Raw genomic sequence first — 72089 nt, forward strand, 5'->3', positions numbered from 1 at the left:
TATTTTATTGCTTGTTTTAACTGTAGCAAAAGTGTTTACACTTTGAAATCTGGAGTGTTAACCAGCTCTCCTGTTGAAATATCTACTTAATATTTCCCTCCTGAATTGCTGCCTTTTACTGGCAATCTTAACTGTATATCACTTTTTCATGCTGGAGTGACAACCAGAAATGCTTGAGAAAAATAATACTCTATTTTCTTACTTCTCTGAGGGGGGGAAAAGGTCGCAGAAAGGGTCTCCCTTTTATACTCCTTGGGTCGCCTTCCTTTTTCATGCTCTACCTCGTATTTACAGGATTTATTTACAGTGTATTTTCCTCAAACTGAATAAAAAATGAAAATTTCATGCTATAGTTCTACTGCGCTCAGCTGCGCTGAACTGCAGCTCTACTGCGGTCAGGCTGCACCTAGAATCCTTATTGTCCTTCCTTGCCTAAACTGTTTTAATGGTTAATTAGAACTTGACTGCACTGCATTTGTTGCAGTTTCCTATTTCAAATTCCTCATATTTACCATTAAGTTCACTATGACTCGGTGATTCTGAATTCAAACTTCGCATTACTATGCGTATGGCTGTGCTGAGACCTTCAGCTGATTATTCCATTTTTATCAGCGACATTTAGTTAAAACGAGACTTGAAATGGTAAATGAGTGAATTATTCAGGTTTAGAACTGAAAGAAAAAGTTGCTAGTAGTCAATAATTACTCAAATGAATGTATTATAGCTCTCCACTTCATTAGAATATCGTTCCCTAAAATTCCCGCCATGGTCCATCATAGTGTAGTGGTTTTCATGGATTTCGTTCATCTTCCCTGATTCCCCTTTGTATTATCATATCCTAATCCTCCATATGTATTGTTCGTTGTTATAGTAGGTCGTCCTCGAAGATATCATATTTTTATGTATTTTATTTAGGGCTCTGGACCTCTTGAAGCTGTCTTCCCATGCATTTTCAGGTTTCTAACTTCATGTCCTTGTATCTCATTCATTTCTGGATAGTTTTTCACGTTCTTGGTATCATAAATTTTCATTTATTCCCACCTTTCCAATGGTACTAAAGTTGTGTTCTATTTCCTGGTATTCGTCGAGTTAGCAAAAGTTTGCATGCACATTTGGTAATCACATGCATTGTTCCCGTAGTCGTTCGTATGTGGGCACCATTTCTGTTTAATTGTTCAGGATTTATGGTATGCGCGGGTGTTTGTATCCTTCATATGGGCTTCCATGATTTATTTCAGATTTTTCCCTCATGATCTAAGGTTGTTTTGTACTTTCCATGCTTTGTTTTGACCGGGGTCTTCCTTATTTGGATGGAAATTCGTCTTTGTGATCTGCCGAAGTGCGGATCTCGGTTCCAATGGCCAGTTCCCTTCCACCCTCACGTGTCTTTAAGCATGATGCAGATTTCTATATTCCCATCGTTGGTATATCTTCACAACAGCCAGACCATTTGGGCTGAAAATTTGCATAACTATAGTTCCTTATTTTTCATAATTTCCGTGTAAATTTCGTTGTATGTTTTAATTATGGATCCTACATAAACATCGTCTTTTCCCTGAGCCCGGACTTTTGATGTCTGTTAGAACTTGCGGATTCGGACGACTCCGGAATGGAATCGGAGACTTAGCGTGGAAGGACCTCGGCCTCAGCGACTCAGGCGGAGCGCTGTGCCATTGCTGGTTGTCCTAGGGGTCCCTAATTTCGGATCTAGCAGAGGGAAAGTCTCTTGGGGGAATTCATGTCGATTTCGGACTAAAACCAAAACGAGTATGCACAAGCGCCGATATATATAATGGAAGGGGCAAAAGCACAAGGAGGACAAAGGGTAACCGAATCGGAATGAAGACGTCCGAACGGGAACAAAGGGTAGAAGAAGCGGAGAGGTACCGAAGGTCATAAGGCAGGACCTGTGATACATCCGAAAGGAGGTAGGGAGGGCGAGGCCCAGAGGGGCAGGAGGATGAGGGGAAGTGGGGATGATGACTAACTGGCTAGAATAGAAAGAAGCAGTAGTCCAAATAGGGATGAGGGGAAAACACGAGAAATACATTACAAGCGGCGAGAGGGCCGAAGGTGATCCGTGAAGCTCGGGGGTTGCGGAGCTTATAAAGGTTACGGAGGCAGGGTTGAAAGTCCGAGGGATATTGGCAATGGTGTTTACGTAGTATGAGGTCACCAATGCAATGGACTAAGACCGAGGTGGAGTCAAAGTCCGAGGTAGGGACTATGACGGAGGCTCGGAGTAAGGTACGAGCGGTGTCCAAGTGCGAAGTACGGAACAACGGTGGAAGGTCGTAACTTGGCGGAAGGGTGGTGGAGGAGTAGCAGAGGGAGGAGAGAGGGGAAAGGTAAGGAAGAAGGAGTGGCGGAAAGAAGAGTAGTCAGGTCCAAAGGTGAGTATCGGAGCGGACGGAGATAGGGTCGGAGATGTAAGGAGGAGGTGTGTTGCCAGGACCGAGGGTGAGTATCGGAACGGCAGCGGTAGGTTATGACTCCAGAGGTGAAGAGGGTGGAGGTCCGGAAGTCGGGTCGGGGTTGGGTATGCACGGATATGACAATGTCGCTTTTCCTGTTATTGGATATCTCATTAATGCGTGATCCTTTTATTATGAAAATTTGGGTGGATTAAGATTAGATCCCTTTCTTCCTAATGGGCTATCAAGCTCGTCTCGGTCGTTACTGCTTGTTCTTCACACTTGCCTTTTAAACGTTGTCCTCATTTTCCGGGAGTTTTAGTCATATCTCTGTCGTTTATGAATAGTTTTCCCTGTAATCACTTTCATTGGGTCCGTTTGGGGGACATCTACATTTCCTATTATAAACACGACTTTGAATTTTGCATTAGTTCCTAAGGAATCCTTGTCCCATGGTACTTCCACCTGTCATATCCATCCCCGGCCATCGACTTCCGATCCCTCCGATCCCTCTGGTCTACTTCCGCTCCTTCTTCACTAACCTTGGAGCTCCCATATTCCGCAATCCCCTCGGTACCCCTTGATGGTCACCACCCCCTCCTTTCAATTTATTACCTACGCCTCCCTAAGTACAGAGCCCTGAAGGCTTCTGGACAGCTCCAACATCCACTAGCGCACTCCCGCCTCCACTGGGCACTACACTTGCTTGCCCTGCAAAGCCCACCTTCGGGCCTATCCCTCCTTTCCATTTCTGGGTTATCGCCTGCCTTTCCATTAACCCCGTAACCCCACTCGTTGGTAATATTCAATCGGCTAATGTCTAACCCCGTTAGCTCTGCTCCACTCGGCTCCGCCATTTGCGGACCCACCCTCGCTGTAACTATATATACTCAACTTGTACATAGGTTACACTTCAGTAATAAAATCGACTAGAGTTTACCCCCTTCAGTTCTGGTTGCCAGTTAGTAAGTTAGGGCACGGACGTGTTACTTGGCACAGCGCTCCTGGCACAAGTCGCTGAGGCCGAAGCCCTCTGCCATGGAGACACTCCTTCGTCTCGACCAGGTCTCTGACACCATCCTCGGCTATGTGTGTGGATGTGGGAAAGGAGTTTCTGTGGAGGTTCTCTGGTTGTTTTTATAGTCAAATCTTGGTCGATTGTCCCAATTCTTGGTTTAATATTTGCTATAAATCCCCCCGAGAATTCTGTCTTGTTAATGCTAAGCTTGAAGTATTTTTGCTAATTTTCTTTCTTCCATTTTATCGAATGTAGTCATAATAATTCGTAAAATTTCGTTAGAATTCAGGTTCTTCTATTTTCTCATATCTACTTGTCGTATGGGGTTTTGTGATCTATCTGGCATATTTCCATAATGGGTTTCCATAGTGTGACCATTATTTCTCCTACACCACTTACCACGTGACTATATGTACATTGTGATTACATGTAGGTCAGGGTTTGGGGCTATTGCCCTGACAAGCAGCCTACCAGCCCCACATCCCCTAGCCACAAGGCAGGCCCAAGGATCTCAAACTCTTGGATGACCTTGTCCACAGAGTTGGTGCCTTGCTGCAGGGTGGCCAGCTTCTGCCTGGCTGTGGCCTCACGGTTCGGGTCTTGGAACATGGCATCGAGTTCTGTGTTAAACTCATCCATGGTGAGCCCAGGGGAGCCCATTGTCAGTAGTGCGATGGTGTGCTGCATTGCCCACACCCCTGTGGTCCCTCCCTTCATGTAGGACAGGATGAAGAGGATTTGGGAGAGGGTGTCATGGAACTCCGCTGCCCGAACATGGAAGTATATGCCACATTCGGCCTTGAAGTGGTTGAGGTCTTCAGTTGCTCCTGAGAAGGTGGTGGGGGGGCAACCTTAGGTGGTTTGGGTCTCGGGGCAGGTGTGGGCGCTGGTGCAGGTGTGGCTGGGGGTTGGTTTTGAGCTTGGCTCTCCACAATGGCCTGGAGCTCTTGGAATTGGGACAGCAGCTTGTCATACTGCTCTTCGGTCACCATGGCAGGGGAGGTGGGGGAGGTGGGGGAAATAAGGTTAATGTCATATCCATACATCTCCGGACCTCCACTCCTGTTTCTGGACCTCCATCTCCTCCTCCAGACCTCCACATCCACCACCACCTCCTCCCCCTGTTGGTTGTTGAGAGCCCACTCTACCTCTGGCTCCAACGCAACGTCCAACACTACCTCTGATCCAGCTCCAGTTTACTCCAGGTCCGATCCCAACCTCATACCTTCCAGACCAGAGTTTGCAATGCTCCTTACCTCCAGCTCTGGACTCCTGTACCGGAACCCCATCACACCTCCACCTTCGGAACTCTGGTCACATCTCCACCTCTGGACTTTGACCTCCTCCTCTGTCTTATCTCCTTGTATTCCTTATTACATTTCATTTATTATGTCTTGCCAATATTCCGGACTTAGACTTCCGACTCCGGACCCTGCAGTCTCTACTGTATGGTGTCATTTAATCCTCTTGTTGGCTCTTCCTTATTTAGACAGCTGCTTCCTTTCCATATTAGTCAGCTGTCACTCCCCACAACCCCTCCACTCCTTCCCCTCTTGGCCTTGCCTTTTTGGGAAGCACCATAGAGTTCCAACCCTTGGCCCTTGGGGTTGTTCCCTCGTCCAGTCCCCCTTTGTTCTCCTTCCAGTTCCCTTTGTCCTCAGACTCCACTCCTGTATCATTATATGTACTCTGTACTTAGTTTCCTGTCCCCCAGTCTGAAATCAACCACAATGACAACTGGATTGTCCCCCAAAGAGACTCCCCCTGCTAACCTGAAGTTAAGGACCACCTTAGACAACAAGCAGTGGCACAGCGCTCCACTTGAGTTGCTGAGGCCAAGGTCCCTCCACTCCCGAGTCCCTTCTCCGCTTCCGGACAATCCCACGTGTTCATCTCTAACAGTTAAAGCCTTCTTCTGCTGTCAGGGACAGCCCTGAAAGCGGTGAAGTCCCAGCATGGGGGACTCAATGGGATGAGTAGTGGCTATGCATAGTGGTGGTCACAGAGTGTCCCCAACCACTTATTCTGAAGTGGGAAAGTGAGAAGAAGGCTGCTTCTTCTGTTCCCACCCCAGGTGCTGTTATACATGCGGCTAGGGTCACATGGAAGGGGCCACATCATCTCTGCACACAGCTGCACCTCTCCAGGTGTCTCCACAGGAGATCCCAAGGGTGGCTGCTGTGTGGGTGGGAATGCGTGTGGCAGGTGCAGCAATAGAGGTGGTGGCCTTAGGGTGTGGTGGTACAGGAGGGGTGTGCAGCATTCCCGGGTATGTGGGTGTGCTGGTGGTACATAGAGAAAGAGGAAATCGGCCATAGAACAGGAATAGAGAGAAACGGGAAAGGAGAAAGGAGAAAGAAGAAAGTGTCAGGGCACACCCGCCTGACCCGGGTCCACCCGGACCCACCCGGCCACACCACACCCGCTCCCCGCTGTCCAACCCTCTCCCTCTTCCTTCCTCTGTCTCTCCTCCTCTTTCCTTTCTCTCTTTCTTTATCTCATTCCTCTCATCTTCCTTTTCTTGTTTATTTCCTTCTATCTACACGGACCACCCTCCTTTGTATCAATGTACTATTGACCCGTCCGGCCCACACACCCCGGACGGCTCCCTGCTGTGCCCAGCACGCGCGCATGCAGCGGATGCTCTCGGGATCCCCCACGGGGATACCTGGATGCCTGTGGCTGTCTCCGAGGGTGACGTGGCACTCATCATGTGACTCAAGCCGCATGTACATAAATGTACCTGAAGTGGGAACCGAAGAAGTAACCTTCTTCTCACATTCTCCACTTCAGTCTAAGTGGCCAGGGACTGCTGTCCCTTCCCGGACCCGCCAGCATGCACGCCCGGTTTGCACCCCGCGAGGGCCCTTCTGCTGGGCGATACATCCAGACCCCCTCTACCCCAGACGCGTCCCTGACAGAAAGAAGGGATAGGAGGAGTGGGGAGCGATGGCAGGGGAAGTGGAGTAGGGCGGCGTGGCAAGGGTGCAGCGTGGGGTCAGGCAGGGTATGCCCTGACAGCGTTCATGAAGTAGGCAACCCCATTAGAGTCCTCAGATGAGGCACACCCCCTATGGGAGCCCTGAGATGAGGCACGCACACAATTGAGAGTCCTTGGATGAGGCATGTACCCAGAAAGCCCTCAGATGAGGCATGCAACGTTCTTAGGGTCCTTGGATAAGGAACCCATCCCCCAAGCTGTCATATCCATACAATCCCGACCTCCGCTCCGGGCTCCCGGAACTCCGAACCTGACTTCCAGAGTCCTACCCTACCACTGTCTGTTCTGATATTCACCTTCGGACCCAACACCACACCACCCCTCACCCCTCATGCCACCTCCACCCTCCCGTCCTTCTCCTACCCTATCCCTGTCCGCTCCGATACTCATCTCGGACTGAACATCACCCCTTCCGTCCTCCTCCTTGCCAACTTCCAAGAGGTTACCCCACCTCCAGCTCCAACACCACCTTCAGTCCGACTCTGGAACATTCCGGTTCCGACCTCATCCTCGACACCTTCCAGACGAGCACACAACACCTATGCTCCCGACTCCGGACCTCCGCTCCGGAATCCCATTTGCGTCTCCGTCTCCGGAACCTCCGGTCTTAGCTCCGACCTTGGACTTTGACCCCACCTCCGCTTATACCCATTGTATTGGTTAGCTCATTCCATTTAATTACGTTTGCCAATATTCCGGAGTTTAACCTCCGAGTTCGGACTTTCCGGACTTACTCCGGACTTTGCAACTATTGCATTGTCCATTTCAATTCCGCTATTCTCCCTCATTCCTATTTGGGCTGCTGCTTCCTTCTATTCAGTCAGCTAGCCATTCCCGACTCCCATCCTCCTTCCTTCCTCCTTGGGCCTTGGCCCTTCATTCCTCCTTTGAGAAACACCATTGAGTCAAACCCTCGACCCTCGGTGTTGTTCCTCTTTCCATCTCCCTTTGTCTCCTTTCGTCCTACCCTTGTTCCTTTTGATTCCGGACCCCTCCTTATATATAATGTACATAGTAACTTGTAACCTCAGTCCAAAATCGACCTGAAATGCCCCCAAGAGACTTTCCCTCTGCTAGATCCGAAATTAGGGACCCCCAGGACAACCAGCAATGGCACAGTGCTCCGCCTGAGTTGCTGAGGCTGAGGTCCTTCCACTGTCAGAGACCTGGTCAAGACAGAGGAGTGTCTCTGTGGCAGAGGGCTTTGGCCTCAGCGACTTGTGCCAGGAGCACTGTGCCAAGTAACATGTCCATGCCCTAACTTACTAAACTGGCAACCAGAACTGAAGGGGGTAAACTCTAGTCGATTTTATTACTGAAGTGTAACCTATGTACAAGTTGAGTATATATAGTTACAGCGAGGGCGGGTCCGCAAATGGCGGAGCAGAGCAGAGCAGAGCAGAGCAGAGCTAACAGGGTTAGACATTAGCTGATTGAATATTACCAACGAGTGGGGTTACGGGGTTAACGGAAAGGCAGGTGATAACCCAGAAATGGAAAGGAGGGATAGGCCCAAAGGTGGGCTTTGCAGGGCAAGCAAGTGTATTGTCCAGCGGAGGCGGGAGTGCGCTAGCGGACATCGGAGCTGTCTGGAAGCCTTTGGGGCTCTGTACTTAGGGAGGCGTAGGTAATAAATTGAAAGGAGGGGGTGGTGACCATCGAGGGGTACCGAGGGGATTGCGGAATACGGGAGCTCCTGTCATATCCATACAATCCCGACCTCCGCTCCGGGCTCCTGGAACTCCGGGCTCCTGGAACTCCGAACTCCGACTTCCGGAGCCCTACTTCCCTTCCATCACTTTCTCCTTGCCGACTCCCAAGAGGTTATCCCACCTCCGGCTTGGACACCACCTTCGGTCCGACTCCGGAACATTCCGGGTCCGACCCCAACCTCGACACCTTCCAGACGAGTACGCAAAACCTATGCTCCCGACTCCGGACCTCCGCTCCGGTATCCCATTCACGTCTCGTCTCTGGAACCTCCGGTCTTAGTTCCGACCTCGGACTTTGACCCCACCTCCGCTTATACCCATTGTATTGGTTAGCTCATTCCATTTAATTACCTTTGCCAATATTCCGGAGTTTAACCTCCGAGTTCGGACTTTCCGGACTTACTCCGGACCTTGCAACTATTGCATTGTCCATTTCAATTCCGCTATTCTCCCTCATTCCTATTTGGGCTGCTGCTTCCTTTCTATTCAGTCAGCTGGCCATTCCCCACTCCCAACCTCCTTCCTTCCTCCTTGGGCCTTGGCCCTTCATTCCTCCTTTGGGAAACACCATTGAGTCAAACACTTGACCCTCGGTGTTGTTCCTCTTTCCATCTCCCTTTGTCTCCTTTCGTCCTACCCTTGTTCCTTTTGATTCCGGACCCCTCCTTATATACAATGTACCTAGTAACTTGTAACCTCAGTCCGAAATCGACATGAATTCCCCCAAGAGACTTTCCCTCTGCTAGATCCGAAATTAGGGACCCCCAGGACAACCAGCAATGGCACAGCGCTCCACCTGAGTCGCTGAGGCCGAGGTCCTTCCATGCTAAGTCTCCGATTCCACTCCGGAGTCGTCCGAATCCCCGCATTCTAACAGCTCCGAGGTTAGTGAAGAAGGAGCAGAAGTAGACCGGAGGGATCAGAGGGATCGGAAGTCGATGGCCGGGGATGGATATGACATCCACGCTAAGTCTCCGATTCCACTCCGGAGTCATCCGAATCCGCCTGTTCTAACACAAGCCCTCAGTGGAGGCACTTTTACTGTCACTGTCACCATCACTGTCACTATTGCTATCACTGTTGCCATTGATCTTACAATATTATTGGATCTTCCCCGGATCAGAGGGTGATATCTTCTTGCTCACATATAATGGTCCCCTTCACTGCTACCCATCATTCCCCCTTCTCTCACCATGCCTACAGTCACATTTGACAATCTCGATGATAATAACTACCCTGGTTGGGCCACATACATGGAGGCCCACTTGATCAACCAAGATTTGTATCCGGAAACAGTCAGAAGCCAACTGTCCAAATTCAAAGACTGTTCTGGCTTGGGAGAAGAAGCACCACTCAGCTCCAGCAGAAATCCTTCTAAATGTGTCCACCAAATATATGGTGCACAGTGATAACATGGACATGCCAGGGATGTGGAACAAGCTCAAGAGTCTGAAGGCCATAGCACTATCTCTTCTCTCCATTGTCAATTTAATTCTATGATATACGAACCCAATTTGACAATGTGCCAATGGATCACAAAGGTCGAAGATTTGGCCTGACATTTAGCAACAATTGGTTCACCCATGATCCCTGTTGATGTCATCAATACCCTGACCTGTCAACTCCCTGAGGCTTATGCCCCACTCATTGTTCATTTCGACACTGAACTTCAAGGTTCTGGTCCAACATCAAATTCCAATCCTGTTCAATATGTCATCATGCGACTCCTGAATGAGGAAACCTGACAGACAGAATATCAGATGCGGGATGGGCCAGCCACATTTGTTGCTTGCACAAAGGAACCATGGAAGGGTGCTGCAAACTGCTTCAACTGTGGCAAGCCAGGTCATCTCAAGATGGATTGTAACCTGAGCCCCTGTGAAGTTCATCTCCAACATGAGCGCAAGTTAGAACAGGTGTCAGGGCACACCCACCTGACCCAGCTCCACCCGCGCCCACCTCACCTGCTCCCCCATTACCCATCCTTTTGAGGGGGTGGTGACCATCGAGGAGGTCGGAGGTGATTGCGGAATACAGGGGCTCCGAGGTTAGTGACAAAGGAGTGGAGGTAGTCTGGAAGGATCGGAGGTAGTGGAGGACGATGGCCATAGATGGATATGACAGTATCTTGTAGGAGGGGGTCACGGATGACTCATAGGGGGAGGTGGGGTAAGTTTTAGTCAAGATTAGAACTGAGGTACAATGGGTTCTAATCTACAGGTATATATAGAGGGAGGAGGAGAAGGACTTTAGTCAAAGTCCAAGTGATACCAAAAGGTTCTGAAAGATGCTGAAAAGTACTGAGAGGTTCTGAATGATATCTTTAATGGGGAACCAAGGTGTCGGGTCGAGGAGGGCAGAGTAGAAGGCCAGAGGGTAAATGGGAGCGAGAAATGGGTAAGGGGAAGTTAGCCAACTGAATGGAAAGAAGACAACAGTCATACTATAAATGGAAGGTGACTAATTTAAGATGACAAGAGTGAGGATACAGGTAGCTCCGAAGCTGGAGTTACATATCCAAGGAATGTTGGGTGACTCCACTAAATGAAATGGAAAGAGGAAGGGTTTAGAAGTATATAACAAGATGTTGGAGGTCTGTTGGGAGGTCGGAGCAAATCCGGAGGTTCCTGTTAGACACGGGTCCGGGGTCGGCACTGAGGGTCAGCATTGCAGGCCACTATAGGCTGCGATGGCTGTGATGCCATGAACAAGGCCTGAGGGTAGGGCATTTGGCCTCAGTGACTCTAAAGGAGCACTGTGCCCCTGTCAGGGACCGATCCGGGGCCCAGAGTGTCCGGGTATATCACCTGGTGCTGAGGGCCCAGTGGGGTATGAAGCGGGTGTGTATGGCAACGGGCCTGGTGCAGGCAGATGTCCCTGAAATGGGAATGGTGAGAAGAAGACTGCTTCTCTGGTTCCCACCCCAGGTATGTTTATATACATGGCACTTGGGTCACATGGGGGTTGCCATGTCGTCCTCATGCACAGCCCCAGCCATCCAGGTATCCCTGTGGGGATTCTGAAGAGATCCGCTGCAGGCATGTGTGCTGGGTGCACCCAGGGGTCATCCGCAGGTCAATAGTACATCGATCACAGGAAAGTCATCTGTGTAAATAGAAATAGGAAGGGGGAGAAGGGGGTAGCAGGTGGAGTGGAGCTGGGTGGACCACTACACATAGCCACTACTCATCCCATTGAGTCCCCCATGCTGGGACTTTGCCACTTTCGGAGCTGTCCCTGACACATTTGCTCCAATCTCCACCTTCGGACCTGACATCACTGTCCTCTCCTTCTGACTCTCTTCTGCCAACCTCCACCAAGTTATGACCTTCCACCACTGTCCACCCTGTACTCAGACACCGCTCATACCTCCACTCCAAGATCCCATCATGGTCCCGACCTCGGACTTTGACTCCCCCTCAGCTTAAGTCCATTGCATTGGTTACCTCATTTCGTGTAAACACCATTGTGTCAGGGGACAACTCCCAGGTCCCCACGACCCTCCCCTATGGTCCACAGCCCTGTGGTTAACCAGCCCTATCCAGGGCACAACCTGCTGTGGGTAAGAAGATGAATAGATAAAGAGGCAAGTAGATACACTTGCCTACTGTGGGTAAGAAGATGAGAAGGAAGCTAACTTCTCATCTTCCCACTGTGGCCACAATATCAGGCAAACTTCCAGGGATACCTGGAAGTCACATGAGGGGGTGGGAACTGGGCCCAGAACATGTGGCACACGGAGTGTGTGCACGTGTGGGAAGCGCAGTGGGCAGATGCGGGTCTGGATGCGAGTCCGGGTCCAGGCTAGTCAGGGTGTGTGCCCTGACAAATGGCACCAGTGCCATTAGAAATGCCTCCCTTGAGGGAGGTGAACCATCAAATCCCGTTGAAGGATCCAAACAAGAAATTTCGGGAAAACACCCCGAGATGTCCTGCAGCACTGCAGGAAGCACTAGCGACCAAAATAGATCGCTATGTAAAAGCAGGATGGTGGTATCCCATGAACAGCGAGCGAGCATGCCTGCTACTGTGCATCCGCAAAGCAGATGGATCTTTGTGCACGGTAATAGACGCGAGGAATCGTAACTCAAACACGATCCTTGACATCACACCAATGCCAGACATGCGACTGATCCAAGAATCAGTCGCCAGAGCAACATACCGATCCAAGATCGATATGTCGGATGCGTACGAACAAATACACGTGGACCCAGACGACGTCCATAGGACGACATTCTCTACGCCCCATGGGACGTACAACTCGAACACAATGCAGCAAGGAGACTGCAACGCTCCCTGCACCTTCCAGCATGCACTGACCTGGGAACTACGAGGAGAAGTAGGCAGATGCCTACACGTCTGGTTCGACGATATATTCACCAGCACAAGCTCGGTGGAAAACCACAATAAAGCACTATTGTGGTTGTTCACTCGCCTAAAAAGGGCGAAATTCTACATAAGCTGGAAAAAATTCCAGCCATTTGCCCCAATCCTAGACGTTCTAGGAAGCTGTGTGGACGAACAGGGCATCCATGCTCAAGCGGATAAAATGGAAAAAATCCGCAACTGGTGAGAGCCAGTAGACCACACAGGAGTCCTAAGATTCCTGGGAATGGTAGAATATCTATCGATATTCATGCCAAACATCAGTGGTTACACAGGACCACTGCAAACAATCTGCTCAAACAAGCAGACATTCAGGTGGACACCACTCCACCAGAAATGCTTCAATGAGATCAAACGTCTAGCATGCAGGGCTCCGATCCTGAAGCCCGTCCAGTGGAACCCACCGGAAAGCCTCTCAGAAGAAGAGAGGACCAAACTCCACATCTGGGTCATAACAGACGCATGCCCAGCGGGCATGGGTGCATTAATTGGACAAGGCAAAAGGTGGCAGACTTGCCGCCCGGCTGCATTCATGTCCAAAAAGTTCACCAACTGTCAGGGGACGCGCGTGCTCGCGCAAGATGCTCCGATAACCTAGTTGTGATTAAAGCCGGGGGAAAGGGATGTCCCCATCTTAGGGTCAGCTATATACATGTAGAGTCCGGCAATAAGGAAACCAAACGGATTGCCGATAGAATCACGTGATCATAGAATGTTCCAGAACAATGCCGGAGATGATCCGGGTCACCGGGGCTTAGGTAAGCGGAGTAGACGGGAATTACCGGCATACTTCCCACGCGCATACGCGCAGCCGGCATAGGGTCCAGGGTCATTGCTGATCCCTGACACCAACACACAATGTAGGTACTTCGCCTACGAGCTTGAGGCACTGGGTGTCCTCGAAGCACTCATGAGATGGCAAGACAACCTCATGGGAGGCCGTGAATTCACAGTAATCACGGACCACAAAGCTTTGGAATATTTCAAAGCGAAAAACCACAACTCAGGTAGACACCTGAGATGGCAAGCCTTTTTCGCAGGCTTCAATTGCGAAATAAAATACATGGAAGGCCACAAGAACAAAGTGGCAGATGCACTCTCACGATACTACGACTCGTCAACAGATGAGGACCTCCATTTTGACGACTATGTGTCAGCGGACGTCCACCTGGACAAAAATGCAGAAGACATTATCCCTGACAGAATCGAGGAATATGAAGAACTGCTACTAAGCAGTACCCTGAGTAAAAACTCAGAGAGAAAGAGACTCGCAGCGATACGCGTGAGAAATACCCTAGAGGAAGCTCTAGGGGGGAGCGATAACCTAGAGGAAACTCTAGGGGGGAGCGCCCAAAATCTGGAAGAAATCATAATTCCAGAAGAGAACCTTCGAAAACAATTCGAAGAGAAAGACCTCATTGAGGCAATAAAATCTGGATACTCGAAAAGCCAGATCCACCAGGAAATCCTAGAGAACCCGGGAAATTTCAAAAACTTCTCTGTAAAAGATGGGCTGATAACCTGACTTGGAGAAGGAGGAACGACCCAAATAGTAGTCCTGAAAGGGAACTACGAAAGGAAGTCCATTTGAGGAATAATCCTCGAGAACATCCATGAAACACTTGGACACCTAGGATCCAAGAAAACAGTGGAAATCCTCCGTCGACACTTCTGGTGGAAGTCGATGAGGAAGGATACCCACAAGTTCTGTAGGTCTTGCGGAACTTGTCAAACGACAAAGAAAAGCACCAGGAGAAATCCCGGAATGCTTCACCCACTCCCGACCCCAGAGACACCATGGTCGTCAATAGCCATGGACTTCACAGGTCCATTCCCAACAAGCTTGGGATATGATTACCTCTGGGTAATCATTTGTAGGTTGACATCCAACGTCCACCTAATTCCAATAAAGACAACAATGAACGCACTAGAACTAGCATTCGTATTTCTTCGTGAAGTTGTAAGACTCCATGGTCTACCACACTCGATCATATCAGATTGAGACTCGAAATTCACGTCAAAATTTTGGCGCGAATTACACCGAATACTCGGTGTGCAGTTGAAATTCACAACTGCATTCCACCTGCAAGGTGACAGCCAAGCGGAAAGAATGATACAAAAAGTAGTACAAATACTATGCACGATGGTTAGACCAGATCAACGTGACTGGGCAGCGAAACTGTCGATGGCGGAATTCGCGATCAATGCAAGCTCGAACACATCGACAGGATTTGCCCCGTTCGAATTAATCTACGGCCATATGCCAAAGATGTGCCTAACAGCACCACTCTCAGACTACCCGGGAGTAAATGACTTCGCCCAAAAAGCGAAGGAAAACCTCATGGCAGCACACGACGCAATAATACACAATCGCACTGCTCAAACAATCCAGGTGAATAAGAAAAGACGCCCGGACCCACCTTTGAGAAAAGGCGAGCTTGCATACTTATCCACAGATAAGCTGAATCTACCCAAAGGGAGGGCAGGAAAACTAAAACCCTTATACATAGGGCCTTACGAAATTCTGGAAACATTTCCAGAAACGTCAAACAACGTCCTCAAGTTGCCACCACAACTTGAACAACGCGGAATCCACCCAAGATTCCACGTATCCCAGCTCGTACCTCACGAGCTGAATGACCAGGAAATCTTCCCAAATAGGGAAGTAAACATATTCTATGATTTTGGGGAAGACCCCGATCGCGAAGCAGTAGTTCACGAAATCCTAAACCATGCGTGGGTTCACAACGAACTCTGGTTTAAGGTCAAATGGGAACTAGGGGACACCACATGGGAACCCCTAGGAAATTGCAATGACCTCGTCCACCTGGACGAGTACCTCACCTTACAAAATGTAAGGGAACCAGAAAAACTCCCTATCAAAGAAGACAGGGAACTCTCGGCATCACTACGCCCCCAAAAACGGAGGCGGAGGAAGTAAAGCCGAGGGACGATGGCCCACAGCCAAGAGCGTGGGAAAGTCCTGGGCGAGTAACTCACCCGGACAGCCACACCATGTACTAGAGATCACATGGGCTAGGCAAGTAACTCACCTAGACCACATGAACCACAGGCTCACATGCAAAAGAACACACAACTGCGGCGAATCCCACACACGCAAGAACGAAAACCCCTCCCACCACCATGAGAAACATAACAACGAAAGGTCGTTCTCTGGGGGAGGCAACCCTCGGTTCGATCCAAACAAGCCACCAGACATCGAAATACGACAACCTGGGGAGCAAGGCTCCCCAGAACAACAACAACACCAGGCGCAGATAAGCACCATGGACTACATGACGCACACAGCACAAATGAGTGCTGTGAACCAACAACCATCCGCGTTGCTAACAGGCACCGCATACCCTCAGCCTCCTCACAGGGGCTTCCAACCATACGCGGTGCAAACTGCACCGATGGCGCAACAAGCGCCATTCCAGGGGCAGCATTTGCTGCTGCAGCCCCAGGCATACTCCCCAGGGAACTTCCCTGGCCAGATTAACCCCTGGATCGGCCAATTCGGCCCAGGTCCAACAACACCCCAGCCAAATGCAGGCTGGGAATCAGCCATCGCATCAGCGGTAGCTGCTCAGACAGGTCAGCTCCGCAAGGAGCTGAAAGAAATGAAGTCCCTCGTAGGAGGGAGACGAGGGAGCGACAGCGGCTCCTCGTCCAGACCATCCAAACGGGCACGGTCTGATAACTCGAGGGCGTCAGAAGACGCCTGCGACCATTGCGCCCACTGGAGGCGCGAATACAACAGAGCATGAAGAGATGCTGAGGGCATCTTCGACTCTCTGAAAGACACAGAGAGAGAAGTCGATCTCCAAAAAAGGGAGATTGAATTACTGAAACGCGAGCTCAGAGAGGCATGCGCACTGGCAGACCTCGCTGCCAAACCCATCATGACGGGGGCCTCCCAGGTCAGGGGGAGGGGATATGGTGCCGGGGCACCGACTATCCGGCCACCCCATGGGCAGGCGACCCTGTCCGGGTTGCATAAGGGCCCGCCCTCAGAAGGGCAAACCCATGTCAAGGGGAAGAAGGAGAGCAGTAGGCAACCGACGGCAGACCCTAAAATGGGGACCACTGCCAGAGGCGGCGGGCCGCTGAGTACCTCAGCACCCTATGGGCAAGCTACCCTGCAGGGAAGTGTCCACATGCTATACGAGACCGCCGAACTCAACGAGTTCGGCAAAGTCGAAGCTCCAGTCAACGTAACATTCGACCCCAACTTTCCCATGAGGAGAATAGCAGGGTCAGAACAGCGCACGACGCTGCATACGCTTGGTGGACAAGTGTGAGTGGGAAAGAATTCGTGCACTGGTACGAACAGGCCGAAGCCACCTTCAAAAGCGGCAAGGTACACAGAACCCTTTGCGATAAAGTGAAGGAAACCGAGAAATACTTCTTAGGACTCCCGAGTATTGCAAGACTCGCGGAGGAGTATAATTCCCCGGAGAATAAGGGAAAAATCTCCTGGGAAAGTCTAGGCAAAGCTGCCTATCTAAAGTCCCAGTTCAAACCACTCAGGACTCCTGAGGAACGTGCCGCAAGAACTGCGGAATGGGAAGCGAAAGCTTCCAAATACCGGGAAAGAGACACAAGTCTCCGCGCTGGACAACCAGCCCAACGACCACCCTTCCCCACGGGAAGAATGGTAGACCTACCGTACTCCACACCTGAGCCAAGTAGCTCAGGAACACAACAACCCGCTCCCACCCAGGGAGCGCCCACTTCGTCGAGCCCACAGCCCAACAATGTAGCCCAGGCTACGTCATCGCATCCGACGCAGCAATTGGATGTCCAGATGAACAACCTGGAAGAAAACCCTCCTCCAGGGCAATGACTCCACCCTTGAGAAAAGGGAAAGTGACATGGTAATACGCCATCGAGGCGCCCATGAAAACACCTTCCCCCAACTTGAGGCCCTGCACACAATACTGTATGCGAGGAACCGCAAGTAACAATTGCGGAAATCTCCACTCCGCCCAAAAACCCACATCCACCACCGCTCGTGTGTAAACACCACTTACACACGAACCCTCATGGAACAAGTGAGGAACACCAAAGACATACAATCTTTGGGTCGAAATTCATTTTCGATAAACTCCACTATTTTTCTCCCTGCGATACCCATGTATCACTGTTCACTTCAAAGTAATGGCCCACACTCATTTATTTCTTAAACCCTCCCTCTCTCCTTCACCGACATGTATAAAATCGCCCACTTTAAAGTGGCAACAACAAAAAACACTCATTGACAATTCCAAACTCAATGTAAATCAATTATTAAAAATTTGTTTTATTTTCACTATCAACCTTGTATGTGTTGCAAATGCAATGCAAGGGGGGAGAATGTCAGGGCAATAGCCCCGAACCCCGAGTCATATGTAAATTAGATACATATAGTCACGTGGGTAAGTGGGAACCTCCGGGTAACTGCTTACACACCACCGTAAAATACACATACTTGTATCACTTACGGCTTTGTGTGCTGAGCTACCCAAAGACCTCACACTGACATGGCACCTCCACATAACCTGATCTTACCTGTATATAAACCCAGCCAAAGTGGAACTAAAGAAGCAGCCTTCTTCTCACTTTTGCTTCAGGCAAGTAGTCTAGTTTTCCCTTTCAACAACAACTTGCTTTCACTTCAGTCTAAGAAGTTGTATGGGGACACTGGCCCAAGCAAGAACTGCTCGCCCTTCACTCCTGCCACTCCACCATCACCCTGGCTGCTAGTGCCAAGCACTGTGCTGCTGCTGCCACCCCTTCTGAGCCATCCCTGACAGGAATGCCATGGTAGGTCTGAAATCCATGACTATCATAACCTCACAATGGCTGAGCCAATTGGCCTGAAACTGTCAGGGCCCAGCCTCGGACTCGGAGGCTCCCTGACCTCAACCCCCATCTGACCTATCCTCACACTATGCGGGGCATGAGATGTATAGTAAAAGGAAATAGAATATGTACACTTGCCTATGTGGGGCATGAGATGAGAAGAAGGGTAAAGGTCTCATCTCCCTGCATGGTTGCTATATAAAGGAATGGGTCACATGCCCACAACTATACAGCTCCTAGAGTTGTGTAGTGTGACCTGGAGGGAACATCCAGGTGGCAGTGCCCAGTGAGCATGGGAACATTCTGGGGGAGCTGCTCACTCAGAAAGTTCCCACGCTATCCTGTGCACATGGATACACAACACAGAAAGGTGACAACTGTCAGAGACCAGATTCGAGACGAAGGAATGTCTCTGTAGTGGAGGGCTTCGGCCTCAGCGACTTCTGCCAAGAGCGCTGTGCCTAGTGACATGTCCGTGCCCTAACTTACTGACTGGCAATTAGAACCTAGGGGGGGTAACTCTAGTTGATTTTACTACTGGGGTGTAACCTATGTACAAGTGGGATATATATATGGTTACAGCAGAGATGGTTCCGCAATTGGCGGAGCCGAACAGAGCGGAGCTAACGGGGTTTAAACATTAGCCGACTGAATATTACCGACGAGTCGGTTCGTGGGGTTAGCGGAAAGGCAGGCGATAACCCAGAAACGGAAAGGAGGGATAGGCCCGAAGGTGGGCTCTGCAGGGCAGGCGAGTGTATTGCCCAGCAGAGGTGGGGGTGCGCTAGCAGACGTCGGAGCTGTCCGGAAGTCCTGGGGGCTCCGTACTTAGGGAGGCATAGGTAATAAATTGAAATGAGGGGGTGGTGACCATCGAGGGGTACCGAGAGGATTGCGGAATACGGGGGCTCTGAGGTTAGTGAGGGAGGAGCGGAGTTGGACCGGAGGGATCGGAGGAACCGGAAGTCAATGGCCGGGGATGGATATGACAACAACAAGGCAACAGTGAAGGAATGGAAGGAAGGGAGTGGTTGGGGAGTCTGGGGCACCCTGGTGCTGAACCCTGACAGAAACTTTGTGTACTGCTAGAATCTGATTTTATATATTTTCCATGTAAGTTTTATTATGTGTTTCTAAAATGGATCTTTCGTGAACATCAGCTTTCCCTGAGCTTTGACTTTAGTGCTGTTTAACCATTAGGTGAATATCTCCATAATGTGTGAATCTTTTTCTGTGAATTTTTGCGTCCATTGAGAATCGATTTCTCTCTTTCCAATAAACTATTAAACTTGTCTCGGTCATTACTGGTTGTCCTTTGCACTTGATTTTGAATGTCATCCTTGTTTTCAATGGATTTCAGCTCTTTCTCCATTGTCTATCAGTAGTTATTCCTGAAATTACTTTTATTGAGTTTATGTATAAATCATCTACATTCTTATTATAAACACAACACCGATTTTTGCATTAGTTCCTTCAGAACCTTTGTTCTGTGGTACTTTCAGCCTTGCCTGAGTGTGCAGATGTGGGAAGTGCTTTCTGCAGAGGCACACTGGCTAATTTCTCAGTCAAATCTTATCTGATTGACTTCATTCTTGCATTAAATTCTCCTGAGCATTCTGTCTTATTGATGCTAAGCTCAAAATATTTTCTATGTTTGCATTTGTTGGATGAATTAAACTTCATTAAAAAAATCGTTAAAATTCGTTAAAATTCAAACTCTTCTATCTTTTCATTTCTACTTGTTGTACAGGGGTTTGTATTATTATGACATATTTCCATCATGTTGTTTCATGGAGTGACTGTTATTTCTCCTACAGTGCTATGCTGGGACCCAACCCCACCCTGTCAGGGCACACCCCACCTGACCCCGCGCCGCGCCGCCCTACTCTGCTTCCCCACTATCACCCTTTGTCTCTTTTCCATCTTTCTTTCTATTTCCTTCTATGGTCGACTTCCCCTTCTCTATGTATTACTAACACACCTAACCCCACTCCCCCGATCGCCATGCCCACCACACGCATTCCCACTCACAGAGCAGCACACCTCCGGGATCTCCCACGGAGATACCCAGGGGAGTGCGGCTGTGTGTGGGGATGACGTGGCTCCTCCCACATGACCCTGACCGCATGTATATAATAGCACCTGGGGTGGGAACAGAAGAAGCAGCCTTCTTCTCAACTTCCCACTTCAGGTAAGTACTGTAGCTTCCCCCTTTTTAATGATGACCAACTTCCCACTTCAGACCAAGTGGTCGGGGACGCTCACCCCGCAACGGGACCGTCACTATGCATAGCCGACACCTGTCCCATCAAGTCCCTCGCGCCAGGACCTTGCCGCTTTCGGAGCTGTCCCTGACACACCCCTTCTGAGCTGTCCCTGACACTAACACCTTTCTCTCAGAATTCTTGTACATATCTGAGGTGAGAGTTATATAGATTTAACTAGTATTCTATTATGTCTCTCTGACTATCTACATGCTGACACAGATCTTATGTGTCATAGGTACAGTCCAATTTTAGAACTATTATATGCATCTGAATCGGTGCCATAGCCTTTATCTTTAAATGGAAGTGCATTCTCCAACATCTCTTTCATTTCATCCATTCAATGCATTTGGGACATCGACAATTTCTAATATGAGTACAAGAAATGGGCTGAGGAAAAGATTGTGAAGGTAGGTAGCATGTGTGTCTTCCTCAAGTCACCACCACATTGTTGCCAACAAGCCCGGAGTATCTGAGCCCGGTGGCTGGCCTGTAACTACATCCCTGGCATGCTCCCGCAATGCCTCCCTCAGCTCAGCAGGTGACATCCAACCATATCGACGTAAAATGCAGGCTAACATGGACACAACCCATGCAGTAGCTGGTGCAGTGCCACTAAGTGTCATCAATGCATCCAGACCAGGGCCATTCCAAGCACTTTGAATGTTGATACCTGGGGCAAAAACACTGATGACCTTTCCATAGTTGGAGTGGGAGATTACGTATTGGTGTGTTGCTGCACTGGCACTGACAGCCCCAACAGTGATAGCTCCAATTACATTTGCAGGACCGAATTGTCCTGCATCCACACCATGATCCCCTGCACAAACTACAACGTGCAACCCCAAATTGATGACCCAGCTGACAGCTTCGTTAATGGCAAGATAATCAAGAAAGTGGCAGCATATCATAATGATGGGAGAACCCCTCTGTTGTGGAGCGACCGACTCAATGCTATCGGTGTAAACCCACTCAATGCCTTCAATTAGGTCGGAGGCAGCTACCTCATCGTCCTCTGTGATCTTCACAACCCTAAGGTTGGCCAACGATGGCAAGCTAAAACCTTCTCCCACTGCCTTTGCTGCAATATATGTGCCAGCACCAAAAGTGTCCACCCCATGGGTACCAGTTACAGTCTGCACATAAAAGCAGGTATGAGTGATGATATATGGTGGAGAGTGCATAAAGAGATACTACGCACATGACCCCAGCTAAACTGTGCTTCATCAGATACAAAGCATATGTGGTGAAGGTTGGCTCCACTATCTAGTGAATAAACAGTGACTATACGCCCATCGGCACGTTCTTTGAGTTCAACCAGATTATCCTCCATTTTAATCCCATCATTGTCATGCTCTGTCGCATCCCTCTCATGGTGGTCATAGCCATGGAGGTCATAGCCATGGAGGTCATAGCCAATGGAAGTTGTGCCATCAGCTTCAACATAGCTAACTTCAGGGCAAATGAGGATGCGAGCAAGGGATGTTCCAGTTGCATGTGCAGAGTAGCCATTCAGCACTATGAAAGTCAGCATATTGTGGGGGGAAATTCTCTGATATCAACTTACTTCCATACCGGTGAGTAATTGAAAATTCTGACCCAGGGCTCCGGGCAGATATCTGAGTAATACTCTTGATATGGTCCTCCATATTTGTACTGGATTTCAGCATACTAAAGTAGTGAGTCAGCCAGTGTTATGCTATGCCTGTGTGTGGGACATACACAATGTACGAGTCAGGCTTTACTGGACCCTTTGGCATCCTGATACGAACAGAGGCAGCAAGAGCCATTGGTGTAGTGGAAGTGAATATAATGATGAGAATAACCACAGTTGAGAACTTCATTGCTGTAGCCAACAGGTGGGTTGAGAAGAATAGGGGAATAAGAACTGACAGCAAGCTGGAAGGATGTGCAAAGAGCCATACAAATAGTTTCTCAGCACAATATACAACCAGATGGCAAACAGGCTGGTTCTGAGAGACTGGTGTGAGTGTGAGGAATATCGATATTGCTAGCATAATTGCCCTGATGTGACACTTTGATGACAGCACACAGCTGATCAGAAGATAATAAGGACAAAATCGGAATGTGGGACAACCTTTCTTCAGCTCCTATCTTGCCTAGACCATGCAATCATGGTAGATATTATCTCACTGCATCATTTTTCTTGCTGTACAGATTGATTGGGGGCAATAAGTCATGAAAACCGGCACCATGCTCTGATTAGTTATTGAGTGCTCTAGAGAAGTGTGGTTGCCTTGCTACAAAGCCTATCAGGAAAACCCCTGTTGGAAGTGCAGTGCAACCCACATGCTGTGATCTACATGTGACAATTCCATCAAATGATCATGCTTTCTGTTACTTCGGACTTGTCTGCATCAGACATGTGGAGATATCCATTTATTTCAATTTTATTTCTTTTCCTCAGTTCTCACAGTTATCATGCTTGAGGCTGAGACAGACTATTCATTATCACTGAAACTCCAATCAGGTCTAGACCACAACAATCACACATTTGATTGAGCCAATTGGGTTTATGCACATAATTGATGTGATTGTACATACTTCACTTTTTCACAAAATCAAGTCCAGTTGGGGTTCTGAGTACATTGAGCCCCATGAGATGATTACTGTACTGGCATGACCAACAACCAGTCCTGTGTCACATGAGGACCTTGGAGCCTCTGGCAACTCCTGGAGGCCATGGGAACTGGTTATTGGTCATGCCAGTAAAGTATGGCTCCTAGGGGATTGGATCAGATCAGATCCAGATCAGGATATGTGGATATGTGAATCAAGTTGATATGCTCCAAAATTGCAGTTCATTGGAATGTCCTTGATGAGAGCTTTATAACAATATTAAATTCGTCCATATTGGTGGAAATACTGTGCTGGCATGACTGCCTACCTGGTCATGTGAAACTGCTGGAAGAAGTTTAGGATTGTAGTGAGCCACAACCCAGTGTGATGCATGACACTTGACCTGTCTCATTCACAGGGCATTGCCAACAATGGAGATATAGTACTCATATTAATAATATTGTGTATATTGACAGTGGACACAGCCACAAGTAGGGGTGCCATGGTTCTGTTCAGTTTGGTTCTGGAGTGATTTTTTGAGAACAAGAACTGTGAGGTCTCAGGGGGGTCACTGTCAGGGATGGTACAGGAGAGGCAGGGGTGGCAGCGTAGCCCCTGGCGCTAGTGGCCCGGGCAGCGGCAGAGTAGCGGGAATGTATAGGGGATGGCCCTCACTCAGGCTCGCATCCCTGTCTGGCTTCTTAGGCTGAAGCAGTAGTGATTGTTATTAGGATGAAAGACTAAAGTAAGACACTTGCCTGAAGCAGTAGTGAGAAGAAGGCTGCTTCTTCAGTTCTGCTTCGGCTCAGTTTATATACAGGTGGGAACGGGTCATGTGGGGGGTGCCACGTCAGCCCGGGTGGAGCCGGGTTATCACGGATGGCTCCGTGGGCGATCCTGAGTGTCAGAGGGGAGAAGTACAAATGAAGATGGGTGGCATGTCCGGCGGCACAGTATCCACATGGAGTACTTGGCGCCGGATGCGTCCGTGCTACATGGGTAAGGGGAGAGGTCATCTGTCATATCCCGGAATCCCGACCCCGCGCTCTCCCACCACATCACACCTTCCTAACAACTTCATCATCCCCTACACCATAACCCCCCACTCCCCAGGTCACCTTCCTCCTTTACTGTCTCAGCTCCGGCCTGGTTGTGGCACACCTTACCTTGGCCACTCCCATCCCGGAAGCTCAGTCCCGAGTGGGAACATTTGGAGACTCCGGATTTGCTCTGATCTCCAACGAATCTCTGACATCCTGTGACATACCCCTAAACCATTCCCCCACCCATTTCATTTATTGGAGTCACCCAACATCCTTCGGATATGTAACTCTGCCTTCGCAGCTACCCACATCCTTTGGTGACCCCACTCACGTCATCACTTATTAGTCACCTTCCATTTATAGCACAACTATCTTCTTCTTTCCATTCAGTCGGCTAACCCCCTCTTACCCATTTCTTGTTCCCATTCATCCTCCGGCCCCCCACCCCGCCCTCCTTGACCCAACACGTTGGTTCCCCGTTAAGGATATCATTCAGCACCTTTCGGTGTTTTCCATTATCATTCAGACTTTGACTAAAGTCCTTCCCATTCCTCCATATATAAATACTTGTAGATTAGAACCTGTAGTTTTCCCCAGTTCTAATCTCGACTAAAATGTTACCCCAAGTCCCTCTGAGTGAATCCTGACCCCTTTCTACAAGATACCTCAGACACATGAAATACAAGGACTAACTGAGATGTAACGGAGGCACAGCGCTCCCTCCAAGTCACTGAGGCTGTGTCCTTCTTAGAGCCTCTTGTACCACCCAGCAGACCCAGGCTTCCTGGAGAAGCTTCGGTCCACTACCGGAGCTCTCAGATCCCCTCTAGTTGAGCCCCACCTGCACTCGGACTCACGCATTTTCCCCTATGTTTGGGGTTTTTGACATTGTCTGTATAAAGAAGGAAAGGAAAGAAGAGAGGGAAAGAGGGAAGACAAAGGAGAAAGGGAGAGAGGGAGAAGGAAAGCGGAGCAACAGGAGGGTGCGGTGCAGAGCAGAGTGGCATGCCCTGACAGTCACTCAGCACACCAAACTGTAAGTGTTACAATGGTGTGTATTTTATGGTAGTGTTATGTGGTACCAGAAGGTGTCACTTGGTCACGTGACTACCAAAAATACAACCTGGTGTTACAGAGTGGGGTTTCAGGAAACCTACTCTGACCCATTCTTATAGATGAGTGCATAGGTTTGTCAACCTCATGGGAGCTGGGTGTCAGGGCCCGGCCTCGGACTCAGAGGCTCCCTGACTTCAACCCCCATCTGGCCTGTCCTCACACTATGTGGGGCATGAGATGAGAAGAAGGGTAAAGGTCTCCTCTTCCTGCATGGTTGCTATATAAAGGAATGGGTCACATGCCCACAACTATACAGCTCCTAGAGTTGTGTAGTGTGACCTGGAGGGAACATCCAGGTGGCAGTGCCCAGTAAGTGTGGGAACATTCTGGGTGAGCTGCTTGCTCAGAAAGTTCCCACGCTATCCCATGCATGCATGTACACAACACACAAAGGCAACAACAAGGCAACAATCAAAGAACAAAAAGGGGGTAAAGTAGGTGGGGAGTCTGGGGCACCCTAAGGCAGGGTGCTGAACCCTGACACTGGGCAATACAATCTCTGAGGCTGTGGTTGTATTGCCTGAAGTTACATCAGTATGTGAAGAACATGTTGATCCATGTTGTGGGAATTGATTAGCCAAATAGTGCATTTTGTCTGAGAAACTCATGGAACATGCCTGATAGGGAGATGTATGTATCAAGAGACAGTGAGGATCATGAACCAAGTGGAGAACATATGTCTCAGGGCATACCCCACCTGACCCTGCACCACCCTGCCCTACTCCGCTTCCCCTGCCATCACCCCCCACTCTGTTAGAACTGGGCGAGGGCAGACGATTCCGGAGGGGAACTGGAGACTTAGCAAGGAGGGACCTTGGCCTCAGCGACTCAAGGGGAGCACTGTGCCATTGCTGTTTGTCCATTTGGTCCTTAATTTCAGAAGCAGTGAGCAGGAAGTCTCTAGGGGGCATTTCTGGTCGATTTTAGACTGAGGGTCCAAAGCGAGTATGTACAAGCACCTGGGAGATGAAAGCACAAGGAAATCAAAGGGGGTCCAAATCAGAACAAAGGCATCCAAACGGAGACAAAGGGATGACAGAAGTGGAGCAGTACTGAAGGTCATGGGTTAGACTCTGTGGTACATCCAAAAGGAGGTAGGGAGGGCAAATCCCAGAGGGAAGGGAAGTAGGACTCCAGAAGTCAGGTTCAGAGTTCCGGGAGCCCGGAGCAGAGACCAGGATTGTACGGATATGACAGTTCTCAGGATCCCAAAATGACGTCACAAACAATTGAGGTTCCCCACAGTTATGCTGAGATGTGGCAGAGCAAGGTTGCTGAAATATGTGAACCCAAACGGAATTTTCGGGCTTCAAAAGGCAAAGGAAACATGGGTAGCAGCAAGGATGATCTTTCCAAGCAAAACCATGTCACCCCAGGGCTCAACCTGACAGAGAGCACATATGATGGCTGTGAAGGCTCATTCACAGCTGCCGATGGGGAGCGCCAGAAGGCATCCAAGAAGTACTTCGATGAAATGGGCATTATGTCTGCTGTCTGTCGTCACGGCCTACCATTATTCTACATCAGCGTTTGGACTCCAGGGGAACAACAGTTCTACATACTTTCATTACTCGGGAAGCTTATAGAGCATCTCCCTTCGTTGTGGACCATTGGGTGCCTGTATGACATTGGTTGCCAGACTGATCGTGCACTTCACAAGTGGAACATTGCACCTGAGTGGTGGTCACGTCTGGTGTGGGGCATCTCTATCTTTCACACCTATGGACATCAATGGGCTTGTCAGCTATGGTATCACCCTCAGAAGGATCGTGTCTGGGGTCTTTCGGATGGTGAAGTGTGTGAGCATTTTTGGAGTGAACTGTGACAGCTCATACCAAGTCTTTGGGTTGTGGGGTACCACTGTCATCTCTTTGTGCTTGACATGCAGATGAGCCATATCACTGATACGAAGTGTAAGGAGAGGTGAAGGACATTAAAGTGCAAGAGGTGCAACAGTCAAATGGAAGAACGTATGAAATATGAAAAGAGAGGGTCTCACCTTCAGCCCGCAGTGGCCCAAGCCATGTTAAGCAACCTGCAAAGTGGGGGACCCAACATCAACCGAGAGGAGAGAGATTGATAAGGTAGGCGACTCACAGAAGTCATCACTATCACGGTAGATTCTGGTCAATTCAGTTATGTGGCTGTGTGTGGCTGTGACGGCAAAAATCTTTGGGGTCAGTTGTGACCTGAAGTTTTTTGCCTGCTCTTTGCCTCATCTCTCCATTGTGTAGCAGTTGCACAAGCTATGTGAGCTAGTGGTGGGGCTTAAAAAGCCTGCACCAGGGTTTCTTGCCAGCTCTGACCAGCCATTCCGTTCGCACATGATTAGAAGCTCTAATGAATTGTGGCTAGATTGAATAGACCTTCCATAAATGGAAAGTGCACATGTTCTCACTGCAGTGTCAGAGACTAGAATATTGTCAGAGTCAGGCAGACTGTCAGAAGATGGACTGAAGATGGGTGGTTTCTGTCTGAGTTGAGGTCGGAGGTGATGCAGAGGTCTATTGGAGTGCACATGTGGATATGCGGGCGGGAATATGCGGTGCATCCGGAAGCGCTGTTCAAGGTTAGCAAAGTGGGATCGCGGCCTCAGCGACTCAAGTGGAGCGCTGTGCCCTGAGCTTGACATTTGGGGGAGATCCCGTATTTACAGACTGACACTTACAGTGGACTTCAAACAAGACTTGTGGGTGGAGCAGACCTGCAGGAGGAGTGCAGACTCTGCGAGCATGGACTCAGAGGGGGGGGGGGGTACTCTAGTTGATTTCAGACTGAGGTCCCCAAAAGTATTTACAGGATATAAATAGCAGGAGGGAAACACAGAAGGGCCGGTCAGTCCGGCACAGTCCGGTGCAGAAATAAGCAGGGATTGTCAAACTGAATGAAGGACAAGAGCCCGGGAAATGGGAGGCAATGAAACAAAGCAAAAGCAGATCATGTCATATCCATCCCCGGCCATCAACTTCCACTCCCTCCGATCCCTCCAGTCTACCTCCTCTCCTTCTTCACTAACCTCGGAGCTCCCATATTCCGTAAATCACTGTCAGGGCACACCTGCCTGACCCGGGTCCACCCGGACCCACCCAGCCACACCACACCCGCTCCCCACTGTCCATCCCTCTCCCTCCTCCTCCCTCCCTCTCTTCCCCTTTGTTTTCCCTCTTCCTTCCCCTTTCTTTATTTCATTCTTCTCATCTTCCTCTTCCTGTTTATTTCTTTCTATCTACACGGACCACCTTCCTTTGTATCGATGTACTATTGACCCATCCGGCCCACACACCCCGGATGGCTTCCCGCTGTGCCCAGCACGCGCGCATGCAGTGGACACTCTCGGGATCCCCCACAGGGACACCCGGATGCCTGCGGCTGCCTCCGAGGATGACGTGGCACTCGTCATGTGACTCAAGCCGCATGTACATAAATGTACCTGAAGTGGGAACCGAAGAAGTAACCTTCTTCTCACATTCTCCACTTCCGGTAAGTAGTATAGTGTTCCCCTTTAATAATAATAACACATTCTCCACTTCAGTCTGAGTGGCCAGGGACCATTGTCCCGGATCGGGCCTGCCAGTACGCATGCCTGCTCCACACCCCGCGACGGCCTCAGTGCCGGACATTACCCCCAGGCCCTCTTGACCCTGGACACGTCCCTGACAATCACCTCGGTACCTCTCGATGGTCACCACCCCCTCTTTTCAATTTATTACCTACGCCTCTTTAAGTATGGAGCCCCGAAGGCTTCCGGACAGCTCCGACGTCCGCTAGCGCACTCCCACCTCTGCTGGGCAATACACTCACTTGCCCTGCAAGCCTACCTTCAGGCCTATCCCTCCTTTCCATTTCTGGGTTATCACCTGCCATCCTGCTAACCCCGTAACCTGACTCATCAGTAATATTCAATCAGCTAATGTCTAACCCCGTTAGCTCCGCTCCGCTCAGCTCTGCCATTTGCAGGCCTGCTCTCGTTGTAACCATATATATACTCCACTTATACATAGGTTACACCTCAGTAATAAAATCGACTAGAGTTTACCCCTTTCAGTTCTGGTTGCCAGTTTAGTAAGTTAGGGCATGGACGTGTTACTTGGCACAGCGCTCCTGGCACAAGTCACTGAGGCCGAAGCCCTCCGTCATGGAGACACCCCCTCGTCTCAACCTGGTCTCTGACAGATCAAGTGCCAATATTCGCAAGTTAAGTGAATGAATGGATGAACAATATAGGCACTCAGCAAAGAATGAATGGTATGCTGCCGAGTGACAAAAATGGCCAGAGGGGAAAAGCGGAGGTCAGTGCATGGCGCTGATACAAGTCCGCAAATAAGCAGGGTCGGTGCGGTGCTGACACAAGTCCGCAAACAGAGGTTGATCTGTCAGCACTGTCACACAAGGTGTCATATCCATGCATACCCGATCCCGACCCGACTCCTGGACCTCCATCTTCACCACCTCCGGAGTCCTACCCTACCGCTGTCTGTTCCGATATTCACCTTTGGTCCTGACACCACACCTCCTCTCCCCCCTCATGTCACTCCCACTCCTCCATCCTTCTCCTGTCCTATCTCCGTCCACTCCGATACTCACCTCGGACCGAACATCACTCCTCTCACCACCCTCCTCCTACTCCTCCACTTCCTCCTCACAACACCTCCACCCTTCCATCATTCTCCTACCCTTCGCCCATCCGCTCCGATACTCACCTTCAGACCTGACACCTTTCCTCTCCTCCACTCCTCTCCCCTTTTGTCTTTTGTCCCTCTTCCCTCTGGCCCTCTTCCACCGACCTTCCACCAAGTTATGACCTTCCGCTGCTGTCCCGTACCTTGTACCCAGACACCGCTTGTACCTTCTCTCCAAGACTCCGTCATAGTTCCTACCTCGGACTTTGACCCCACCTCAGCTTTAGTCCATTGCATTGGTGACCTCATACTACGTAAACACCATTGCCAATATTCCTCGGACTTTCAACCCCACCTCCATTACCTCTGTAAGCTCCACAACCTCTGAGCTCCATGGATCATCTTCAGCACTTTCGCCGCTGCAAGAGGGCTAGCGGCTCTCTATGCCGACTAAGCTCGTGGGGCCAAACTCTCCTAAACTCCTACTTTCTCTCTAGACTTCGCTTGACTCTCGATCCTTAAACTCCGTGTGGGTTCTCCGGGATTTCCGCAAGGTCCGGGCTCAGCGTCCACTACTCACTCGTTGTGAGCTAGACAGCTGCCCTTATTCCTACTGTTGGAATTCCACTCACTCACTCCAACTCTAGCGCGTCCTAGCACCTTAGAGAATTTGGGGGAGGGGAGAACTTCTATTCCAAAAATCCGGTATGTACAGGATTATAAGAAATAATTATTTTTAGAAATAATAGATGGTGAATATTGGTACCATATGGCACCTGGGTACCTTATTAGGCGAAATAATAAAAAGGGTAACAGTAACAATAAAAGAATATCAATCAATAACTGAAATGATGGCAAAATATGAAAATAAAAGAAAATAAGCGATATCTCAATGGATTTGCGGAATTAAGAGCCTAAATTGGAAATGTAGCCGGAGATAACTCTCACGCAGCCAATGAGCATTTTTACCAATTACTAGACGCCATGGGAACGAGTGAGGCTGGAATTCTGGGTTGCCGCTTGAGATTCCCACGCCCGCACATGCCCGTGACCTGCTGTGCCTAACTTGCCCAACATTGAACTCCGTCAATTCTCCACCGATTGGGACGTTCTTGATATCGTCAGAATCGTACGAATTAGGACTATTTTTAGATACCGAATCCGTATCGAGTTGTCGCATGAATGGAAGGGGTTTTCTAATCGTAGAAGCGGGTATCCGAGCCGGCTCTGTGCGTGGGCGATTATCCCGCCTACACCGCTTGTAATGTATCTTTCGCGTTTCCCCATCATCCCTATTTGGACTGCTGCTTCTTCCCATTCTAGCCAGTTAGTCATCATCCCCACTTCCCCTCATCCTCCTGCCCCTCTGGGCTTTGCCCTCCTTATCTCCTTTCGGATGTACCACAGGTTCAGCCCTATGACCTTCGGTACCACTCTGCTTCTGTCTTCCCTTTGTTCCCGTTCGGATGCCTTCATTCCGATTCGGATCCCCTTTGTTTCCTTGTGCTTTCGCCCCCTCCATATATATATCGGCGCTTGTACATACTCGTTTTAGGCCTTAGTCTAAAATCGACCTGAAATGCCCCCTAGAGACTTCCTGCTCGCCTCCTATGAAATTAAGGACCAAATGGACAAACAGCAATGGCACAGCGCTCTGCTTGAGTCGCTGAGGCCAAGGTCCCTCCTTGCTAAGTCTCCAGTTCCCCTCCGGAATCGTCTGCCCTCACCCAGTTCTAACACAAGGACAGCATGAAGGCCAACAGAGGTACAGAGGGGAGTGGGAGTGTTGGCCTGACCAGAGGTGTCAAGGGCAACCAGAAGTGGCCAGAGGGTGCAGAGATGGGCAGAGGGCATGGAAGTGGCCAGAGGGTGCGGAATGCACGGAAGCGGGGCATGGCTGTGACCACATAGTGGGAAGCAATGAGTGAGGCCCACAAGGCGGGCATAGGAACTGGAGGGACTGAATGCTGGGAGTGCCAAGGGCTTGGGAACTGGAGGTAAGGTCGGAATGCCGGCAGGGTCTAGGTTCTGATTGTTGGCCAAGTCTCACGCGATAAGGCAGGGGCCAGACATCAGGTTGGGGGCTGGTTAGGATGGGTTTCGGGTCAGCGGATTCACCTATCAGCATTGATTCGCTGCTGACAGAGCCCCAGGATTTGTTGGTCGTGACATGCAGCAAAAGTTTCAATGTGACTCAGATGGAAAGTGGAAATCTGGCAAATAGAAACATATCGGAGGCTTAGTGAATTCAATAGAAAAAATCATGTTTTATTTTGAACTGAGAGCATATTATAAAAAAATAAAACCAGGGAGTTGTAGAATAGGTCCTCCTGTACCACCTCTTGGATTTATTTAATGCCCTAGGTGACTGTGGCAAGGATGAAAGTTGATATGGGCAAATGACCATATTTGCTTCTGGATAGTGATGACTTCTGTAAGTCGCCTACCTTAGTGGTAGCAGTAGTTGCTGTGGTCATGGTTGCTGTAGTAGTAGTCATCATCATCATAGTGGTGGTTGCCATGGTCATGGTTGCAGTAGTCATCATGGTCATAGTGATAGCAGTAGTAGTCGTGGTAGTCATAGTAGTAGCCAGTGAGTGTCAGGGTTCAGCACCCTGCCCTAGGTGCCCTGGACTCCCCAACCACTCTCTTCCCCCCATTTGTTCATTGTTGCCCTGTTGTTGCTTCTGTGTGTTGTGTATCTGCATGCATGGGATAGCGTGGGAACTTTCTGAGTGAGCAGCTTGCCCAGAATGTTCCCACGGGTCACAGCCACAATTCTGGCTGAGCAACTCACCCAGAATGTTCCCACACACTGCCACCTGGATGTTCCCTCCAGGTCACACTACACAACTCTAGGAGCTGTATAGTTGTGGGCATGTGACCCATTCCTTTATATAGCAACCATGCGGGGAGATGAGACCTTTACCCTTCTTCTCATCTCATGCCCCACATATGTCAAGAAGATGTTCCTTGGATAGGTCCGATCGCTATCCAGGCGACGCTGTTGGGTGGAGCTCGGTGTTCTGGGTTGTCCAACTGTGGGTCAGAGACAGACCGGAGGTGGGGTGGAGCTCCGAGGGTGATGGGGTGTTGAAGGGACTCGGCTTCAGTGACTCGGAATGGAGCGCTGTGCCTGGTACATTCTCGTTGTCCCCAATTTGTCAGGGGAGCTAGCGATGGAGGAACTGAGGCCACCAGCAGAGGGGGGCCGGAAGCCCCCCCCCTCACTACTTAATGAAGGAGGCGTTAGCGAGGGTCAATTGTTCGTCACACGATTCTTTTGGGTTTTATACCAAGGCATCTCTAGGAGCACCTGTTACTCAGTTCCTTGGAGCAGCAGACGAGTGGGATGCGATAGACATCCTGGAGGAGGTTTTGGAGGGCTCAACACTGTTTATATTATAACTGGGGGAAGCTATTTACTAGAGGGGTATGCGTGTACATATAGTGGAAACAATTGGATCCGAAGGTAAACAAAGGTTACCAAGGGGAAGGGGAAGTAAATAGAAAAGAATCCTCAAGACAAATAAGGAATAGGCAAAAAGCCTGAATTACGTCTGAGGTTTGTGGAGTGAGAGAATTAAAAGCCAACTGAATGGAAAGGTCTGGAAACGTCTATGAACAAGCAGGGAACTACAGAGAAAAGGTGTCCGGAAAGGTCCGGAGCCCGGAAGTTGTAGTCTGGAAGATTGGGGTTGTAGAAAATATCAAATGATAAAACAATAAAGATTATCAAGACTGGAGGTAAAATAGGAATGGGGAGGTGCCGGAAGTGAGGAGGTACTGGAGGTGCAGAGACTGGAGGTAGGAAGGAGGGTGGATAGGCAAGTTGAGATTTATCAACAACGAGCAAGCACATCTCCTTTGAACAAGGGGTCCAAGGAGGTGGAGGTATGGTGGTGGAGGTCTGGAGGTGATGCAGACATAGATGGGAGGCAGAGCGGGAGAGAGTCGAAGGAGGAGGTAGTCCTAGGGCCGTTGGCATCAACTGGAGGCAGCTGTCATATCCATACAATCCCAACCTCTGCTCCGGGCTCCCGGAACCCCGAAACGAACTCCGGAGCCCTACTTCCCTTCCGTCACCTTCTCCTTGCCGACTCCCAAGAGGTTATCCCACCTCCAGCTCCAACACCACCTTCGGTCCAACTCCGGAACATTCCGGGTCCAACCCCAACCTCGACACCTTCCAGATGAGTATGCAACACCTATGCTCCTGACTCCGGACCTCTGCTCCGGAATCCCGTTTGCGTCTCTGTCTCCGGAACCTCCGGTCTTAGCTCCGACCTCGGACTTTGACCCCACCTCCACTTATACCCATTGTATTGGTTAGCTCATTCCATTTAATTATGTTTGCCAATATTCCGGAGTTTAACCTCCGAGTTCGGACTTTCCGGACTTACTCCGGACCTTGCAACTATTGCATTGTCCATTTCAATTCCGCTATTCTCCCTCATTCCTATTTGGGCTGCTGCTTCCTATCTATTCAGTCAGCTAGCCATTCCCCACTCCCAACCTCCTTCCTTCCTCCTTGGGCCTTGGCCCTTCATTCCTCCTTTGGGAAACACCATTGAGTCAAACACTTGACCCTCGGTGTTGTTCCTCTTTCCATCTCCCTTTGTCTCCTTTCGTCCTACCCTTGTTCCTTTTGATTCCGGACCCCTCCTTATATACAATGTACCTAGTAACTTGTAACCTCAGTCCGAAATCGACATGAATTCCCCCAAGAGACTTTCCCTCTGCTAGATCCGAAATTAGGGACCCCCAGGACAACCAGCAATGGCACAGCGCTCCACCTGAGTCGCTGAGGCCGAGGTCCTTCCATGCTAAGTCTCCGATTCCACTCCGGAGTCGTCTGAATCCGCCCATTCTAACAGTTCATCAGAATGACTAGGGTATGGATGTGCACTTATGAATGGCTCTGTACATATAATACTAACTAGAAGCCTCCTCATCTAAGCCCTGGGCTCGCTTATCTAACAATTTCTCCAGTCGATCACTCGATCGTTCATCTAACATGTTGTCACGTCAATGTCACGAATCCACCCAGGGAATGTCTGAAGCACTACCCAGGCAGGTGTGTCTGATGGAGCTCAAGGTTCTGGGTCGTCCAATGGTGGGTCAGAGACAGACCAGAGGTCGGGCAGAGCTCTGAGGGTGATGGGGTGTTGGCTTCAGTGACTCGGAATGGAGTGCTGCACTCATTACGTCCTCATTGTCCCCAATTTGTCAGGGGGGCTGGTGATGGAGGAACAGAGGCTGCCAGTGGAAGGGGGCCAGAAGCCCCCCCTCACTACTTAATGATGAAGGCATTAGCGAGGGTCAATCATTTGTCACACAATTCATTGGGTATTATACCAAGGCACCTTTAGATGCATCTGTCACTCAGTTCATATTTGTCAGGGCCCAGCCTCGGACTCGGAGGCTCCCTGACCTCAACCCCCATCTGGCCTGTCCTCACACTATGCAGGGCATGAGATGAGAAGAAGGGTAAAGGTCTCATCTCCCTGCATGGTTGCTATATAAAGGAATGGGTCACATGCCCACAACTATACAGCTCCTAGAGTTGTGTAGTGTGACCCGGAGGGAACACCCAGGTGGCAGTGCCCAGTAAGCATGGGAACATTCTGGGCGAGTTGCTCACTCAGAAAGTTCCCATGCCATCCCATGCACATGTGTACACAACACACAAAGGCAACAACGAGGCAACAATCAAAGAATAAAGGGGGTAAAGTAGGTGGGGAGTCCGGGGCACCCTAAGGCAGGGTGCTGAACCCTGACAATATTATAACTGGGGGGACTATTTACTAGAGGGGTACGTGCGTACATATAGTAGATGTCATATCCGTGCATACCCAACCCCGACCCGACCCCGACCCGACTTCCGGACCTCCACCCTCTTCACCTCCGGAGTCATAACCTACCGCTGCCGTTCTGATACTCACCTTCGGTCCTGGCAACACACCTCCTCCTTACCTCTCCGACCCTATCTCCGTCCGCTCCGATACTCATCTCGGACCGAACACCGCCCCTCTCGCCACCCTCCTACTACTCTGCTCCCCCTTCACAACACCTCCACCCTCCTGTCATCCTCCTACGCTTCCCCCGTCCGCTCCGATACTCACCTTCGGACCTCACTACTCTCCTTTCCGCCACTCCTTCTCCCTTACCTTTCCCCTCTCTCCTCCCTCTGTTACTCCTCCGCCACCCTTCCGCCAAGTTACGACCTTCCACCGCTGTCCCGTACTTCGCACTTGGACACCGCTTGTACCTTGCTCCGAGCCTCCATCATAGTCCCTACCTCGGACTTTGACTCCACCTCGGTCTTAGTCCATTGCATTGGTGACCTCATACTACGTAAACACCATTGCCAATATCCCTCGGACTTTCAACCCTGCCTCCGTAACCTCCGTAAGCTCCGCAACCCCCGAGCTTCGCGGATCGCCTTCGGCACTTTCGCCGCTTGTAATGTATTTCTCGCATTTTCCCCTCATCCCTATTTGGACTACTGCTTCTTCCTATTCTAGCCAGTTAGTCATCATCCCCACTTCCCCTCATCCTCCTGCCCCTCTGGGCCTCGCCCTCCCTACCTCCTTTCGGACGTATCACAGGTCCTGCCTTATGACCTTCGGTACCGCTCCGCTCCTTCTACCCTTTGTTCCCGTTTGGACGTCTTCGTTCCGATTCGGTTACCCTTTGTTCTCCTTGTGCTTTTGCCCCTTCCATTATATATATCGGCGCGTGTACATACTCGTTTTGGTTTAGTCCGAAATCGACCTGAAATGCCCCCTAGAGACTTCCTGCTCACCTACTGTGAAATTAAGGACCAAATGGACAAACAGCAATGGCACAGCGCTCCACTTGAGTCGCTGAGGCCAAGGTCCCTCCACGCTAAGTCTCCGATTCCACTCCGGAGTCGTCTGTTTCCACCCGGTTCTAACAGTAGAGACGATTGGATCTGAAGGTTACCAAGGGGAAGAGGAAGTAAATAGAAAGGAATCCACAGGACAAATATAGACTAAGCAAAAAGCCCAAATTATGTCTGAGGTTTGTAGAGTGGGAGGATTAGAAATCAACTGAATGGTAAGGCCTAGGCCTGTCTATGAATGAGCAGGGTGTCATATCCATACCTACTCTGCCCAACCTCCAATCTACTCCACCACTGTTCTGGTTCACCTCTGGTTCCTCTGCCATACCCTCCGGTATACCTCCAGTCCACCTCCACCTCTGATCTCCGGTACCTTCTCCGGCACCCCCCATCCTCATCTTAGACGTTTATTAATATTTCTACCTACCCAATATTACTATGGACCTCCTAGGACCTCTGCCAACCCTGCAAAGGTTTTCCCACTTTCTGTCAGAGACCAGATTCCAGACGAAGGAATGTCTCCATAGCGGAGGGCTTCGGCCTCAGCGACTTCTGCCAAGAGTGCTGTGCCTAGTGACACGTCCGTGCCCTAACTTACTGACTGGCAATTAGAACCTAGGGGGGTAACTCTAGTTGATTTTACTACTGGGGTGTAACCTATGTACAAGTGGGATATATATATGGTTACAGCGGAGACGGTTCCGCAATTGGTGGAGCCGAACGGAGCGGAGCTAACGGGGTTTAAACATTAGCCAACTGAATATTACCGACGAGTCGGTTCACGGGGTTAGCGGAAAGGCAGGCGATAACCTAGAAACGGAAAGGAGGGATAGGCCCGAAGGTGGGCTCTGCAGGGCAGGCGAGTGTATTGCCCAGCAGAGGCGGGGGTGCGCTAGCGGACGTCGGAGCTGTCCGGAAGTCCTCGGGGCTCTGTACTTAGGGAGGCGTAGGTAATAAATTGAAATGAGGGGGTGGTGACCATCGAGGGGTACCGAGAGGATTGCGGAATACGGGGGCTCCGAGGTTAGTGAGGGAGGAGCGGAGTTAGACCAGAGGGATCGGAGGAACCGGAGGTCGATGGCCGGGGATGGATATGACACTTTTCAATAGCTGTCGCTAATTCCACCCTTCAGCTACCCACTCCACAATGCTCGATAAGGTGATTCTCTCACGAGCTTGCTGACCCAGCAAGTGGGTAAGTCCCTCTTGGGTTTTCCCTTTGTTCCTATTTGTCTTGTATTATGTATATAAGTCATGTACTGTACTATAAAAGGAAGTGGACTGTGCCAGTTTATAGTGTGACTGCAGGCAGAAGCCAGGTGCATTCCCACAGCTTGGAAAGGGTGTCACATGGGTCTGTATGTGGGCTCCTGGTTGTAAATACACAGGGAAAAATGGGGAGAAACTGGGGGAGGGGTTTCAGGGTGGTATGTTCAGGTGAGGTGCCCTGACAATACTATAGCAAGTGAAAATATCAGTTGAAATTGCAAGACTCCATAAAATATAGAGACCCATGGGGACCCACCCAAAAGCCTTTATACATATGTCTTCACAGGTGTCATATCCATCCTCTGCACCACCTTCTGTCACCTCCAACCATCCCTGATTACCTCTGCTCCACTCATACCAACCTCGGAGCCCCCAAATCCCATCTTCCCCCAGAGCCCCCCAATGGTCACCACCCCCCATTTCCATATATTACTTACACCTCCCTAAGTATGGAACCCCAAAGGCCTCCAGACAGCTCCAATGTCTGCAAGTGCACCCCTGACTCTGTTGGGCCATTTAGTTGCCTGCCCTGCAAGTCTGCCTTTGGACTGCCCTCTCCATTCTCCTTTTGGGTTGTTGTCTGTTAAACCTGTAATCCAAGTTGCCAGTTGACTAACCCTTGGCCCTGTTATGTCAGCTCCACCTGGTTCCTGCCATTTATGGGCCCTCCACCTAGACTTCCCATGTATCTGCAAATTAGGGCCCCAACATGCTACTGGGCACAGCGCTCCTGGCTTGAGTTGCTGAGGCCAAAGCCCTCTGAACACTGAGTCATACCTCCCTTTCGAATCCAGTCTTTGACAACAGGAGTTCTGTATACATAAATGTTAGAACTGTGGGCTGAATTGGTCCATTTCCATAGGTTTTGGGTGCAGCATAGGGGGTCAGCATAGGGATGATTCTACAGATAATGTGGCAGAGGTTGTGAGAGCTGGGTTTACAATAACATGGTTGGGTCAGGTTTTGTGTGATGATAGTTGTTGGATACTAACTATTTACATGGCATGGGATACTGTACTCCACAGAGCCCATTGTAAGGGGGCAAGGGATCTACCACCCTAACGAGAAAGAGAGGGGGCCAAGTGTTTGGAATGCTCAGGGGAGGTTTGGATGATGAGGAGGGGGGAGGAGAAATGGTCTGGGTGTGATGTGATAAAAATGATAATCTTGTAAATCTCACTGATAATCAAACTAATGGGAACTCTGTCCCTGCACTATGTCTTGAGCCTCTTTGGCTTTGTATTCGCCGCTCTGGGCGCTGGTAACGTCTGCTAGAACTTCATGTTCATTGGGGAGCACCTCTCTCTGTTGGGGGAGTCCGTTTTGTAAATACAGGAAAGCGGGTAACTATAAAAAAGGCGCTCCCTCTGTCACTGAGGATTTCCTCAGGGAGACCATGGTGCTTCCAGACATGTTTGAGGAAAGCCGCGCGATCCCCGCTGAGTCCACCATCATCACTGTTGGGATTGTGTGGATGCATTTGGATAGGCGATCCACTATGACCAGGACAGCATTGTAGCCTTTCGACTTGGGGAGCTCTCCAATCATGTACACCGAAATCACTTGCCAGTGGCAGGCAGGGATCTTGTTTGGAATGAGCTTCCCCACTTTATGGGAGGGGAAGGATTTGACACGGTTGCAGGTGTGGCATCTGCGGACATACCGCCGGACATACTCTGCCATCCGTGGCCACCAGTAGTTGCAGGAGACGAGTTCCAGGGTTTTCCACTGTCCTGGGTGCCCCATCGCCCGCATGTCGTGGTGTAGCCGCACCAGGTCATGGTGGAGCTGTGGGTCCTTTGGGACATATACCTTTCCTCTGTACAGAACCAGCTCTCCCTGCTTCTCCCACTTGTCCGACCTCAGCATGCCCTCCCCCAGTTCCTGCATCACCTTCACCACCTTTTCATCCAGGTCTTTTGCCCTACTGATCCTCTCGAGGATAGTCATCTCTTCAGGACTGCCTCCGCTGCACTGGCCTCAAACCAAGCAGGTTGGAGGAGGGTTAGCCCATCATTGTCCTCCTTGCCTTTCAGGTGGTCAGTGTGGTGTGAGAGCGCGTCCGGTTTTCCCATGAGTTTCCCTGGGCAGTGGATGAGGGTGAAGTGGAATTGGGAGAGGAAGAGTGACCACCGTGCTTGGTGCCAGTTCAGCCATTGTGTGCTGCGGAAATATCCTAGGTTGCGGTGGTCAGTGTAGACCTCAACTTTCTCCACTCCTTGTAGGAAATGCCACCACTCCTCGAGGGCATGCACTATTGCGAGCATCTCCTTATCATACACCTCATAGTTACACTCTACATCCATGAAACTCTTGGACATGAAGGCTATGGGGTGGAACTCTCTGTCTGTCTGGAGCTGGGATAGTACCGCGCCAGTCGCAAAGTTAGAGGCATCACACTCAAGTTTGAAGCGACCTGTATTGGCGGGGAAGGCAAGGACTGGGGCAGAGGTGACAGCATCTTTGAGGGTGCAGAAAGCACGGTCTTCGTCTGGTCCCCAGGCCCATGCCTTGGTTTTGCGAGTCAGCATGTGGAGGGGGCAGGTGGTGAAGGAGCAGAGCTGGATCACCTTTGTAACCAGTTTCCTATGTCCAATAACGATATTAGAGTTTGTGCTGATTTGCATACTGACTGTGTTTTGGTTGCCAAATATATAATTGTTCACTGTCTAAACAACAATAAACACCCCCCAACGATCTCACCTGATGTATAGATCGTCTATGGATAAAATTCTATATTGACTTTACTATGATTTCTAGTCAATATTACACCTAGATTTACCACTTTTCAGTAGGACGTGATTTTCCTGATAATTTACTGAAGGAAAACTACTAATAAAATAATTCCGAAATAAATGTTACTCAATACAGGAGTGACCAAACTGCTCTTTCTATCGCTTAGAGTGCGTGCTAGTTATCTAGCAGGTTCAGAATCGCTCACTTTTCTCCTGTGGTGTGATAACCAAGTATTGCTCAGAGATTATTCAATTAAGAAGTCCCCCCACCAAACTCTCACTAATTCTCACTATGACACTTTTGTTCAGCTGTGTCTAACTGACCCTAACTCACGCTTAGAGTGACATGTTAGTTTTATATTAGCTAACAACTAATATTTGCTTTTATCTTTTGGAGCAAACAAACCAACCACTGGTGAGGAGAATTAAACTTATATTTCTACCTGAGGTTTGGGAGGGGGCAGAAGCGGTGGCCTTTTATGCTTTCCAGAGGCCTCTCTACTCCCACGCCTCGCACTAGTTACATGTGCTACATTTGTATTATAGATAGTTCTAGAATGATATAGGGGCTTGGGCTGTGTAAGCTTAATAATGGACTTAGGACATGACTCAGCAATAAGTAATTCAGTTCTTTGTCTTTTGGGCCGATCTCAGCGGGGTCTTGTAGCGCTAAAGCTATGCTCTACACTGCCTTAATTACGAACGGCTATCTTTAGAAATGACTCGGCTATAAAGGAACTTTCTAGACTGTTCTCTAATTCACTGTCAGGGGACGTCTCACAGGTCCCCATGACCCCCCCCCCATGGCCCACAACCTAAAGGGACACAGCCCTGTCCAGGGCACACTGCTGTGGGTAAGAAGGTGTAATAGAACAAGAGGCAAGTAATGTACAACTTGCCTGCTGTGGGTAAGAAGGTGAGAAGGAAGCTAACTTCTCACCTTCCCACAGTGGCCCAATATAATCAAAAACTTCTGGAGATATCTGGAAGTCACATGAGGCGAGGCCTGAGACCTGGGACCCGGGGGCATCCAGCCGCACAGAGCGCCCAGCACAGGGCACGTGCAGGGGGTGCAACAGCCAGGTGTGCATGCAGATGCGGGTGCGAGTGCGGGTGTGAGTGTGGGTGTGGGCTAGGTCAGGGTGTATGCCCTGACATTCACCCCTTTTTGTGAAGCCACATCATCACTAATGTTCTAGAGCTTTCCCAATTAATTAACTGATCTGTGGACTTCTGAATCACTTTATGCTTATGATCCGAGATCCAGATCATCAATCATTCCTTTGTTTCGATTTATGTGAGCTTAAAATCAAAAGGTTTTGATGATTCATGGGAAAATATACAAGATCCGGTGTTTTAGCATTTTCTCCTCTTCTGATGCGGTCAAAAACTGTCCGTTCGCTCCGGGGAATACTCTGTCATATGGTATTTGGTCCGCCAGACTTCCGGGCGCCAATATATTTCCCTTGAGTCACATTACTTTTTATAAGAATTAGCAAATAAATATATATGAATTATAAGGTGTTTCGCCGTTTGAGCGATATCTCCGTCAGTTTTGAAGCCTTTAGAATGAAACAAAAGCGTGGATGAAGTTAAGAAACAGTCCTTTCAGATGGTAAAAGGATTACAGTCAAGGGTCTACTGGTTCTCGAGATATTCACATTTCTTTCCCAATGTTCCTTCTTATTCTGCCCTGTATGTGCTATTTTCTTGTTGTAGGGATATATTCTTTGAATATTACACCTATGCCAGGTTCTAGGCATGCTTGTACTAGATTAAATCTTATGCTACATGGGTGTGGATAATTTATAATGATCTTCTAATGTCTGTCCAGTCTCATAAAGATCATGAGATCTGTTAAACATCTGAACCTGTCACCTCATTGTTGACTATTCTGATAGATCATTGTTTTATTCTTTCAATATTATTTCTCCTACAGCGGTCTCAGAAAAGTCCTTGATAAACTGGTGGTAGAAGTTGACAAACCCCAAGAAGGACTGTACTTTTTTGACCTTGGTTGGGGTTGGCCAGTCGAGAACTCCACGGACTTTCATGGGATCCATCATGAAGCTTCCCTCAGAGATGATGAGGCCGAGGTACTCGATCTGCTTCTGCTCATACTTACATTTCTCCAGCTTCAAGAAGAGTCTCCACTTCCACAGCGTCTCCAGGACCTCTCGGACAACCCTCCGGTGCTCCTCCAGGGTGGTGGTGAAGATCAAAAGTTGTCCATGTAGCAGATGATGACCTCCCAGTCAATGAAGTCTCGGAGGATGTCGTTCATCATTGTTTGGAAAGTCGCTGGGGAGTTACACAGGCCAAAAAACATAACAGTGGGCTCAAATAGCCCGCAGTTGGTCGAAAATGCTGCCTTCCACTCATCACTGTCCTTGATGTGGATGTTGTTAAATCCCCAGTGCAGATCTAGCACCAAGAAGTACTTGGCATTTCGGAGGGGTGCAAGGACATCCAAAATAAGTGGGATGGGGTACGAGTTTTTGACTGTGATCTCATTGAGCTTCCGGTAATCTTGGACTAGGTGCAACGATCCATCCTTGTTCTTGACAAAGAAGACCAGGGCTCCCATTGGGGATTTGGATGCCCATATGCGTCCGTTCCGCAGGTTCTCGTGCAGGAACTCGTCTAGTTCCTTCTGCTCTGGTCATGACAGAGGAAAGGTCCTCCCTCTTGGGAGTTTGGCATCTGGCACCAGGTCTATTGCATGGTCCCAGGGCTTCCATGGGGGCAGCTGGTCGAAAGCCTCCTTCGAGAGTACGTCTTGGAAGTCCTGGTACTGTTCTGGGACTAGCCCCTCAAATGGCGCAGGCTCCACTTCTGGTTTGTGGGCTTCCTGGGCCATCTGCTGAGATGGCGTTGTGGTTGCTCTCAGTTTGTGTCCCCACCCCAGAGGGATGATAGCAGTGTAAATCCCGTCTCCTGGTTCCACTATGGGGTCTTGGTCAGCGTGTCCTTGTGTTGACCAACAGGAGGATGGGCAGCGAGACATATTGACCTTTGCCATGTCCAGTCTACTTCTGGGTTGTGGTGCAGCAACCATGAGTGTCCTATGATGAGGGACTGCTGTCCAAGGTTTGCAACGGCGAAGCAGGCCCGCTCCGTGTGCTGTCTGAATGTCAGGAGGGCCTCTAGTTCCTCAGTTATGGCCCCGTTCTCGTTTGGGGTCCCATCGATGTTGCGGGCAGGAATGGGTTGGGGGAGCAGGGTTGTCTTGAGCCTGTGCTTTCTGACAAACTCGGGGCTTACAAAGTTTCCAGTGGCTCCCGAGTCTAAGAGGGCTGATACAGAGATGGTAGCGAGGGAGGTCAAGGTAGTCAGCTTTATGGCTAGGTTGAGGGATCTGGGGGGTTGCTTCAACAGCATGTAGATGGTGGGTGGTGGGACCACTACCTCCAGCACCGCACTTGGTATTTCTCTGCTTGAGGACACGGTTTTCCTCTTTTTCTTGGCAATGACTTGGTGGAATTTAGACATCGGTGCTGACTTAGGCGCCTCATGGTATCTACACAAGTTGGTACTATTGCCTGCAGGCAGCCAGGACGCATCCCTCACTGGTCGCCGTCCTGAAAATCCTCTTGGGCTTCTACCTCCTGCCCTTCCCCTCTATCCGTCTCTGGCTCATCCACTAGTTGCCTTCTCAGCCCCTCCATGAGTGCCCTGAGGTCCTCTGGGTGCATCTGTCTGGCTTGGCAGATTTTCGGTTGCAGGCAGTCTTGCACGATGTGCCCCAGTGCATTGCAATTGTAGCAAAGCCTGTTTCGTCTTTGGTCTGTCCTCGAGCGATCAAGGTCCATGGTTTGTGGCCCTCCCCCACTGCAGGGCAGGCTGCAGGAGGCGGTGGTGCAGTGGTGGGTGAGGGGCATGGCAGTGTGGGGGCTGGGAGAGCTTGCAGGAAGGTGGTAGGGAGTGGGGGTCTTGCAGGTGGGAGTTGGGGCCTGACGGGGGCAAGTGTGGCTGCGTTGCCTGGAAGCGTCGCCACTGGTTGTCCAGGAGGGTGGCCTCATGCTTCCACTCAGCCCAGGTTGTCGGCATGGGGCAGAGGCAGTAGATGCTTTCCTGGAGCTGGGAGTTGATCGCCTGTTTGAAGCCATCTACTAGTCCTACATCTCCTAGCTGCAAGGCGGGGCCAAGGATCTCAAACTCTTGGATGACCTTATCTGTCAGAGACCAGATCGAGATGAAGGAATGTCTCCGTGGTGGAGGGCTTCGGCCTCAGCGACTTATGCCAGGAGCGCTGTGCCAAGTAACACGTCCATGCCCTAACTTACTAACTGGCAACCAGAACTAACAGGGGGTAAACTCTAGTCGATTTTATTACTGAGGTGTAACCTATGTACAAGTTGAGTATATATATAGTTACAATGAGGGCCGGCCCATAAATGGCAGGGCTGAGTGGAGTGGAGCTAATGGAGTTAAACATTAGCCGATTGAATATTACCGACAAGTCAGGTTACGGGGTTAGCAGAATGGCAGGCGATAACCCAGAAACAGAAAGGAGGGATAGTGTTACGGATACGGAGTCTCCAACAACCATATCCGTCACATGGTCAAAGACTTCCCCTCTCTATCGCTCCTCCCCTCTTTCTCCCTTCCATCCTCCTTACCCGTTCTACCCCTTTCCCCCCCTCGTGCAAAGCTTTCCCCATTGGGGTTTTGGTGCTGGCCAAGGTTGTTTGTGTTTCGCGGGATTTCCCGTGACCTTACCATTTGTAGATAGTCACGCGTCTTGTACGGAAACCGCCGAAGGCGGTTCCCGCTAACTAACAACTGCTCTACAACTGTCTCATGTACCGTCTTCTGTAACAACCCTCCCTGTGACTCAACTGAACCCGTGTGACTGTACAACTCCCAATATGTCTTATAAGTCTGGTTATATCGAGTCCTCTAACGGCCCTCGCTGCGAGAACTCGAGGTCGAGAGTCGAAGACTCTCGACATGTGTATCGTCCTATTGAATCTGTACCCTATGGGTCTTCATCACTCCGCTCTCCCCCCAGTACTCAACATACAATGTCACCTCACGATCATGGAGATCGTGAATACTTTGAGGCCACCTTCCCGTGATGCCGGCACGTTCGCTACGCGAACGCCAAGTCACCACCCATCCACCGTCTGTTCCCTCCTTCGCCAGTCATCATGTCTCCCCGCCAACGGTACGTTCCCTTTGGGAACGCCAAGTCACCGAAGGCCCTGCTAGTCAATCCTCATTGCACGCTTATGATATCAACCCGCTACCGGTACATTTGCACTGCGAACGCCAAGTACCCGATGGCAACTATATGAAGTTCTCACCCATCTCACAAGTCGCGACCTCGCACACGGTACGCTCCATTGAGGAGCGCCAAGTACCCGTGGCTGACCCATCCATCCTGGCATCTCCGACTACCTACCATCAATCCCTTAATAGCTCACTACATCACCAATCGCGATCGATGGGAACTCGATCGTCCACCCCCAGGCAAGACTGGGATCACTCATCGATTACATATCCTGTTATGGTACAGACCAGATATGACCTCACTCATCCCACTATAAGAACGGATCGAGGAATGGGGAATTTCCCCCATCCCCGTAACAGATAGGCCTGAAGGTGGGCTTGCAGGGCAAGTGAGTGAATTGCCCAGCAGAGGCGGGAGTGTGCTAGCGGACGTCGGAGCTGTCCAGAAGCCTTTGGGGCTCCATACTTAGGGAGGCATAGGTAATAAATTGAAAAGAGGGGGTGGTGACCATCGAGGGATACCGAGGTGATTGCGGAATACAGGAGCTCCAAGGTTAGTGAAGAAGGAGCGGGGGTAGTCCAGAGGGATCGGAGGGAGTGGAAGTCAATGGCTGGGGGTGGATATGACAGAACTACAGGCCATTGTGAAGGCCCCATGCTGTTACCAGGATAAATCTGTGCATCACAAAAGTGACTGCCCATGCTTTGTGGTTGCACTAGCTGTTTCCCCAGTGGTGGGACATTCTCCTCTGTACATGTTATAGAGTGCATAATTGTCTGGAAGCGGAGAAGGGACTCAGTAAGGAGGGACCTTGGCCTCAGCGACTCAGGTGGAGTGCTGTGCTGTTGGTTTGTTGTCTAAGGTGGTCCTTAATTTCAGGTTAGCAGGGGGAGTCTCTTGGGGGACAACCCAGTCGATTCTGGTTCTCTAGTCGTTGTCGATTTCAGGCTAGGGGTACAGGAAACTATGTACAGAGTGTATATATAATAATACAGGAGTGGAGTCAGAGGACAAATAGAACCCAAAGGGAACAAAGGGAACTGGAAGGAGACAAAGGGGGACTGGATTAGGGAACAACCCCAAGGGTCAAGGGTTGGAACTCTATGGTGCTTCCCAAAAGGACAAGGCCAAGAGGGGAAGGAGTGGAGGGGTTGTGGGGAATGACAGCTCACTAATATGGAAAGGAAGCAGCCATCTAAATAAGGAAGAAGCAACAAGAGGATTAAATGACACCATACAGTAGAGACTGCAGGGTCCAGAGTAAGTTCTGGAGGCCCAGAGTCGGAAGTCTAAGTCCGGAATATTGGCAAGACATAATAAATGAAATGCAATAAGGAATACAAGGAGATAAGACAGAGGAGGAGGTCAAAGTCCAGGGGTGGAGATGTGACCGGAGTTCCGGAGGTGGAGGTGCAATGGGGTTCCGGTACAGGAGTCCAGAGCCAGAGGTGTGGAGCATCACAACCTCTGGTCTGGAAGGTACAAGGTTGGGATCAGACCCAGATGTCAGGGGATGACTCCCAGGTCCCCATGACCCTCCCCTATGGCCCACACAGCCTCAAGTCTAGCCAGCCCTATCCAGGGCACAATCCTACTGTGGGTCAGAGATGGTAATAAAGCAAAAGGCAAGTATATACAACTTGCCTACTGTGGGTCAGAAATGAGAAGGAAGTTAACTTCTCATCTTCCCACAGTGGCCACAATATCGAAAACTTCCAGAGATATCCGGAAGTCACATGAGACCCGAGACCTGGGGCATCTGGGGCATCCGGCCACATGGAGCATCCGGCACAGGGTGCATGCAGGAAGTGCAACAGCCAGGTGTAGGTGTGGGTGCGGGTGCAAGTGCAGGTGTGGATGCGGGCATGGGCTAGGTCAGGGTGTATGCCCTGACACCAGAGTAGACCAGAGTCGACTGGAGGTAGTGTTGGACATTGTGTTGGAGCCAGAGGTAGAGTGGGCTCTCAACAACCAACAGGGGGAGGAGGTGGTGGAGGATGTGGAGTTCTGGAGGAGATGGAGGTCCAGAATCAGGAGTGGAGGTCTGGAGTTGTATGGATATGACAGTACACAGTGGACCTAGCATGTGATAAAACAAGGAATGTTGTTCTTAGTGAGCTATATTAGTGCACCTTAGACCTTTTTTTCTTTAAATATGCTTCATTACCGAGATATCAGTGACAATCAGCCAAAAAAAAAAGAAAGATGATGCTAAATTAGAAAACTACCTTTACCGATACCTAGGTAAGGCCAATAGAATAAGCTTTTAATTCATATGCAACACAATGAGACTATGACATGGAAGAGAAATTTGGGTGCAAAATTTGGTGACTCTCAGGACCTCTGGAGGTTGCCAAGTTGAAATCTGCACATCAAGGTAAGGCCCTTTGGCTGCTTCAAATGCATGTGCAACCCAGATTGGGCAGTGATACAATATTCTTGGTCTAGCACGTGTTCATTGCAGATTCAGGTCAAAATAACAGGCTGTTTGTCCAACCAGAAAAGGGCATCAACGGCTCATTTGGTGGAATACAAGAAATCAATTGGGTTGGGGCATATTCTACAGCTGAACCCAAACAAGGACTAATCAATGCAAAGCAGAAAGCGAAAAAGTATCAATCTCAAAAAAAGCATTTGCAAAGTCAAACATGGAATTGGCCTGTAAGAAATTACTTGGAGAGGCTGCAATGGTAAAGGCTGCAAAGAACTGAAGGAAAAGAGAAAGAGAAATAAGGAATGCTAAGGAAGCTGAGGAATTGAAGTCTGTTAGGTTGACAGATGATGCAGAATGGGCGAGGAACCCAAAAACCACCCTTGCACAGCTGGAGTTGTGTTAAATGTTCCAGGACCCTCTGGACCTCTCAGAAGCCATATGCCAAGAAAAGCTGAGAAAGTCAAGGAACTACTCCTAGCTATTGAGTGCAGGAGATCAGAGGAAATGGAGTCGGGGATGTAGTAACATGATGGTTGCTGATTGGCACAAATACAGGGAGCTAACTTCAAAATAATCAGCCTCCTAGGCCTCTGGGGATCATGTGCCATCGTCAATGGCAGTGAGAAAGAGATCAGACAGAGTTTGAGCCATGTGTTGAGACATCAAGGCACTCACCATAATTCTGGCAGAAAATAGGTCACATGGGGTGAAGGTTCTCAATGTGCGATGCCAACCCTCATGAGGAGGTTACCCTTCTTCTCAACTCATTTCCTGTGAAGGCTGGGGCTAGCCCCCTCAGTGAGTTTGAGGACCTTGGACTGGGACTAGATACCCCAGCAACTAGGAGGATCCCCCTGGGTCCGTCATGGAATGAGGGCCAGGCCCTGACACAATCCCAGCCTCAACACCTGTGGCAAAGCTACCAGATACCCCACATCCATAGGGAAGTATGACGGAAAGTTGTTTGTAGGTGAAGGAGGTGGGTAGATGTTGGAAGGGGTTCCCCCATGTGTGATGATGCCAGGATGTTAAGACATTGATAGTGTCAATATTGCTACTATGTGAAGTAGGCTCTGACATTGCAGGTCTTCCGAGACGGAGAGCTGGGAAGAAGAATTAATAGGCCAAGAAAGGAAGCCAGCCAAGTACACAAGGACAAGGAATACTTCTTGCAGAGAAACTTTGAAGCCCGCTTGCCCAAGATGCTAGAAGAGTGCTGCTCTCATTGTTGTTCTGTGAACTGGCATGATGGCATAAGCAAGTGCCATTGATAGGGTCCCAGAAGGCAGTATAGCAGTCCGAAGGCACTGAAAAAAAATTGTCTGGAAGTGGATAAGTCATAACACTCACATCTCATTTGGGTTTTACCCAATACTGCTGGCTGGCTTGGATTTGGATTGGAAGGACTTGGCTGCATAGCAGGGCATCCATACTGATAGAGAAGCCTGCCCAGTTTGTCAGGACTCAGACCCATGAGCAAGAACAGGTGACATGTGTAGAATGGGAAGAGTCTGGAAACCTGATATTGTTCTGGGTTTACCCACCTGACCCATGACATCAACAGCCTATGGTGAAACTAACCTGGCTGACTTGTGCAGTCACCAGAATGGATTGCAAGTCCTCATCAAGAGTAATCAGGAACCTCAGGAACATTGCAGTGACAAGGAAGTACAGCATTGAGTGTGACTTGTTGTCAGGGGATGGACCCCGGGTCCCCATGACCCCTCTCTCTATAGCCCACAGCCCTGTGTGTAAACAGCCTATCCTAAGGCACAACCTACTGTGGGTAAGAATGTGAGAAGAAGGTTAACTTCTCACATTCCCACAGTGGCCCCAATATGGCGAAAACTTCCGGGGATACCCAGAAGATAGGATCCGGGGACTGGAGCATGCGGCACATGGATCATGCGGCACGGGAAGCACATGCAGGAAGTGCATCAGCAAACCCAACCAGGAGGTATGAGAGCTCTCAGAGCTCACAGAGCTATGAACTTTGAAAATTGCAGGTCCCCCTCTCTGAGAGCTCAGGAAAGTAGCTCAAAGCTCTGAGAGCTCATAGAGATATATTTGCCCACAGAGGACTATTAGCTCTATGAGCACCCTGAGCCCATGTTTAATTCGCAAAAATTCAAAAAAAAATAAAAAAGCTTGACTACAGTATCATGTGACTGGCCACAGTCAAGTCCCTAACTGGACAACAGTCTAACTCACAACCCCTCATGTGGCACTGCACACCAAGGGCACACAACCCAATTGATATATACACTGAATTTAGGGTTATAAATAGGGTTAATCCGAAATTACTTAGGGGAAAATGGGGGGAGAATGAGGGGGCGAATGAGGGGGAGAATGAGGGGAGAATGAGGGGGAGAATGAGGGGGAGAATGAGGGGAGAATGAGGGGGAAAATGAGGGGGAGAATGAGGGGGAAAATGAGGGGGGAATAGGGGGGAAAGGGGGGGGAAATGAGGGAAAATTGAGGGGGGGAATGGGGGGGAATTGGGGGGGGATGAGGGGGGAATTGGGAGGGGGAATGTGTCATATCCATACAATCCCGACCTCTGCTCCGGGCTCCCGGAACCCCGAAACGAACTCTGGAGCTCTACTTCCCTTCCATCACCTTCTCCTTGCTGACTTCCAAGAGGTTATCCCACCTCCGGCTCCAACACCACCTTCGGTCCGACTCCGGAACATTCCGGGTCCGATCCCAACCTCGACACCTCCCAGACGAGTATGCAAAACCTATGCTCCCGACTCCGGACCTCCGCTCCGGAATCCCGTTTGCATCTCTGTCTCCGGAACCTCCGGTCTTAGCTCCGACCTCAGACTTTGACCCCACCTCCACTTATACCCATTGTATTGGTTAGTTCATTCCATTTAATTATGTTTGCCAATATTCCGGAGTTTAACTTCCGAGTTCGGACTTTCCGGACTTACCTCGGAACTTGCAACTATTGCATTGTCCTATTCAATTCCGCTATACTCCCTCATTCCTATTTGGGCTGCTGCTTCCTTTCTATTCAGTCAGCTGGCCATTCCCGACTCCCATCCTCCTTCCTTCCTCCTTGGGCCTTGGCCCTTCATTCCTCCTTTGAGAAACACCATTGAGTCAAACCCTTGACCCTCGGTGTTGTTCCCCTTTCCATCTCCCTTTGTCTCCTTTCGTCCTACCCTCGCTCCTTTTGATTCCGGACCCCTCCTTATATACAATGTACATAGTAACTTGTAACCTCAGTCCGAAATCGACTTGAATTCCCCCAAGAGACTTTCCCTCTGCTAGATCCGAAATTAGGGACCCCCAGGACAACCAGCAATGGCACAGCGCTCCACCTGAGTCGCTGAGGCCAAGGTCCTTCCATGATAAGTCTCCGATTCCACTCTGGAGTCGTCCGAATCCGCACATTCTAACAGAATGAGGGGAAATTAAAGGGGGAAATGGGGGGAAAATGAGGGGGGAAATGGGGAAATTTGGAGGGGGGGATGAGGGGGGAATGAGGGGGAAATGAGGGGAAAATGGAGGGGGGGAATGGGGTGACATTTGGAGGGGGCAATGGGGGGAATTGAGGGGGAAATTGAAGGGGGGGATGGGGGGGAATTGGGGGGAATGAGGGGGGGAATGGGGTGAAATTTGGAGGGGGGAATGAGGGGGAAATGAGGAGAAAATTAAGGAAGAATTGGGGGGGGGAATGAGGGGACAATTGAAGAGGGGATGGGGGGAATTGAGGAGGGAATTGAGGGGGGGAATGAGGGGGAAAATGAGGGGGAAAATGAGGGGGGAAATGAGGGAGGAAATGGGGGGTAATTGAGGGGGGAAATGAGGGGGGGAATGGGTGAAATTTGGAGGGGAGAATGAGGGGGAAATGAGGAGAAAATTAAGGAGGAATTAGGGGGGGAATGAGGGGAAAATTGAAGGGGGGATGGGGGGAGAATTGCAGAGGGAATTGGGGGGGGGAAATTGAGGGGGGGGATGAAGGGGGAAATGGGAGGAAAATGAGGGGGAACTGGGGGGTTTCTAAAAACTTGAAAAAAAGTCAGGGAAAATTAAGGAAATTTCAGAAAATTCAGGGAGAAATGGGGGACTTTCAAAAAAAATTGAGAAAAGGAAATTTTCTAAAAAATCAGGGAAAATTAGGGAAAATTCAGAAATCTTGGGGAATGTTAGGGAGAGAAATTTCAGGACATTTAGAAATAATTTAAAAAAATTGAAATCACCTTTCTATCATAAAATTTTTGCTATCTGAAAATTTCAAGGCAAACTCCAAAATCCAAAAATTTACACCATATATTTCATCTCCTTTCTCACCCAAAACTCACCCAATTTTGACAATTCAAAAGGCTTGGTATGGATGTATGGATGATATCTGAAGGATACATCAGCTTTCTGTTTGCTTTATTGGGCTGTATTTTAAATTTACTCTTTTTGGGACACTTTTCAAAACTGATTTATACCCTACATAAAATGCATGGTTACATTGCCACACTTAAGTGCTTTCCAATGCACATAGATAGAATCGTCAAAATTGGATGAGTTTTGAGCAAGAAATGAGATGAAAGATAAAGTGCAAAGTTTTGAATTTTGGAGTTTTCCTCAAATTTTACAAATAGCAATAAACAAAGTGCTGTATCTCAGCATATTCCATGGATACATCAGTAAACACAAAAGGTCTATGAGGTCTATGAGCCTGCTGAGATCATAGAGCTCATAGAGCCTTTGGAGCCTTTGTGTCATATCCATTCCCGGCCATCGACTTCCGGTCCCTCCGATCCCTCCGTTCCAACTCCGCTCCTCCCTCACTAACCTCGGAGCCCCCGTTATTCCGCAATCCTCTCGGTACCCCTCGATGGTCACCACCCCCTCATTTCAATTTATTACCTACGCCTCCCTAAGTACGGAGCCCCGAAGACTTCCGGACAGCTCCGACGTCCGCTAGCGCACCCCGCCTCCGCTGGGCAATACACTCGCCTGCCCTGCAGAGTCCACCTTTGGGCTTATCCCTCCTTTCTGTTTCTGGGTTATCGCCTGCCTTTCCGCTAACCCCGTGAACCGACTCGTCGGTAATATTCAGTCAGCTAATGGTTAAACCCCGTTAGCTCCGCTCCGTTCGGCTCCACCAATTGCGGAACCATCTCCGCTGTAACCATATATATATCCCACTTGTACATAGGTTATGCCCCAGTAGAAAAATCAACTAGAGTTACCCCCCCTAGGTTCTAATTGCCAGTCAGTAAGTTAGGGCATGGACGTGTCACTAGGCACAGCGCTCTTGGCAGAAGTCGCTGAGGCCGAAGCCCTCCGTTATGGAGACATTCCTTCGTCTCGACCCTGGTCTCTGACACTTTGGAGTGATGAGGATGGCTATTTTCCACACATTTACAGAAACATATATCCATATTACCATTGCACTACTGGTGCCAAGATAACTCAGCAGATTCCATGGAGACATGGAGACCATTCATTAGTAAAAAAAAACACAAAGCTCTATGAGCTCATAGAGCTTTTCGAGTGATGATGATGGCTATTTTACATGCATTTCCAAAAATGGATATCCATATTATCTTTGCACTTCAGCATCCTTATGAGAACAAAATCATATATATATTTCATTTTCTTGACTCTATGTGTAGAGGGTGCACAGCAAAAGACTCAATTTGCTCACAGAGCTCTGAGAGCTCTGAGAGGTACACACCAGGTTTTCCTGATGTGGAGTGGGTCCGGACGTGGGTCCAGGTCCGGGCTAAGTCAGGGTATGTACCTTTTTGGACCAGATCCAAATCTGTTTTTCAGCATGTCTTCGACAAGTTTCCTGGCACCACACAATGCCAAATCTCTCAGAAAGTGTGTGGATCCAGCTGATGCCAAGGATGGAGTTCAAACCGGTACAGTTGATGTGGAAAATCTGCAGGGAATTCTGGATAATGTGACTGGAAGATTGTCAGGGTTCAGCACCCTGCCCTAGGGTGCCCCAGACTCCCCAACCACTCCCTTCCTTCCATTCCTTCACTGTTGCCTTGTTGTTGCCTTTCTGTGTTGTGTATCTGCACGCACAGGATAGTGTGGGAACTTTCTGAGCAAGCAGCTCGCCCAGAATGTTCCCACACTTACTGGGCACTGCCACCTGGATGTTCCCTCCAGGTCACACTACACAACCCTAGGAGCTGTATAGTTGTGGGCATGTGACTCATTCCTTTATATAGCAACCATGCGGGGAGATGAGACCTTTACCCTTCTTCTCATCTCATGCCCTGCATAGGCAAGTGTACATATTCTATTTCCTTTTACTATACATCTCATGCCCCGCATAGTGTGAGGACAGGTCAGATGGGGGTTGAGGTCAGGGAGCCTCCAAGTCCGAGGCTGGGCCCTGACAAAGATAAGGTGGCCAACATAAGCAGACATCTGAGAAACATTGATGAGAGTTGGAGCAAGGAAGTTAGGCAGACAAGAGAGTCAGGGTGAAGAAATGAGGTGGAAAATCTCCTGGGAATTCTGGATGATGTGACAGAGGTTGACTGTGTCAGAAGACAGATGGGTTTCTGTCGGAGTCGAGGTTGGAGGTATTGGCAGAAGTCTCTTGGAGCATGCATGTGCAGATATGCAGGCAGAAATTAGCGGCGCATCTGGAAGCGCTGTTCAAGGTTAGCAGTGGGATTGCAGTGTGAGGTCTCAGTGGGGTAGCTCAGCACACAGAGCTGTAAGTGATACAAAGATGTGTATTTTACGGTGTGTGTAAGCAGTTAATGGAAGTTACCACTTACCCACGTGACTATGTGTATCTTGTAATTACATATGGCTTGGGTTTGGGGCTATTGCCCTGACATTCTCCCCCCTTGTGTTGCATTTGCGACACATACAAGTTTAATGATGAAGAGAATAAAATTTAAAAAAATGAGTTTGAGATTATCAATGAGTGTTTTATTGTCACCACTTTATGTCAGGGATTGGCCCTTGACCCCACTGTCAGGGCACCCAACCACACAACCCCAGAACCACCCTCCCAGACTTCCCCCACTTCCCTGACCTCCCCATCTTTACATATCTCTCACAACTACAGCCCACATGTGAGCCCGCAGGAAAAATCACGTGGGTCAAGGCAAGCAACTTGCCTTAACCCATGTGACACCTTTTCTGAGTCGCAGGAACATGCTTGGCTTCTACCCATAGTCATGTTATGAACTGTACAGTACACTTCCCTTTTATAGCAGCCAAGTGGGGAATAGGGAAACTTACCCTTCTTCTCAACTCAATCCCTGCTTAGTCCCTTCAGTGAGTTTGAGGAGCTGAGGACAGGGTCTAGCACCCAGGCACCCGGAACATTGCACACACCTAGGCCTGAGGCTGGGCTGTCCCCAATCGAGGACCGAGCCCTGACACTTTAAAGTGGATGATTTATACATGTTGGTGAGAGGAATTGAGGGAACAAATGAGTGTGGGGCCATCACTTTGAAGTGAACAACGATACATGGGTATCACAGGGGGGAAAGTGATGAAGAGAAGGAGTTTTTCAAACATAAATTTCGACCCAAAGATTATATGTCTTTGGTGTTCCTCCTCACTTGTTCCGTGAGGATTCATGTGTAAATGGTGTTTACACACAAGCAGTGGTGGATGTGGGTTTTGACGAAGTAGAGATTTCCGCAATTGTTACTTGCAGTTCCTCGCATACAATATTGTGTGTGGGGCCTTGAGTTGGGGGAAGGTGTTTTCACGGGCACCTCAATGGCATATTACCATGTCACTTTCCCTTTCCTCAAGGGTAGAGTTATTGCCCTGGAGGAGGGTTTTCCTCCAGGTTGTTCATCTGGACATCTGATTGCTGTGTCAGATACGATGATATAGCCTGGGCTACAGTGTCGAGTTGTGGGCTTGACAAAGTGGGTGCTCCCTGGGTGGGAGCGGGTTGTTGTGTTCCTGAGCTACTTGGCTCAGGTGTAGAGTACCGTAAGTTTACTGTTCTTCCCATGGGGAAGGGTGGTCGCTGGCCTGTCTGTCCAGTGTGGAGACTTGCATCTCTTTCCCAGTATTTGGAAGCTTTCGCTTCCTGCTCTGCAGTTCTTGCGGCATGTTCCTCAGGAGTCCTGAGTGATTTGAACTGGGACTTGATATAGGCAGATTTGCCTAGACTTTCCCAGGAGATTTTTCCCTTGTTCTCCAGGGAATTGTACTCCTCTGTGAGTCTTGCAATACTTGGGAGTCCCAAGAAGTATTTCTCAGTTTCCTTTGCTTTTTTGCGAAGGACTCTATGTACCTTGCCACTTTTAAAGGTGGCTTTGGCCTGTTCATACCAGTGTATGAATCTTTCCCACTCACACTTGTCCATCAAGTGTATGTGGCATTGTGTGCCACTTCTGACCCCACTATTCTCCTCATGGGGAAGTTGGGGTCGATTGTTACGTCGACTGGAGCTTTGACTTTACCGAACTCATTCAGTTCAGCGGTCTCGTATAGCATGTGGACACTTCCCTGCAGGGTAGCTTGCCCATAGGGTGCTGAGGTACTCAGGGGCCCACCGCCTCTGGCAGTGGTCCCCGTTTTGGGGGTCTGCCGTCAGTTGCCCACTGCTCTCCCTCTTCCCCTCGACATGGGTTTGCCCTTCTGAGGGCGGGCCCTTATGTAACCCAGACAGGGTCGCCTGCCCATGGGGTGGCAGGATAGTCGATGCCCTGGCACCGTATCCCCTCCCCCTGACCTGGGAGGCCCCCATCATGATGGGTTTGGCAGTGAGGTCTGCCAGTGCATGTGCCTCTTTGAGCTCACATTTTAGTAACTAAATCTCCCTCTTTTGGAGATTGACTTCTCTCTCTGTGTCTTTCAGAGAGGCGAAGATGCCCTTGGCATCTCTTCATGCTCTATTATACTCGTGCCTCCAATGGGCGCAATTATTGCAGGCATCATCTGACGCCCTCGAGTTATCAGACTGTGCCTGTTTGGCAGTAACTGCAAAAAAGTGTAATCCCAAGTCATGAAGGGTCATGAATTCATGCAGTTTCATGAAACTGCACAGAAATTCATGAGGATTCATGAGGGTTCATGCAGTCTCATGAAAGTTTTCATGAACTTTCATGAAACTTCATGAAGTTTCATGAACCTCCATGAACCTTCATAACCAGTTCAAGTTGGAAATTGACAGGACACATTATGCACCCCCATGCCTCCTTATGAATGTTCATGAATGTGCATGACTTTCCATGAAGAAGAATAGTGTCATATCCATACATACCTGATCTGACCCGATTCCCACACCAACACCAGAGTCCCACTTCACCCACTGGCCAGCCTCCAAGAGTGTACTCTACCTCTGACCTGACATCACTTTCCATCTCCCAACTCCCACCACACTTCTCCACTAAGGTACTACCTTCTGTTCTGTCTCCATACCCTGACCTCAGACACCATGCCATACCTCTGTCTTAGCCCTGACCTCAGACTTTGACCTCACCTCCACTTAAGTAAACTGCATAGGTGACCTCATTTCATTCAATCATCTTTCCCAATATCCTTTTGGACTTCCAACCCTGCCTCTGTAACCTCTGTTACCCCTGGACCTCACAGATGCACCACAGACCCCACAGTTTACTGCATTGTCCCATTGACTCTCACCTTTCTCCCTTACTCCAATTTGGGCAACTGCTTCTTTTCATTCAGCCAGTTAGAGCCATACACCCCACTCCCACCCTTCCTCCTGCTCCTCTAGGCCTGCACCCTCTTTACCCCCTCTCAGATGCACCATTGAGTCAAACCCTTGACCCTTGATGTTGTTCCTTTTCTTAGACCCCTTTGTCTCCATTCAGGCTCCTTGTCCCAATTCAGCCCCCTTTGTTTTCTCTACCCTCCTTATATGTTAGCTCCAAAATTAATGAGAAAACAGTAGTGGCACAGTGCTCCACCTGAGTTGCTGAGGCCAAGGTCCTCATGTATTAAGTCTCCATTCCACTTCTGAAACCATCTGAATCTGCCACCTTCTAACAAATAGAGCCACAATCACAGTCACAATGAGGCTCACCCTGGGTGCATGGTGTCAGAGACCAGATTCAGGACGAATGGAGAAGTCCCTGTGAACAGAGGGCTTTGGCCTCAGCAACTTGTGCCAGGAGCGCTGTGCCTAGTACACATTGGTGCCCTAATTTACAGACTGAGAGGGAACTCTAGAAGAGGGGGAAAACTCTAGTTGATTTTATTACTGAAGTGTAATGTATCTACAGGTTAGGTATATATAGTTACAGAGGGAGTCTAGACAGTGGGCCTGTAAATGGCAGGGGCCGGGCAGAGCAGACCTAATGGAGTTACAGGGTTTAATGGATGGATGGGTTATGACCCAGAAGTGGAATGGAGGGATTGGTCTGAAGGTAGACTTGCAGGGCAGGCAACTAAATTACCCAGTGGAGGTGGGGGTGCATTAGAGCTGTCCAGAGACTTTCAGGGTTCCATACTCAGGGAGGCATAGGTAATATATTGAAATGAGGGGGTGGTGACCATTGGGGGAGTTGGAGGGGATTGCAGAATCTGGGGGCTCCGAGGTTAGTGACAAAGGAGCAGAGGCAATCCAGAGGGACCGGAGGTGGTGGAAGGTGATGGCTGTGGATGGATATGACACATGGCCATATCCACACCAAATCTTCATGGATTTTGGCAATCAAAACTGGCAATAATTTGAGAGAAATCAAGTGTTTTATGTAAGGCAAAGTATTTTTGAGAGCACAGTAAGCAGAATAAGTGCACATATAGTGAACCAGCTCATCCAAATTCCTTCATATAATCTGGGACTATTGCATCACAATGAGATACAGAAAAAAGCCTTAATTCATGTGACAAAAATGGTACCTACCACATAACATTTGATGGAGAATTGAAGGAGAGACAAATGGGGGAAAATTTGGTTGCACCTTGCACACTCAAGCCATGTGCTGCTCAGTCATGACTCTCCATGAAGAGTCAGGAATATTCATGGAGGGTTAGGAATATTCATGAAGGGTCATGAGCATTCATGTGCAGGTATGGGAATTTTTGGGCATGCTCATGAATTCCTGTGAAGAGTCATGACCATACATGACCATGCATGGACATTCATGGCTCTGCATGAGGATTCATGATGCATGGCTTCATGACTCTTCATGAAGTCAGCAGTCATGAACCTTCATGAAGGTTCATGCTTGCCAAAAAAAATTGACTTTTTGGGTTGAAAATTAATGATTTCAATATAAATATTGTATATAAGCATGAAGGTTCATGAAGTGGATTACACTTTTTGATAGTACCTCCTGTTTGGATGGCCTGGACGAGGAGCCGCTGTTGCACCCTTGTCTCCCTCCTACAAGGGACTTCATCTCTTTCAGCTCCTGACAGAGTTGACCTGTCTGAGCAGCTACCGCTGATGCGATAGCTGATTCCCAGCCTGCGTTTGACTGAGGTGTTGTTGGACCTGGGCCAAATTGGCCGATCCAGGTGGTGATTTGGCCAGGGAAGTTCCCTGGGGAGTATGCCTGGGGCTGCAGCAGCAAATGCTGCCCCTGGAATGGTGCTTGTTGTGCCATTGGTGCGGTTTGCACCATGTATGGTTGGAAGCCCCTTTGAGGAGGCTGGGGGTATGCAGTGCCTGTTGGCATCGCGGATGGTTGTTGGTTTGCAGCACTCATTTGTGCCGCGTGCATTGTGTAGTCCATGGCACTTATCTGCACCCGGTGTTGTTGTTGTTCTGGGGAGTCTTGCTCCCTGGGTTGTCATATGTCGATGTCCAGTGGCTTGTTCGGATCAAATCAAGGGTTGCCTCCCCAGAGAACGACATTTTCATTGTTTTGTTTCTCATGGTGGTGGGAGGGGTTTAGGTTCTTGTGTGTGTGGGATTCACCACAAGTGTGTGTGGTTTTACACATGAGCCTGTAGTTCACATGATCTAGGTAGGTTACTCCTAGCCCATGTGATGTCTGGCACATGGTGTGGCTGTCTGGGCAAGTTGCTCGCCCAGAATCTTCCCATGCTCTTGGCTGTGGGCAATCGCCCTTTGGCTTTTCCGCCTCTGTTTGTGGGGGCATAGTGATGCCAAGAGTTCCCTATCTTCTTTGATAGGGAGGTTTTCTGGTTCCCTCACATTTTGTAGTGTGAGGTACTTGTCCAGGTGGACGAGGTCATTGCAATTTCCTAGGGGTTCCCATGTGGTGTCCCCTAGCTCCCATTTGACCTTAAACCAGAGTTCATCATAAACCCACATGTGGTTTAAGATTTCGCAAACTACTGCTTCGCAATCAGGGTCTTCCCTGAAATCGTAAAATATGTTTACTCCCTATTTGGGAAGATTTCTTGGTCATTCGGCTTGTGGGGTGTGAGCTGGGATACATGGAATCTTGGGTGGATTCTGTCAGGGCACATACCCTGACTTAGCCCAGACCTGGACCCGCATCCGGACCTGCTCCACTTCCCACGCACTTCCCGCACCGCACGCTCCGTGCGCTGCATGATCCGACCCCGGATCCCACCTCATGTGACTTCCAGGTATCCCCGGAAGTTTTCACCATATTGGGGCCACTGGGAAAGTGAGAAGTTAACCTTCTTCTCACTTTCTTACCCACAGTAGTCCTGCCCTGAGATGGGCTGTGTTTACAGGTTGGACTGTGGACTGTAGAGAGGGGTCATGGGGACCTGGGGTCCGTCCCCTGACAGATTCCATGTTGTTCAAGTTGTGGTGGCAACTTGAGGACATAATTTGATGTCTCTGGAAATGTTTTCAGAATTTCATAAGGCCCTATATACAGGGGCTTTAGTTTGCCTGCCCTCCCTTTGGGTAGGTTCAACTTATCCGTGGATAAGTATGCAAGCTTGCCTTTTCCCAAAGGCAGGTCCAGGCATCTTTTCTTATTTGCCTGGATTGTTTGAGCAGCATGATTGTGTATTATCACATCGTGTGCTGTCATGAGGTTTTCCTTCACCTTTTGGGTGAAGTCGTTCACTCCCTGGTAGTCCAAGGGTGGTGCTGTTAGGCACATCTTTGGCATGTGGCCATATATTAATTTGAATGGGGCAAATCCTGTCGATGTGTTCGAGCTCGCATTGATTGCGAATTCTGCCATCGACAGCTTCGCTGCCCTGTCACGTTGATCTGGTCTGACCATCGCATGTAGTATCTGCACTACTTTTTGTATCATTCTTTCCACTTGGCCATCGCCTTGCAGATGGAATGTGTCAGGGCACACCCACCTGACCTGGGTCCACCTGGACCCACCCAGCCACACCTCACCTGCTACCCCGCTGTCCATCCCTCTCCTCCCTCCTCCCTCTTTCCCTCTTTCTTCTCTCTCTTTCTTCTCCTTTCTTTATTTCATTCTTCTCATCATTCTCTTCCTGTTTACTCCTTCTATCTACACAGACCACTTTCCTTTGTATCAATGTACTATTGACCCATCTGGCCCAGACACCCCGGACAGCTTCCCACTGTGCCCAGCATGCACGCATGCAGCAGATGCTCTCAGGATCCCCCACAGGGACACCTGGATGGCTGTGGCTGTCTCTGAGGATGACATGGCACCTGTCATATGACTCAAGCCGCATGTACATAAATGTACCTGAAGTGGGAACCGAAGAAGTAACCTTCTTCTCACATTCTCCACTTCAGTCTGAGTGGCCAGGGACTGCTGTCCCTTTCCGGACCTGCCAGTATGCACACTTGGTTTGCACCCCGCAAGGGCCCCTCTGCCGGGCGATACATCCGGACCCCCTCTACCCCGGATGCGTCCCTGACAGAATACAGTTGTGAATTTCAACTGCACACCAAGTATTCGGTGCAGTTTGCACCAAAATTTTGACGTGAATTTCGAGTCTTGATCTGATATGATCAAGTGTGGTAGACCGTGAAGTCTTACAACTTCATGAAGGAATACGAATGCTAGTTCTAATGTGTTCATTGTTGTTTTTATTGGAACGTTGGATGTCAACCTGCAGATGATTACCCAGAGGTAATCATATCCCAAGCTTGTTGGGAATGGACCTGTGAAGTCCATGGCTATTGATGACCATGGTGTTTCCGGGGTCGGGAGTGGGTGAAGCAGTCTGGGATTTCTCCTGGTGCTTTTCTTTGTTGTCTGACAAGTTCCACAAGACCTGCAGAACTTGTGGGTGTCCCTCCTCATCGACTTTCACCAGAAGTATCGATGGAGGGATTCCACTGTTTTCTTGGATCCTAAGTGTCCAAGTGTTTCATGGATGTTTTCAAGGATTATTCCTCAAATGGACTTCCTTTGGTAGTTTCCTTTCGGGACTACTATTTGGGTCATCCCTCCTTCTCCAAGTTATCAGCCCATCTTTTATGGAGAAATTTGTGAAATTCCCCGGGTTCTCTAGGATTTCCTGGTGGATCTGGCTTTGCATGTATCCAGATTTTATTGCCTCAATGAGGTCTTTTCTTTCAAATTGTTTTTGAAGGTTCTCTTCTGGAATTATGATTTCTTCCAGGTTTTGGGCACTCCCCCCTAGAGTTTCCTCTAGGGTATTTCTCACATGTATTGCTGCAGGTCTCTTTTTCTCTGAGTTTTTACTCAGAGTACTGCTTAGCAGCAGTTCTTCGTATTCCTCGACTCTGTCAGGGATAATATCTTCTGCATTTTTATCCAGATGGATATCCACCAACACGTAGTCATCGAAATGCAGATCCTTGTCAGTTGACGAGTCATAGTACCGTGAAAGTGCATCTGCCACTTTGTTCTTGTGGCCTTCCACATATTTTATTTCGCAATTAAGCTTGCGAAGAAGGCTTGTGTCAGGGCACACACCCTGACTAGCCCGGACCCGGACCTGCGTCCGGACCCGCTTCCACCCGCTGCACTTCCCGCATGCGCGCACGCTCCGCACGCCACATGCTCCGGACCCGGTGCCTACTCCTTCATGTGACTTCCAGGTATCCCCGGAAGTTTTCCTGATATGGTGGCCACTGTGGGAAGATGAGAAGTTAGCTTCCTTCTCATCTTCTTACCCACAGTAGGCAAGTGTACCTACTACTTCTTTATCTTATACATCTTCTTACCCACAGTAGTTGTTGCCCTGGATAGGGCTGTTCATAGGTCAGGCTGTGGACCATAGGGGAGGGTCATGGGGACCCGGGAGTCGTCCCCTGACAGCTTGCCATCTCAGGTGTCTACCTGAGTTGTGGTTTTTCGCTTTGAAATATTCCAAAGCTTTGTGATCCGTGATTACTGTGAATTCACGGCCTCCCATGAGATCATGTTGCCATCTCATGAGTGCCTCGAGGATGCCCAGTGCCTCAAGCTCATAGGCAAAGTACCTACGTTGTGTATTGGTAAACTTCTTGGACATGAATGCAGCTGGGTGGCTGGTCTGCCACTTTCACCTTGTCCAATTAGTGCACCCATGCCCACTGGGCATGCGTCTGTTATGACCCAGACATGGAGTTTGCTCCTCTTTTCTTCTGAGAGGCTTTCCGGTGGATTCCACTGGATGGGCTTCAGAATTGGAGCCCTGCATGTGAGATGTTTAATCTTGTCAAAGCATTTCTGGTGGAGTGGTGTCCACCTGAATGTCTGGTTGTTTGAGCAGATTGTTTGCAGTGGCCCTGTGTAGCCACTGACGTTCGGCATGTGTCAGAGACCAGGTTGAGATGAAGGAGTGTCTCCATGGCGGAGGGCTTCAGCCTCAGCGACTTATGCCAGGAGCGCTGTGCCAAGTAACATGTCCATGCCCTAACTTACTAAACTGGCAACCAGAACTGAAGGGGGTAAACTCTAGTCGATTTTATTACTGAGGTGTAACCTATGTACAAGTTGAGTATATATATAGTTACAATGAGGGCAGGCCCACAAATGGCGGAGGTGAGCAGAGCGGAGCTAATGGGGTTAGACATTAGCCGATTGAATATTACCAACGAGTCAGGTTATGGGGTTAACGGAAAGGTAGGCGATGGCCTGGAAATGGAAAGGAGGGATAGGCCCGAAGGTGGGCTTGCAGGGCAAGCGAGTGTATTGCCCAGCGGAGGCGGGAGTGCACTAGTGGACGTCGGAACTGTCTGGAAGCCTTTGGGGCTCTGTACTTAGGGAGGCGTAGGTAATAAATTGAAAAGAGGGGGTGGTGACCATCAAGGGGTACCGAGGTGATTGCGGAACACAGGAGCTCTGAGGTTAGTGAAGAAGGAGCGGAGGTAGACCAGAGGGATCGGAGGGAGTGGAAGTTGATGGCCGGGGATGGATATGACAGCATGAATATTGATAGATATTCTACCATTCCCAGGAATTGTAGGACTCCTGTGTGGTCTGCTGGCTCTCGCCAGTTGCGGATTTTTTCCATTTTATCCGCTTGAGTGTGGATGCCTTGTTTGTCCATGCGGCTTCCTACAACATCTAGGATTGGAGCAAATGGCTGGAATTTTTTCTGGCTTATATAAAACTTCGCCCCCTTGAGGTGAGTGAACAACCACAATAATGCTTTATTGTGGTTCTCCACCAAGCTTGTGCTGGTGAATATATCGTCGAACCAGACATGTAGGCATCTGCCTACTTCTCCTCATAGTTCCCAGGTCAACATGCACTGGAAAGTAGAGGGAGCGTTTCAGTCTCCTTGCTGCATCATGTTTGAGTTGTACATCCTGTGGGGCATAGAGAACATTGTCCTATGGACGTCATCTGGATCCACATGTATTTGTTCATACGCGTCCGACATATCGATCTTGGATTGGTATGTTGCTCTGGCAACTGATTCTTGGATCAGTCGCATGTCTGGCATTGGTGTTGAGAATTGTGTTTGAATTACGATTCCTCATGTCGATTACCATGCACAAAGATCCATCTGCTTTGTGGATACACAGTAGTGGGCATGCTCACTCACTGCTTGCAGGATACTACCATCCTGCTTTTACATAGCAATCTATTTTGGTCGCTAGTGCTGCAGGACATCTCGGGGTGTTTTCCCAAAATTTCTTGTTCGGATCCTTTAGTGGGATTCAATGGTTCACCTCCCTCAAGGGAGGCATCTCTAATGGCACTGGTGCCATTATTGTTTCAAATTTCTCTCTCCACCACTCCCTGAGTATTTCGAACTCAGGGCTGTTCATGGAGAGTCTTTCCAGATGTGGTACATCTGGAAGTTCTAGTCCTTCTGGACTAGGATTGGGCCAACCTTCAGGGTACTTTCTTTCGATCACCCTGAGGTGTGTTTCTGTCTCACCTCCCTGTCAGGGGGGCTTCTTTTTTGGCTGTTCTCGAGCTCTTGCTCGAGTTTTCCACATGTGTGATCTCACCACCTTATCTTCCAGTCAACCCCCATTCCCAACAGATTTTCCATATCTAACCTGTCATTCCTTCGCTCTGACTCTTGAGTTTAATTCACTGCTGTACTTATTACATCTCGTCTGCCTAACTTCCTTGCTCCGATTCTCATCAATGTTTCCCAGATGTCTGGCCACCTTACCTTCCAGTCAGCCTCAGTCACATCCCCACATCCAACTTGTCATTTCTTCACTCTGACTCTTGAATTTAATTCACTGCTCTACTCATTACATATCTTCCAGTCTGTCACAACCAACAAATCCTGGGGCTCTGTCAGTGGCGAATCAATGCTGATAGGCAAATCCGCTGACCTGAAACCCATCCTAACCAGCCCCCAACCTGATGTCTGCCCCCCTGTCCTATCAAGTGAGACTTGGTCAACAATCTGATGCTGGACCTTGCCAGGATTCTGACCTCACCTCCAGTTCCCGAGCCCTTGGCACTCCCGGCATCCAGTCCCTCTAGTCCCCCCCGCCTCACCTCCATCTGAACCACACCCATCACTCCGCTATGTGGTCATGGCCATTCACTGCACCCAGACCTCCGCCTGCATCCAGACCTCCACCCGCATCTGTACCTCTGCCTGCCTCTGATGCTTCTGGTTGCCCTCCACCTGTGGTCAGGTCAACACTCCCACTCCCCTCAGGACCTCTGCTGGTCATCATGCTGTCCTTGTGACAGTACTGATGGATCAACCTCTGTTTTGCAGACTTGTGTCGGCACTGCATGCTGACCTCCACTTTTCTCCTCTGGCCATTTTTGTCACTCACCAGCATACCATTCATTCCTTGCTGAGTGCCTATATTGTTCATCCATTCATTCACTTAACTTGCTGATATTGGCACTTGATCCATGTGCTGATGCACTTCTTGTTCATTCACTTAACCTGTCAATATTGGCACTTGATCCACTTTGCTTTAGTTCATTTCTTGCCTCTCATTTCCCAGGCACTTGTCTTTATTCAGTTTGACAATCCCTGCTTATTTCCATGCTAGACCGCACCGGACTGACTGGCCCTTCCATATTTCCCCTTGCCTATTTATATCTTGTAAATACTTTCAGGGACCTTAGTCTGAAATCAACTAGAGTACCCCCCTGTTCTGGTCCGAGTCCCTCCTTCTGCAAAGGGGGCTTCCCCCCCTCTGAGTCCATGCTTGCAGAGTCCGCACTCCTCCTACAGGTCCGCTCTGCCTGCAAGTCTTGTTTGAAGTCCACTGTAAGTGTCAATCTGTAAATACGGGATCTCCCCCAGATGTCAAGCTCAGGGCACAGTGCTCCACTTGAGTCACTGAGGCTGTGTGTCAGGGCAATAGCCCCAAACCCCAAGCCATATGTAATTACAAGATACATATAGTCATGTGGGTAAGCGGTAACTTCCGTTAACTGCTTACACACACGGTAAAATACACATATCACTTATGGCTCTGTGTGCTGAGCTACCCCACTGAGACCTTACACTTTTTTAAGTGTATGAGGTGTGTTTTACAACACAACCCACCAAATCTATCAAATCTTAGCAACTTGACTCGGTAGCGCCAATGGCGCCTAAACATGCCCACAAGGGCAAGGTCACGTCTGCAGCGATGATAAAGAAAAACGAGCAGTTTATAAAGAAACTGCAATCTCCCATCATGGGAGATTCAAATCAGCAGCCGTCATCAGATGATGACAAGGATCAACTTGATCCAGAGAGAAAAACCACCTCAGGGCTGGTCCCTGAAGGTTTTAAAAACTTATGTGGAGTAAGTGCGGGGCCCAATACCCCTAGAACTCCACGTCACATCAATCTCACCCAAGCTGGGGAAGATCTTCCACCTCCTCAGGAGGTGATCGACTTGCGCAATAAACACGTAAGTGCCGAACAATCAGCCCAAAAAGCTGATTGGATAGAGTTGCAGGAAACTCCAGGGCCCCACTATCCCCTGGAGTCCTCCCCCATGTCCCCAAGTCAAGCCCCAAAGGCAGACAAAGGGAAACAGAGGGAAGAACCTCTGTGTCGGCTATCTGAAAAACTACTGTCCAAATGGAGGATGGAAAATGAAGACCAACTTCTTCTCAGGCTAAAGGCCCGAGAAGGTGCAAAGAAATGCCCTGAGAGCAGGATCTCCCAGAGCACTGTAACAGGGAAATCCATCCCAACATCACACAGGCTCACAGGGGGGACAGTAGTCTCCTGGCCTACTGACTGTCACTAAAAGAGGTCCTAGAGTACGGTGTTTTTGGTGTCGCAGTTGTGGCTGTGCAGTCACGGGACTACCCCAACTGTTAGAACTTGCGGATTCGGATGACTCCGGAATGGAATCGGAGACTTAGCATGGAAGGACCTCGGCCTCAGCGACTCAGGCGGAGCGCTGTGCCATTGCTGGTTGTCCTAGGGGTCCCTAATTTCGGATCTAGCAGAGGGAAAGTCTCTTGGGGGAATTCATGTCGATTTCGGACTGAGGTTACAAGTTACTAGGTACATTGTATATAAGGAGAGGTCCGGAATCAAAAGGAACAAGGGTAGGACAAAAGGAGACAAAGGGAGATGGAAAGAGGAACAACACCGAGGGTCAAGTGTTTGACTCAATGGTGTTTCCCAAAGGAGGACTGAAGGGCCAAGGCCCAAGAAGGAAGGAAGGAGGATGGGAGTTGGGAATGGCTAGCTGACTGAATAGAAGGGAAGCAGCAGCCCAAATAGGAATGAGGGAGAATAGCGGAATTGAAATGGACAATGCAATAGTTGCAAGGTCCGGAGTAAGTCTGGAAAGTCCGAACTCGGAGGTTAAACAAAGTCCGAGGTCGGAGCTAAGACCGGAGGTTCCGGAGACGAGACGTGAACGGGATACCGGAGCGGAGGTCCGGAGTCGGGAGCATAGGTTTTGCGTACTCATCTGGAGGGTGTCGAGGTTGGGGTCGGACCCGGAATGTTCCGGAGTCGGACCGAAGGTGGTGTCCGAGCCGGAGGTGGGATAACCTCTTGGGAGTCGGCAAGGAGAAAGTGATGGAAGGGAAGTAGGGCTCCGGAAGTCGGAGTTCGGAGTTCCAGGAGCCCGGAGCGGAGGTCGGGATTGTATGGATATGACACCAACTACACTCGCCAATGTATGTACATGAAAGAATGAAAGAGCACTGTTTTGTAGTGCAAGGGTTGATCCCTGCAACAGCACGGAAGCTCTGTCAGGGGACGGTCCCCGGGTCCCCATGACCCCTCTCTCTATAGCCCACAGCCCTGTGTGTGAACAGCCTATCCTAAGGCACAACCTACTGTGGGTAAGAAAGTGAGAAGAAGGTTAACTTCTCACTTTCCCACAGTGGCCCCAATATGGCGAAAACTTCCGGGGATACCCAGAAGTCACATGAGGGGTAGGAACCGGGCCCGGAGCATGCAGCGTGCGGAGCATGCAGGGCAGAGGCACACATGCAGGTCCAGGTGGTCCGGACACAGGTCCGGGTCCGGGCTAGTCAGGGTGTGTGCCCTGACAAGCTCCAAAAGAACTTCCGCTGTTTACACTACCCCATGCCATGCCAGACAAGGCAAGGTTGCCAACCTCAGAGGAGGTCTCCGAGATCATGAAGAGGAGGTGAACCGAAATGAGGGAGTTTGCTGAGGAAGCCTTATGGAAAAGTAAGGAAAAACCAGCGAACAGCCCCCTCTATGAAAGGGAAGCACCCTCTGCAATGGCCTCACCTAAACAAAGCGAGCGTGGAGTGTTCACTCCAAGAACTCCTTCTGGAACCCCCAGAAGCGGCAATGTCAACTGGGGAGAGTCACTACTCACCCAGCCAAATTTCCTCCTGGAAAACCAGGAATTGTGCATAATAAATGCAATAAACTCGATCCAAAAAAAGATTGAGGAAATGAGCCATAATAGCATGGCTTGTCTAGAGATAACTCTAGAAAGAATGGCCAACGCAATTGATGCGTTGACTGACAAAATCAGCGAGCAGATGGACTTGCTGAAGGAGATAAACTTCTCACAAAATAGTGAGGAAACAAAAAAAAATATCCCTGGGCCACAGGCCAGGACAAAACCAGAACTCATGAAAAATTCACGAAAAGAATGACCAGTGAAAGCACACTGGAGTATCATCAGCGACTTGACAGAGATGCTAAGGAGATCCTTCTCCCAAGGATAGGAGAAGACGATGCCAAAAGAAGGCACCATTCAGAAATCAGGAGGATTGTCATATCTGTACAATCCCAACCTCTGCTCCAGGCTCCCGGAACTCCGAACCTGACTTCTGGAGTCCTACTTCCCTTCCGTCACCTTCTCCTTGCCGACTTCCAAGAGGTTATCCCACCTCCGGCTCCAACACCACCTTTGGTCCGACTCCGGAACATTCCGTCTCCGACCTCATCCTCGACACCTTCCAGACAAGCACGCAACACCTATGCTCCTGACTCCGGACCTCCACTCCGGAATCCCGTTTGCGTCTCTGTCTCCGGAACCTCCGGTCTTAGCTCTGACCTTGGACTTTGACCCCACCTCCACTTATACCCATTGTATTGGTTAGCTCATTCCATTTAATTACTTTTGCCAATATTCCGGAGTTTAACTTCCGAGTTCGGACTTTCCGGACTTACTTCGGACCTTGCAACTATTGCATTGCTCCATTCAATTCCGCTATTCTCCCTCATTCCTATTTGGGCTGCTGCTTCCTTTCTATTCAGTCAGCTAGCCATTCCCGACTCCCATCCTCCTTCCTTCCTCCTTGGGCCTTGGCCCTTCACTCCTCCTTTGGGAAACACCATTGAGTCAAACCCTTGACCCTCGGTGTTGTTCCTCTTTCCAGCTCCCTTTGTCTCCTTTCAGAGTACCCTTGCTCCTTTTGATTCCGGACCCCTCTTTATATACAATGTACATAGTAACTTGTAACCTCAGTCCGAAATCGACTTGATTTCCCCCAAGAGACTTTCCTTTGCTAGATCCGAAATTAGGGACCCCTAGGACAACCAGCAATGGCACAGTGCTCCGCATGAGTCACTGAGGCCAAAGTCCTTCCACACTAAGTCTCCGATTCCACTCCGGAGTCGTCTGAATCCACCCAATCTAACAAGGAGAATCGGCATGTACCAAAGGTTCGGCCAAACATCCACCTTCGATGAACCTCTTAAACAGAGAGGTAACACAACCACACTCTCTCAAAACAATGAGAGAATACAGATACAACATCAGGCAAGATCGCCCGAAACTAAAGAAACACTGTGAGGAAAATTCCCTCCAGTGAAAACCCCCCCAAAGGAGAGATCTCCATTGGATAGCGACCCCACGAAGGCAGGGGAGCAAGAGGAGTACCTGGAGAAATGGTACGAAAAGGCCATAAGAATGGCCAAAGTGACAATACTCACTCCCTACCCAGAGGGAGTGAAGCCTGAAGCTCTAAAGAATGGGCCAGCTTTCCCTGACAAGAAATGGTCAGGGGAGAACAACATGGAGTCATTCTGGCAGTGGTTCACAGAACTACTGGGATTCCTTGCCTCGCGAGGATGCAAAGGTCCCCAATTCAATGAAGTCCATCTGGACTGCTTGATTCATGGATTAGGGGGACCCGCATTCAACCTCGGAATAAGACTCCGAGACGAAACTCTCCTCAGAGGAGACGAGGGCATGTTCCTCAAAGTTCTCAACATACTGATGAGAACCTTCTTCAAAGCCTCTGCCATGTTGAACATGACAAAGAAGTACCGCAACATTAAATACAAAGCGGAAAAAGGCTTAAAACAGTTCTACTTAGAACTGTCTAAAGCAGCGTCCCAAATGGGGACGCTGCCAGACCAGGTGTCTTTAGCGCCAGGTTTTTAAACAACATTCCCCTTGAATGTGTTAGAACTGGGCGAGGGTGGACGATTCCAGAGGGGAACCAGAGACTTAGCAAGGAGGGACCTTGGCCTCAGCGACTCAAGCAGAGCACTGTGCCATTGCTGTTTGTCCATTTGATCCTTAATTTCATAGGAGGTGAGCAGGAAGTCTCTGGGGGGCATTTCAGGTCGATTTTAGACTAAGGACTAAAACGAGTATGTACAAGCGCTGATATATATAATGGAGAGGGCGAAAGCACAAGGAAACAAAGGGGATCCAAATCGGAACGAAGGTGTCCGAACAGGAACAAAGGGATGACCGAAGTGGAGCGGTACCGAAGGTCATAAGGCAGAACCTGTGGTACGTCCAAAAGGAGGTAAGGAGGGCGAGGCCCAGAGGGGCAGGAGGATGAGGGGAAGTGGGGATGATGACTAACTGGCTAGAATGGGAAGAAGCAGCAGTCCAAATAGGGATGAGGGGAAAATGCGAGAGATACATTACAAGCGGCA

The 72089-nt window shown here is 49.5% G+C and overlaps 4 protein-coding genes across 4 annotated transcripts; 2 read left to right on the forward strand and 2 right to left on the reverse strand.

Moving 5' to 3' along the window:
* Positions 1–21079: 21079 nt before the first annotated feature.
* Positions 21080–22486, reverse strand: EI90DRAFT_3016275 (peptidase S8/S53 domain-containing protein; the record flags this gene model as incomplete). Its single annotated transcript, XM_039056970.1, has 4 exons — positions 21080–21778; positions 21844–22160; positions 22210–22313; positions 22365–22486. 4 exons carry the CDS (start codon positions 22484–22486, stop codon positions 21080–21082), a joined length of 1242 nt encoding a protein of 413 aa, XP_038916332.1.
* A 4222-nt stretch (positions 22487–26708) lies between these two features.
* On the forward strand, positions 26709–27206 carry EI90DRAFT_2920011 (uncharacterized protein; the record flags this gene model as incomplete). Its single annotated transcript, XM_039054723.1, has 1 exon — positions 26709–27206. One exon carries the CDS (start codon positions 26709–26711, stop codon positions 27204–27206), a length of 498 nt encoding a protein of 165 aa, XP_038916333.1.
* Positions 27207–49261: 22055 nt separating this feature from the next.
* EI90DRAFT_3123329 (uncharacterized protein) lies at positions 49262–49485 on the forward strand (the record flags this gene model as incomplete). The annotated part of the gene is made up of 2 exons (XM_039063603.1): positions 49262–49400; positions 49442–49485. The coding sequence occupies 2 exons, from the start codon at positions 49262–49264 to the stop codon at positions 49483–49485; spliced, it is 183 nt and encodes a 60-aa protein (XP_038916334.1).
* A 565-nt stretch (positions 49486–50050) lies between these two features.
* Positions 50051–50216, reverse strand: EI90DRAFT_2900546 (uncharacterized protein; the record flags this gene model as incomplete). Its single annotated transcript, XM_039054039.1, is given in 2 exon segments — positions 50051–50107; positions 50124–50216. Coding segments are annotated over 2 exon segments (150 nt in total), but the record flags the coding sequence as incomplete, so codon positions are not given.
* Positions 50217–72089: the final 21873 nt, after the last annotated feature.

This window comes from Cantharellus anzutake, assembly GCF_015039405.1.
Source record: "Cantharellus anzutake strain C23 chromosome Unknown EI90scaffold_22, whole genome shotgun sequence".
NCBI lineage: Eukaryota > Fungi > Basidiomycota > Agaricomycetes > Cantharellales > Hydnaceae > Cantharellus > Cantharellus anzutake.